Raw genomic sequence first — 72089 nt, forward strand, 5'->3', positions numbered from 1 at the left:
GAACAGACGCCACTATACCTGAGGTGTGAAAATTGTACACCTCGTGTAAAATATGTGCACCAATTTACCCACAGCTTCAAGAACATGGGTGCTAGATGCAATGTCCCATTTGTTCCTTTACACACCTGTCAAATTAGCCCTATTGTGTTCTCCTACCACGAGACAAGGGTGTATGAAAAATCACGCCAACCCTTTTTTTGCATTGTGCTGTGGGTTAGTCTATAAGATACCTCTCAGCTTTGGCAAGTTCTATGTGGATCAAACGACCCGTTGTCTGAATGACTATTTGAGGGAGCATTCAAACAATTTAAATAAACCGGATGGTGCCGCGCACATTGCAAGGCCTGTTCATGTGAGCCGTGCTTTCGCACATTATTATCCTGGGCAGGAGTAGCAACAAAACAGCACATGAGCTAAAAAATAAATTGTGGGGTTTTACGTGCGAAAACCACTTTCTGATTATAAGGCGCACCGTAGTGAGGACTTGGGAAATTTCGACCACGTGGGTTTCTTTAACGTGCACCTAAATCTAAGTGCACGGGTGTTTTCGCATTTCACCCCCATCGAAATACGGCCGCCGTGGTCGGGATTCGATCCAGCCGCCTCGTGCTGAGAAGCCCAACACCATAGCCACTGAGCAACCACGGCGGGTACAGCACATGAGCTCACGAAGCTATATTTTATCAGAAAGATTGTGCACATGTTACAACTCCTTCAACTGCCTTAATTACCAAGAGCTAAGGTTATAGCGGCAAAAATTGTCACATTATCACCCAGATATATTCCCTAATGCAATGCGTAGATTTTTTCCTGTTGTTGTACAAGAAGATCAGGGTAAGGCTCAAGACCTATGAGCAGTCTATAGCACAGATGAAGGGATTAACCAAACAAGCCCTGTTAAGTCAAGAAGATTCATACCATGGAAACTTGGCATTTGCTTGAGAGTGACCTGCAAACCCACGCCGGTCATATTAGCGTGCATCTCACATCTATAACCCAATGCAAGTCCCTGCAATGAACCTACATTGTGTTTGCAAACAAGTTGCGAGAAACATTTGCGCAAACCTGTTACATCGTATAGCGCCATCAAAAAAACAATACTAAATAGCAGCTTAGCAAACTAGCTGGAAGAAATTTAACAAAATTTCTTGGTCTTTGAGGCAGCCAAGCTTTACAAAATTGAGCCAGAGTAGAACTATGAGCGGCTGGGCCACGTTCTGCAATATTTGTCTTCATAGTTGACATTGGGGTTGCAACATGTGCCTTTTGATCTGTGGCGAGCAGGTGCTCAGGCAAGTCGTGATTCTCTAGCCGCCAAAATCCGAGATAAACAAGGAAACAGCATGAACATGCAAGACAAGAAAGAGTGGAGGTAAATGCGACATCGAGTACCATGTAAAAATTTCAACAGACAATATTTCAACAGCTCACTTACTCAGACAATATCAGCAATTCTACGAAGGATTAAACAATAGTTTTTTCGCGATCGATGCACAACCCTAAGCGGCAACTGCAGCAACAAGCGCTTAGAACGAGTTTAAACGTTTTCACCATAAGAGAAAATGTGCTGCCAAACTGAGAGCCTTTCACAACAGCAAATTCAAGAAACGAGCAGCAGCACTGAAAACCGTAACACAAGCTGCACAAGACCACACTACCAACTATAAACACGCTGCAAGGCATAAGGAAACGAGCTGCTCCAGCGTTGCGCCCAAGTGTCGAGATCGCAAACTCGAACACCATCCGGTTCTTCCAGCGCAACTAACTAGAACAACATTCTAGCATACAATACAGTGAGCAGTAAGAAACCGTAAAATTATGTTTTAGCTACGCTGAAAAGCTGAAGCAGCTCCAGAAGCGCGCGCAAAACAATAACCCGGAACACGCCATGCTTGCTTAAATAACGTTATAATAACTGTGACGTCACTTCCGTGCGTGGCAGCAGCGTTTTAGTATGGCATTTCGCTTCCATCACGTGCGTGTCACCAGTTACCGCCTTGCGCCAACCTCCTCCTCCCGGCGGCGCGCCCTCTTCCTCTACCATCTAACATCATCGGTGACGTCATGGAGGCATTGTTTTGTTTGTGAATTATTTTCCCTTGGATATCCGAAAACCGCCAGTGGTGGAAGCGGCGCTACCGCCGCGTATCGGCATGGGACCGACTGTTCCAATGGAGGTACTGGGAGTTTCCGCGCCCTGATTACTGGTGGAACTCAATCGCGGTTTGTTCAGAAGAACCATGCTCGCGGACCGTGGCGAAGTGAGCCGCCGCGGCACTAGGCATCGGCTTCACAGTGCGTCAGCATCTTTGGCGGTGGCACGCGGAAAAGAAGCGCCGTCGTTCCTGATAAGGGAAAGGCTCGACGCACGGTTGAGAGCGCTGCAAGGCGATAGCGAACGAACCCAGTCACGTGGTTTTATTTCATATATCGCGGGCTTTCTTTAAACACCGAAAAAAAAATCGCCACGCAGCATGTATGTTGCCACTAAAAAATTCAATCAGTCGTTTCTGAACCCCTCCTACAACATAAGAAAGAAACACACATGGCCCTAAAGTCAACAATACAAATTTTCCATAATACATCTTAGTCAATTCACTGATTAAGCGGACCATAAAAATATACTCCAAAGATCACCACATGACGGCACGCGTATGTCGATGTTCTTATTCAGCTGCGGCTAACACCTTCTTTTAAATCCTTGGCACAAGTTACGCGAAACACCCTGCATAACTAGGCACGAATTTAGAAAACAGAACTAAGTAATAAAAGCGAATTCTTAAAGGAACAGTATAAAGAGGAAGTTAAAAAGGGTTATTAAATTACTCTTCTAGCATGCCACATTCTATTCTTACGGCGAGAGTATACTTAGTGCGCCCGAAAAAAACGCGAGAACGAAAGACTCGTGACAACAGCCCTTGTCGTGTTTAGCGCAATGAGTTCCCACATCTGCTAAGTATGACGTCATCGATTTGGACGACGTCTGCTCGAGCCTAGTTCATATTTTCATCAATAAAGATGTAGTGCATAGCCTTCTAAACATGGAGTTTCCTACAATAATCACTAGAGGGAACTCTTTCGCGGCAATCGTTCAGCCACCATGGGAAGGATGGGTTATACATGGATTTGTCTGACCTTCGTGCTTGAGGATTCAGAGGTTCTTGAGGCTTTGTTTATTGCGCTTTATGTGCTTTCATTGCCGTAAACTTCACAGCGATCGATACTTTTCGATGTACAGAAGACGCTGCGAATACGCACTATCGCTACTAATTGCATCGGTTCAGCTTGTCGAGGTGGCCAAATCGAAACGCGTCAAGCGTCTGAAGGCACTCGCTTGACCGCAATGAATTATTAAGCGCGTTATATGACGCTTGTCGATGCATACGCCCGTGGCGTAGTGGTTTAAATATCGGGTTTGTTTGCTAGAAGTCCTGTGTTCGAATATTGCCATCGGGCAATTTTATTAATGTCAAATTTGTCGTTTATTACGTAGTATTTTGTTGAAAATAAGTTTACAAAGTCACGAAGGCGTTTGAAGCCAGAAGGACGAAGTTTAGGAAAGTTCATGTACTTCCCCTGCTGGCTAAACCTAGGTCGCTGAACTGCGCGTTTGCAGTAGACACAAGCTACAGAGTTCCCTCTAGTAATTATTGTATGAAACTCTCATTTTAAAGGAGCCGAGCGCTGAAGTGAGCAGGTTTGGCGAACTTGTGCAGCCCCCCGCCATGGCGAACCGACTGCAAGAAATTACTTTAAAATTTGGGACGTCATCCTGACCTACCGGAGATTATGTTTTATCTCGAAATAAGGGAATGGGAGTTTTGCCTCTAGTTTTTCGTTTTGCAATTTACTTTTTAAAAACAAATCTGGCGTTTTGCATGTCGAAACCACGATTTGATTACGTCGCGCGCCGTATTGGGAAGGCTCCAGATTAATTTTGACCACATGGCGTTCTTTAACGTGCACCCAATATATGGCACGCGGGCATTCTTTGCATTTCGCCCCACATCGAAATGCGGCCGCCGGGATTTCATCCCGCGACCTCGGGCTTAACAGCTTAAGCCACTACGCAGCCGCGACGGATAATGCTCCCCTCACGGTAAAATTAAAGTGCCTTTCTAAACAGTGCTTTAGTAGTCCTAACTTATTTAGGCTTTCTTAGTGTGTCTTTAGGTCTCCAAACGTGTTAATTATGCAGAGTACTGAAATATCACAAATATTTGCTGACGCGTACTGATATTTATTTGAATTGAGGTGCAGAGGCAAGAAGACTACAGAAAAGGTAGAGTGCGACAGTTTGAGGCAGCGCTGTGCGCTGGTGCAGGCTTTAGCGGGACCATGCTATCTCGCTAACCACTGCTCAAGACGCCATGTCCACGCACGTACATGACAACACAGGTGTTCTTGTAAAATACAAGGAGGGTTCTGAAATGCGGCTGACATCTCGGTCAGCGTTCTTTCTCGTGCATTCACGAAAAGTGAACTCGATTATCTTGACAAGCGGCTTCATGCTATGAGGAATTGATAGGGGCATTACAGTCAAGCTGTGTCATGTTTCTGGCCCTCCTGTGTAGGCATCCGCTAATACGTAGCTGTTTCTGTAACGACGCAACTTGCTGTCATCCCTTTCAAAATCTTTAAAGTTGAAGCCGACCGCTCTACTTTTTCTGTAGTGATTTCGTCTCAGTACCTGTTTACATTATTTTATTTACTCGCTTGAACACGGCTTTGCCCCAATTCCAAATAGCCCAATTCTCTGGCTTAAATATTTATTTATATGGCAAAATATTTTTCATATGGCTGGTTCTTTTAGGGAACATATTAGTCTAAAACTTCTTTTTTAGAATCTAGATTCGACGCCTCGGTGACAACGCGGAAAGGTCGTTGGCAGTTGCCACATTTTGTCTTCTTTCATGCTTCACGTCAGGTTTCTTGTTCCTCACTGCTCACTCTGTGCTGGCTCCCATTAGCTGTCTACACTTTCTTCTTTATCTTTCTCTTAAGGAAGAGAAAGATACCCTTCAGGAACCCCTCGCATATAGATAGAATAAACACTATTGTCAAACGGATAAGGTGTTCTACCCACTCCCCGACACGCAGGTCAGGGGCGGGTGCCGCCGCCTCAGATGAAGGCTGGCAGGTCTTGGGTCCCAGCAGCCTTTTCAGCAAGTTGGACGAGAAGGAGCCGGAGCTCAGAATTCGAGCTGCGCAGCAGGGTCTCCCAGGTGTCTCTACTACATATATTGCGCGTCCACCCGGGAGAGCACGGGCGTTCCAATATTATGTGGTCGAGAGTGCCTCTCGCTCCACAAAGATTACACCTATCACTCCTAGCCTCGAGGAACATGTGGTTCGCCATAACCGGGTGCGGATACGTTTAAGTTTGCAGTCGTCCCCACACGACTGCTTGTCTGTTGTTTAATTTCGGGTCTGGCGGGGGTGCCAGTCTACGATCCGATCTATAATGCTGCGTGACCGGACCATATTTTAGCATGCGCTCTCTGCTTCCCTCGGTCATCGAGGGGCCCCGTAGTGGCTCGGTGGTAGAGATCTCAAGCCAGCTCGTGGGCCGCCTCCTTGCCAGGGGCGGCTTCGTGCGCCGAAGTACAAATTATTTGAATTTTTCTATTTAACTTTCTCTGGCCTAGGATTATGGCCGCTAAGGGCGAAATTCTTCCCTTGTTAAAATTCTGTAAGGCAGTTTTGCTGTCACTGATCACAAATTTCTTGTCCGTTATAACGCAAGCTAAAACGATCGCAATTTCCTCGGCAACTCCTATGCTGCGCTCGCGCAGAGTGGCAGCTGCCACCAGATTGCCCCGTTCGCTTACGGGCGTTGCCACCGTAAATCCGCCGCCACCTCCCGCCGCGTCTACATACGCCAGCTCATGTTCCAAAATTTCGCCGAATGTAATTTGTAATGCTTGGGCTCGTTTCTGCCTCCTGTCATTGTTATGTTCCGGGTGGATGTTTTTTCGCAAGGGGGAATAGTCAGATGTTTTCTAACCTACCTATATACCTCCACCTTTTCGGTGGGGCCACTATCCGGATTCATTCCAACTTTGGTCAATATGGCTCTTCCTGTCTTCGTGGTGGTAAGTCTTCCAATTTGAGAGGTTCGCACCGCTTCCGCCAGTTTTGCCCTTGTGTTGTGCACCCCAAGAGCCATCAGTCTCTCTGTGGATGTGCGCATGGGCAGTCCCAGCACTCTTTTGACGCATTTTCTCATTAGAGAATCAATCTTTTCTCTTTCCACTGCTTTGAAATCGAGATATGGCATTGCGTAGCTCACCCGGCTGAAGACGTACGCCTGTATTAGTTTCATGAAATTTTTCTCCTTTAACCCTCGGCCTTTGCTGGCTACTCGCCAAATTAATACTCAGGGCCTGCATCGCGTGATTCTGCAGCGTCTTGACGGTCTCGCCATTATGACCGCGTAACCGCAAAATCAGGCCCAAGTTTCTGATTTGCTCGACTATTGGAATCTCCGTACCCGTCACTTTAATTTTGATCACCGATGGTGCGTTGAAGCTTAAGTGCGTTGGATTCTATGTAAAGAATTCTGATTTCTGCGGTGAGTACGCTAGGCCTCTCTCGGCCGTGTAATCGACTATGATGGCGGTGGTGGCCTGGAGCAGGCTTTCGATGGCCGAATCACTTCCCCGGTTGACCCAGAGGGTGACATCACCCGTATATACACTAAATTTTATTCCTTCGAACTTTGCCAAATGCTCGGGGAGTTCCCTCATAGCCACGTTGAAGAGTAGGGGAGACAGCAGTGATCCCTTGGCCACACCCTAGCTCAATTGTGAGGGATTCCAGGATTTGGAACTTCATGCAGGCAGTTCTGCTCGTCAGCAAGTCCCTGATGTACGGATATATCCTGGTACGTACATTAATCTTGTTCAACCCTTCCAGGGCCGCCTCATGTTTTACGTTGTCAAAAGCCTTCGTGAGGTCCAGCCCCAGAATTGCTTTTGCATCTTTAGAACTTGAGTCTATAATAAGATGTTCGATTTGTAGCATGACGTTCTGCGTACACAAGTGAAGTCGGAATCCGACCATCTCATGTGGCCACAGATCGCCCTGCTCCATGAAGCCCATCAGCCTCTTCTGGACAACGTGCTCCGTCAATTTTCCACGCATGAAGTTAAGGAAATTGGCCGTAAGTTGGCCATTTGCGGAGGCTTCCCGGGTTTCGGTATTAAAATAATGCTTGCCGTGTTCCACTGTTGTGGGACAGTGGCGCAGCCAGAAATTTCGCTCGGGGGGAGGGGAGGGGGTGATGTTGCAGGTCGGCCTCCTCCTTATAGAATTTAGCGAAGGAATAAATGCGTGAGTAATAACTGCATTGCCATTGCCAAAGATGCTGTAAACTAATTCTTGAACGCTGTGCACTGTCAAAACAAGTAAAATATGTATTTTTCATAAGAGAATACACTCGTATGTCCCAAAATATTGCCCGAAATAACTGATATCAATGCTTCCATATTTCCTGTCTATTTATTAAGTAAATATAATATCACACGAACTTTAGAACAATATCAATTTGAAACCAGCAAAGCAGTGCATGTCGCTGATATGAAAAATGTAAATGCTATCAAATGAACAAGTTGAGGACAAATATTCTAGTGAAACTTTGTCCTTCAAGAACTTTGTTTGCATTTTTGTACATATGACACGGCCAGGGAAAAATCTCAATGACGCTGTCATTTGTTCCAATGTATTGCGCAGGAGCAGCTATCACCAGTCGTCTATTGTGAGTAATTGTACCGCAATTATGGTCGCAACAGAGAGCACATATAAAGAGCCGGAGTTCTGCAAGATATGGGAGGGCGAGTCAAGTGAAAGTGAGCCAATGCGAATATATGGCAAACGACCAGTGCTATAGTAAAAAGTAGTCTCCATGAGCATTTAGACATTTGTCTCACTGACTAACGAGTCGCGTAATTTCCGTGTCATAAAACTCCGTGGATTGCTGCTTCAAAAATTCTGTAACTGTCTCTTTCACGTCATCGTCCGACACGAATCGGGTTCCATTGAGGTGTTTTTTCGAATGCCCCAAAATGTGGAATTCCCAAGGCGACAGGTCTGGGCTGTATGGCGGATGTTGCAGCATTTCGCTCTCGAACTTTGCCAGTTTATGTTAACCACAAAACCGACGGGGGGACGGGCATTGTCGTGGAGCAAGATGACGCCAATCCTAAATTTTCCACGTCGTTTGTTCTTGATTGCGATACGCAGCCGATCCGGCGTTTCAAAATATTGGAAACGATTGTTAGCTTCTCCATCTTTAGCCAATTTCAGAAGTAAGTGTCCCTGACGATCAAAAAAAAAGTAAACACCTTTCCGGTGGGAATGACGGCCATAAGGCGGTCATTTCTGAACACGGCAAATTTGCTTTCTTTGGGGGCGGTGAATTGGAATGTTTCCACTATAAGCTTTGCCGTCGCGTTTCAGGTTCGTAGTAGTGGCATCGTAATTCGTTCCAGGTCACGATGGCAGGCAAGAAGTCGTCACCCTCGTTGTTACACCGGACCAGGTGAGTCAAAGGTGCGCCGAACTTCTCCATCTTCTGGCGGTGGTTCTAAATGTTGGGCATCCATTGCGTGAACAGGAGCGGATAACCGAGATGTTAATGAATTATGGTGGGAACCGAACCGTGACTGATGTTCAAACGCTCTGCTGGTTCATCGATGCTTATCCTCCGTTATTGTTTAATCAGCTCATCAACCTTGGCAACTGTGTTGGGGGCGATTGTACGGTGGCTTTGGCCCAGTCGTCGATCGTCTTTGCAACTTTCAGGTCCTTCTTTGAACCGTTTGCTCCAACGCTTCAAAGTGGCCAATGAAATGCAATGTTCAACGTACACGGCAGCCATACGGCAATTAATTTCTTTTTGGAAACATCACTTGTCAAAAGTCTCATGGCACCACAGTTAAACTTCCGGAGTGTCCATTATGTTACGCAAACATGTTCAACCCATTGAGTTAGAGCATTAAAAACCTTTATCCTCACACCTGCGTGTCACTTTTGTAAATGAGAGATGCCCCTGCGCTACGCAGCATGCCTCGCACATAAAGAAACGGCCCATTATTGCGTGGCTGGGTTAGCTCATTTTCATTTGACTCGTCCTCGCACTTTAGAAATTAGAAGATACACGTGAAGATACAGCGTGATAAAGGACAGAAGAGTGTCACTGGAAACAGAGTTCACGTATACAGAAAACCTCCCAATAAGATATTTAAATATACGTACAAGTCTCCAATAAATCTATGTACCCAAGAAACAGTCACTGTATATAATGCGTCAAACAAGGCAAGTAGACATGTTGCGAAATCAGAGATGCAAAGATCACAGCACCCCCTCCCTCCACTCCTATTGATGTATCGCGTGCGACAGGAGGCGGCGTGCTTCCTCGCCGCTTTTTTGCCTTGCGCACACAAGACTGAGCCACCATCGTCAGCTCACCTCATGCAACCCCCCTCCCTTAACTTTCACTCGCACATACAGCATGCAGCGTGCGGTCACGATGTTATCGCCCTTTGACCTTATACGGAGCATGAGTGCGACGGCGATGGCAGGAATGCGCCTGGAGTGTCCGTATAATTGCTACCGCAACAATATAGTAAGAGTATCAGACAACTCAAGCGTCCCATGGCCCATTACTTTCCCTAAAAGAAGAAGTCACAAAATCGAACTTTCCCCATGCGACAATTTGCGGCATAGCAACAATGTTTTTGTTTTCTTTTGCGGGGGCGGGGGCACGGAAAATAAGAAGCGCAAAGGACAGCATGTTGGCCGCAATCGAATGCCTACTTTGGGCACCTGATGTGGCTACCCAAGAAACATAGAAGAAAACGTGAGACGCTTGGTCCACAGAGATCCATACGCATACAGCACTGTATCCTAAACCAGCGAGACAAAATTTTATGGAGAGGTTGCACTCAAGCGAATGCGTTGCAAGACATCGAGTCCCCGCAGTGCTGGCGGTGAGCGACCATTAATTCTTTTTCTCGTCTGGTAGCTAGAAAGCGTCAAAAACGCTGCCAGATCAGACACCAACAAACGTGCACCTAAGTGCGCCGCGCGGTGGTTGCGGAACACGAGAAAAACGCATGCGCTCTGGCTGGCTCTGGCTACTCGCCGGTAGCGAGAACAAAAAGAAAGTTGAAGAGGCTCAATGTGTTCTCGCGAATAAAAGTCAAAGTAGAAAAATAAATAACAACGTCGTTACCTTTTAGTTGGCAGCAGTTAGCAGCAGTTTAGTTGGCAGCAGTGCGCAGGCCGCGCGAGAATCTACTAAAAGTATTCTGCTTTTGCAGAGACAGCGAAAGGATCCATATCTCGGGCTGCAGCTGATCCAGGGAACCTAGTGTATCTCGGACTGCAACTGTGCTGTCACGAAGCTAACGCCGTAGATCGCCGCAAGGAGCGCCCTCTGTTGGGCGCGTGCCGACTGATCGGTGTGACAAGCATCGATCGACCAATCGGCGTGGGCAAGCTGTCGCCCTGGGTCTTTAAAAGCGGACGCACCCTCATCTGTCCTCTTAGTTGGCAGCAGTGCGCAGGCCGCACGAGCTTCTACTAAAAGTATTCTGCTTTTGCAGGTAAGCACTCGCTAGTAGCAACTTCTTGTTCTTTTTTACGCACTGCGCACTGCTGCCACACTGACAGTTCTCACTTTTTATTGTTCAATTTGCCATTCTTCTTTTTCTAATATGTCTAAGGATTTAGCAAAAGCCTTCGGCAATTTTAAGTGTGAAATGAGATTAGAACTTCGTTCTGTGAAAGAGAGCATGAAACTCTGCAGCGACACTTGCGATGAGACGAAGAAGATCACCTCTGAGGTTAAGGCACTGAGAAAAGAAGTCAGCGAACTTGTTAAGTGTAACGAAGGTTTGAGGAGCGAGAACAAGCGTTTGACACGACAACTTGAAGCGCTACAACAGTACACGAGGCTCAACAATTTGGAAGTAAACGGTGTCAAGGGGAATTCAGAGCCTGTTGATGTCATAAAACAAATTGGTGAAGTTGTTGGCGAGCCAGTCAGTGAATTAGACATCGATACATGTCACCGCATTCCCACTCGGAACTCGGACGAGACAAACATTATAGTTCGTTTTTTCGACGAGAAAAAAGGAACACGTTCCTTTCTAAGGCAAGGAAACAAGGACTTAATAATAGTATGCTTGGTTCCTCGGATGGAGGGGCTGTCTATGTTAATGAGCATCTATCTCAGTTTAATAAGCAGTTGTTAGGTGCTGCCATTGCACGTAAGAAATTAGTGTCATGGAAATATGTCTGGACTATAGGGGGTAAGGTGTTCGCACTTCAAAGTGAACTGACTGACGCTCTGAGGATCACCGGTCGTGGTGGTCTGGAAAAAATGACTAGGTAAGGTCCGTTTCCTAAGATGGACTGTCGCACCGCCATGAACTGCGAGCCAACTTGTGCTGGCTATAATGTTGAAGATTTCAAAACGAAGCTCGCCTCTCTGGAGAAAGGGGTCAGTGCTATTCATTTTATTGCTCGAAGTATTAAACACAAGGGTGACCATCTCAACTTGTTTTTTGCGTCCATAAATCATAAATTTGATTTTTTGGTCTTTACAGAAACATGGCTAACATCCCATGCGGATCATCCCCGCTTTGACAATTACACTTATAATGGATTATTAAGGCTTCACTGCAAAGGTGGTGGTCTTGCTGTGTATGTAAATGAATTGTACAAACATTCTGTAATAGATGAATTTTGCATAGTAGATTCTAACGTGGAATGCATTACTGTATCTACTAGAAATGTAGTGGTCGTCGCAATATACAGACCTCCCACCGGTAACAAACAGCACTTCTTCGACTTCCTTGAAAATTTACTCTACTTGTACCGGATGCGTATTTATTATTATGGGTGACATAAATATTAACTTATTGTCGAACGATTCATGTGCAACTCAATTCAATGATGCCGTTGCATCATTTGCCTGCTGGAATTGCATATCTTTACCCACAAGGGTAACTGTTGAAACAAGTAGTCTACTAGACGTATGTATTACAAATCTGGTGTCTAACAACATTCTCTCTGGTGTCCTGTCCCATGACATCAGCGATCGTTTGCCAATCTTTTGCTTCCTGCCTGTCATTCACGACACCGATGTGAAGATCCCACGGTTATACAGAGTAATTAATGCTAACACGATGAGCATGTTCAAAACATTAGTCGAAAGTTCACATTGGGATAATGTGTACGATACAACTGACGTAAACAAAGCATATAATGCCTTTATCACACAGTTTCTTTGGTGCCACGACACTGCCTTTCCACTAAAGGAAACTAAAACTTGCAAAAAGTTTAAAAAGCCTTGGGTGACTCAGGAACTATACAAAACAATTAAAACGAAAAACCACTTGTATCACAAGTTCATCAAGAGCCGTGATGCCAATACCCTCATTGAATTTAAAAAAATACAGAAATAAACTTAACCAGGATGTTAAAATAGCTAAATCTACTTACTATATCGATCGGTTTACCAAAGTACATTGTGACGGTAGAAACGTTTCGCGTGAAATTGCCTTTTTAACTAATAAATGCAATCCGGACCCGCCCCTTACCATTATGACAGTCAATGGCGAACTTACAGGCTCTGACCTCGCAACCACTTTCAATGATTTTTTCATTAATGTAGCAGATTCTGTATGTACGTCATCAGAACCAGACGCACTGTCTAATCTAATCACTTCCTTACAAAATTCTATTGCGCTTATGCCAACTACTACTCATGAAATACCTTCATTAGTACATAAGGTAAAAATCGTGTTTCACAGGGCATGATGGTATACTAGCGGTACCTTTGAAGCATGTATCTTCTTTAATATGTGACATCTTGTGTTACATCGCAAATTGTACGTTAGAAAGCAGAGTGTACCCAGATCAGCTGAAGATAGCACGTGTATGTTCGGTTTACAAAAGTGGGGGAAAGAATGACATATCGAATTATAGACCCATTTCTGTTCTACCCGTCTTATCAAAAGTTTTTTAAGGTGTCATTAATACTCGTCTAGAGAATTTTTTCCATAATTCAGGGTTATTACTTCCTCGCACTATGGATTTCTGAAAAACAAATCAACAGAGCAGGTGCTTTTAACCGTAAAAGAAAAAATTATTAAGAATATTTATATGAAACAGTACACTCTTGGTCTTTTCTTAGATTTCCGAAAGGTATTCGATTGCGTTCATCACAACACTCTGCTACGCAAGCTCAACAGTTATGGCATACGTGGTATTGCATCTGACTTGCTAAAGAACTATTTAATTAACAGATTACAGTATGTTCAAGTTAATGGCAAACCCAAAGAGAAATTGGCAATTCAGCATGGTGTTCCTCAAGGATCTATACTAGGACCGTTATTGTTTTTAGTATACATAAATGATATCGCTAGCATATCTGAATCACCTAATGTGGTCATGTACGCTGACGATACGAACATATTTTTTTCATCCGGCTACTTCTCCCAAATGGAGGCTACGGCAAAGGCATATTTAAGAAAGCTACATAACTGGTTATTGACGAATAGGCTAAGCCTCAATTTATCAAAGACTAACTACATAATTTTTCAGCCTATTAATACAGTAGAAAGTATCACTCTGAAAATTTTCTACGAACATACTGAATAAAAGCGTGTTTCAAACCAGAAATTTCTTGGTGTTTGGTTCAATGAGAATCTTTCTTGGAATTTTCATACCACCAAATTAATGTCTGATTTAAGAAAAACAGTCGCCTGTTTGTATAAGATATCTCATTTGTTGCCCTCCTGGTAAAAGATATCCATGTATTATGCACTTCTGTACTCAAGGTTATCTTACTGTATCCTTGTATGGGGAACTACGACGTCCAGCAATTACCCCAAACTAATTTCAATTCAGAAACGCGCTAAGGGTGCTATTGAGGGGTTTCATAGCAGACCTTCAGATTTACCTACGTCACCGCTATTTCAGAAATATTGCATCCTTAAACTAAAAGAAGTATACAACTTCTGTCTACTTAAGTACATCCATCATCATAGATTGTTCTTTTCTTGTCCAGATAATTCCAGCAGCCGTTATGCATTTCGGACGAAACGTAAGCTTGTTCCTATCACACGCACCAATTATGGCAAGCAAACACTAAGCTACCAGATTCCCACGGTAATAAATGACTTTCCCTTTGAAACTGAGTATTACTTTCCACAAAAACATTTTAAATCTACAAATAAAAAATACCTATTGGAACAAACGGAATGATACATTTATCTAGTCGTCATACTTTGTATTTATTTGTATTTATTTTACTACCTTTCAGATGTTTTTTCTATAACGCACATGTTGTAAGCTGTGTGATATTGTTTCTGTGTTTTAGGACTGATATTTTTGTTTGTAAAAAAAAGATATTGTATCTTTACACCGCTCATACGATCAGTTGTTTGTTCAATTTATTCTTTCCTTGTACAAATTTTGTGCATGTTAACTTACTGCTGCATGCTTTTACAATGCTTGAGAAATTCATTGTGTATTTGTTGTGAAGTGCTTGTGCACAATGCCAGCTGTTTTACGGGTGACCGGAACCTTGTCAGGCTCTTGCCTTTTGTCTTGGCGCCCTCTTTTCGTTGAAAAGAAAATAAACTTTCACTTTCACTTTCACCTTTCCTGGCTGTAGTGTCTTGACATGGACGTCATGGCGCAGGTGAAAAAAAATTTTGATATTCTTTTCTGCGACATGACGGCAAAAATGTAACACCACAATGCTTCGTCTCATCGGACATCGGTGCGTGCTTTGTCAACTTGTCTAATAGTGTGTTCGTATGACTTGTCTGGTTATATGGTCCGATGTACGACTTTAAAAAGTCAATGCACCTTTGGCGGCAAATGTTTATAACATTAAACCCCCAATGTTCGGGAATTTAAAATCTAAATAAAGCACGACTTTGCAAATGTCAATGCACCGTCGCATCACACGTTTATGAGAACATTATACCTATGAAGATTCGGAACTGAAATTAATGCGCTCCGTAGATTCTGTGGCCTCGGCGTGGTGCTGCGACGAGCCCGCTCGCCATCAAAACGCCCTTGAAATTTTGCTCGGATGGGGCCTTGTGCGTTATGTGACTCCCAGTGCATGTGACTTGCCGCGAAATCCAGCCCGATTTCGCAATGTTCGCGCTGAAATGTCTTTTCGAGAGTGAAAACGACATTCTAGACAAAATCGACCTTGATTTTCGGCGCCGCGGTTTGTTTTGGTCGGCGGTGAATGACACCAAGTAGAAATTTCGGGGGGGGGGGCTGAAGCCCCATAAGCCCCTCCACCCTGGCTATGACCCTCTTGTGGGAGCTCACCTTTATCCCAACATTCCTGCATGTACTCCGTTAGATACCTAATGGAGTCATCGTGTAAGTTCCTGAGAATTTTGTTCGTTACCCCGTCAGTGCCCGGAGCCGACTTCATTTTAAGTCTTACAATCTCTGCCCTCACTTTCGCTTCTGTGATGGAGGCATCCAATGCCTCGTTAGGCGCTCCACCATAGTCGCGAAGTGGAGTTCGCGATGTTTCGCCCACGTACTTCTCAATCTGTTCATGAAATAGTCATCGCTCCCTTCGAATGCCTGCCTCGCTTTTACCAATCTTTTACAGGATTGAGTCTTCGAGCTTTCGGGCTCCAACAAGTGGAGGAGGATGCTCCACGTATTGGAGAGGTTCATGCTCCCCTCCATTTCGTCAGACTTGTTGCCCCAATTTTGTTGGATTAATTTGAAAGTATAATCTTCGATTTTCTTATTATGCCTCGCAAGCCTCCTTCTGAGGTTGGGGTTCCATTTCTGCTTTTGAGCTTCCCACATATGCAGAAGAAAGCTGTCCGCAATCTCCGGGGCATTATCCCCTTCGAGCGTTTTTGTGGCCAGTATAACGTCCGATTTGAGCGCCGCCGCCCATTCCTGGATGTTTCTGATGGCCTCCAGTTCCTGCGCCCTCCAGATATCTCTAAACTGATCCCACTCAACGACGGCTGGTGCGCGAGTCCTGCCCGTTTTAAGGCCTTCTTTATGTATAGAAACAATTATGTAGCGGTCGCTGCCAAAATTTTCATCCGAATTATGCCATTCTAGACCTTTTACGTTTTTCCAGAATTTCAGATCTGGAGATGCATCCTTCCTACGCTATTGCCCACCCTCGTTGGACTCTCGGGATCCGAGTGCACAGTGAGCCCCAGGTCATGCGTATATTCCCACAGCTGTCTGTCTTTTGGGCTTTGGTGCGGCTACCCCCATTCCTAGTGATTAAAGTCCCTCCCCCACTATCAACAGCGGCAGGTTGCTTGAAATTTTGAGGGCCTTGAGAAGCAGAGCCGTGAGCCTCACCTTCCATTGCCTGGGTGAGCTGCATCAATTTAGAAGGAATCGACTAAGCTCATTCTCTCTTCCGGCTAGAATTTCGACAAACGCGTTCTCGATCTCTCTCGACTGTAGATCGCGTTCATCATCATTATCATTATCATCAGCCTGGCTACGCCCACTGCAGGGCAAAGGCCTCTCCCATACTTCTCCAACAACCCCGGTCATGTACTAATTGTGGCTATGTCGTCCCTGCAAACATATTAATCTCATCCGCCCACCTAACTTTCTGCCGCCCCCTGCTACGCTTCCCTTCCCTTGGAATCCAGTCCGTAACCCTTAATGACCACCGGTTATCTTCCCTCCTCATTACATGTCCGGCCCATGCCCCATTTCTTTTTCTTGATTTCACCTAAGATGTCATTAACTCGCGTTTGTTCCCTCACCCAATCTGCTCTTTTCTTATCCCTTAACTTTACACCTTCATTCTTCTTTCCATAGCTTGTTGCGTCGTCTTCAATTTGAGTGGAATCCTTTTCGTAAGCCTCCAGGTTTCTGACCCGTAGGTGAGTACTGGTAAGACACACCTATTATACACTTTTCTCTTGAGGGATAATTGCAACCTACTGTTCATGATCTGAGAATGCCTGCCAAACTTACCCCAGCCCATTCTTATTCTCCTGATTATTTCCGCCTCATGATCCGGATCCGCCGCCACTACCTGCCCTAAGTAGATGTATTCCCTTACCAATTCCAGTGCCTCGCTACCTATTGTAAATTGCTCTTCTCTTCCGAGACTGTTAAACATTACTTTAGTTTTCTGCAGACTAATTTTTAGACCCACTCTTCTGCTTTGCCTCTCAAGGTCAGTGAGCTTGCATTGCAATTGGTCCCCTGAGTTACTAAGCAACGCAATATCATCAGCGAATCGCAAGTTGCTAAGGTATTCTCCATTAACTTTTATCCCCAATTCTTCTCAAACCAGGTCTCTCAATACCTCCTGTAAACACGCTGTGAATAGCATTGGAGAGATCGTATCTACCTGCCTGACGCCTTTCTTTATAGGGAATTTGTTGCTTTCTTTATGGAGAACTACAGTGGCTGTGGAGCCGCTATAGATATCTTTTAGTATTTTTACACATGGCTCGTCTACACCCTGGTTCCGTAATGCCTCCATGACTGCTGAGGTTTCGACAAAATCAAACGCTTCCTCGTAATCAATGAAAGCTATATATAAGCGTTGGTTATATTCCGCACATTTCCCTATCACCTGATTGATAGTGTGAATATGGTCTATTGTTGAGTAGCCTTTACGGAATCCTGCCTGGTCCTTTGCTTGTCAGTAGTCTAAGGGGTTCCTGATTCTATTTGCGATTACCTTAGTAAATAGTTTGTAGGCAACTGACAGTAAGCTGATCGGTCTATAATTTTTCTAGTCTTTGGCGTCCCCTTTCTTATGGATTAGGATTATGTTAGCGTTCTTCCAAGATTCTATCCATATTATACTTCCTTATGTCAGCAGTCTTACGCTTGTTGAACAACTTCGAAAGTTCTGCCAGTTCTATTCTAGCTGTAGGGTTAGAGGCTTTCATACATTGGCATTTCTTGATCAGATCTTTCGTCTCCTGCGATAGCTTACTGGTATCCTGCCTATCGGATTTACCACCGACTTCCATTGCACACTCCTTAATGATGCCCACAAGACTGGACTGTCGTTCATTGCTTCAAAACTAAGGTCCTCTTGCTGAGTTAAAGCCGAATACCTGCTCTGTAGCTTGATCTCGAATTCCTCTATTCACCCTCTTACCGCTAACTCATTGATCGGCTTCTTATGTACCAGTTTCTTTCGTTCCCTTCTGAGGTCTAGGCTATTTCGAGTTCTTACCATCCTATGGTCACTGCAGGGCACCTTGCTGAGCACGTCCACATCTTGTATGATACCAGGGTTAGCGCAGAGTATGAAGTCTATTTCATTTCTAGTCTCGTCGTTCGGGCTCCTCCACGTCCACTTTCGGCTATCCCGCTTGCGGAAGAAGGTATTCATTATCCGCATATTATTCTGTTCTGCAAACTGTACTAATACCTCTCCCCTGCTATTCCTAGAGCCTATGCCATATTCCCCCACTGCCTTGTCTCCAGCCTGCTTCGTGCCTACCATGGCAATGAAGTCGCCCATCAGTATAGTGTATTTTGTTTCCACTCTACTCATCGCCGATTCCACGTCTTCATAGAAGCGTTCGACTTCCTGGTCGTCATGACTGGATGTAGGGGCATAGACCTGTACAACCTTCATTTTGTACCTCTTATTAAGATTCTCAACAAGACCTGACACCCTCTCGTTAATGCTATAGTATTCCTGTATGTTACCAGCCATATTCTTAATAATGAGGAATCGTACCCATAGTTCTCGTCTCTCCGCTAAGCCCCGGTAGGACAGGACGTGCCCGCTTTTTAGCACTGTATATGCTTCTTTTGGCCTCCTAACTTCACTGAGCCCTATTATATCCCATTTACTGCCCTCTAATTCCTCCAATAGCACTGCTAGACTCGGCTCACTAGATCACGTTCTAGCATTAATCGTTGCCAGGTTCATATTCCAATGGCGGCCTGTCCGGAGCCAGGGATTCTTAGCACCCTCTGCTGCGTCGCAGGTCTGACCGCCGCCGTGGTCAGTTGCTTCGTAGCTGCTGGGGACTGAGGGCCGGGGTTTGATTGTTGTGTTCATATAGGTGGTTGTGGCCAAGTACTGCACCAGGGTAGCCTATCCTGCTCTGGTGAGGGAGTGCGTTACGGATTCTGGTCACCGGGATCAGGCCACACTCCAGGCCTGCTTATGCAAGTTTATCAACACGCAGATTTTTTTAAAAAATCTGGTGGAAAATTGCCGGCACCGGGATTCGAACCAAGGACCTCTCGCACGCGAGGCGGGTGTTTTACCTCTACGCCACCGCTGCCGATCGCGTTCAATGGCCGCGATATTTCTTTTCACGAGCGTTGTGACCGATGATTTCTCCCCCTGCCATTATGAAATCCTGACAGCCTGAGAGTTTTGCGGACCCCCCCGTTTCCTGGAGGGCAATTGCCAAAGGAGTCTCATCTAATTGCGGAAGGTACTGTTGCAGACTCGACAATTTGTTCCGGAAGCCGCCACAGTTCCACTGCAAGATTTGATTTTCATTTGTGCGCCTTGACATTTCGCAAATGCGTGACGATCTGCTCCATATTCTCTTGCCACCCGTTTACTGCGGCCATCTCATTCCTTAACATTTGGCATTCCTCGGTCTGTTTCTGAACTGCCCCGAGGACAGCTTGAATTTGGATGTTGATATGGTTCATAAATTAATTCATTTTGGCCTCTAAACTTCACAAGTTTTCCACCCTTCTCTCTATAGCATGAAAACGATCGGCGTCTTGAATTTAGCGTTTCACCGGTGGCGGGAGGGAAGCCTCGGTGACCATCTTATCCTCTCCCTGCGGCTGTTGACCTGCCGCTGAGTGGCAGGGGGGGGGTCGTTTGTCTAATGGGTAGTTGCGGAGGAGGGGTTGCCTGTTTCAGCGGTTTCTTCACGTTTTGGATTTCGAACCGTTGTGATTCGACTATCTCCGTTAATTTTTCCTCCTATTTTTTTAATGTCTCAATTTCCTTGGCCCGTTTATCGTGACGGTGAAGAAGGCAGCCAAACTGTGATTAAGGAAACTAGCATTTTATTGGGCGAACTTGTGCCCTCAAAAGCAGGCTACACTCAAAGAACGAAGATAGCGGTGAACACACTCGGCGATCGTCAAAAATCTCATCAGTGGGTCAAGCGCGTCGGCTTTTATACATCAATCGTCGAATTTCCAGAGTAATCGTTGGGAGCCGCATGCCTTCCACAAAGTTCTACGTTATTCGCTTCGCGCACACATGCAATCTGCTTACGCACGGTTTGGTTACAGACAGCGAATGGAACCATCGACAACATTCCAGAAACTTCCGATACATGCAGGCGTGTCCGGCGCTGTGCGATACCGTTTGAAGTAGTAAAGGCAAGGCGCAGAAGACCAGGACTCAGGAAGAAGAACACAAACGACAGGACCGGCGCTTCCGTTGTTCTTCCTGAGTCCTGGTCTTCTGCGCCTTGCCTTTACTACTTCAAGCATGAACCAACTCGCCCAAGCAAGAGTTTTACCCGATACCGTTTATTAGGCGGTGAAATGTCATCGCCCGATAAAGATAAACAAGCAGACCTGTCAATTCCCCCCGTTAAAAAGCAATGACCCGATGCTGCAAACAAAAGAAATTAATAAAAAAACACCCGTAGCAATGAAACAACTAAATAAGGAAGTTCTTCAGCGTGCGTAAAAGGGCTTAAGCGTGCATGGCACCACTGTGAATGCGAAATGCCGTCTAGCACGACCTCATCGTCCAGTTCGCCAACACGTCGGATGATCTTGTAGGGTCGGAAATAGCGTCGGAATAGTTTCTGACTGAGTCCTCGCCGGCGTACCTGCGTCCAAACCCAAATACGGTCGTCGGGCTGGTACTCGACGTAGCGTCGACGGAGGTTGTAGTGTCGGCTGTCGGTACGCTACTGGTTCTTGATCCACAGGGGGGCGAGCTATCGGCCTCTTTCGGCGCGCTGAAGATAGGTGGCGACGTCAAGATTCTCTTCGTCGCTGACGAGCGGCAACATAGCGTCAAGAGTAGTCATCGGATTCCTCCCGTAAACCACCTTGAACGACGAGATCTCTGTAGTTTCCTGCACCGTCGTGTTGTGAGCAAAGGTTACGTACGGCAGGACCACTTCCCATGTCTTGTGCTCGACGTCGACGTACATTGCTAACGTGCCGGCGACGGTCTTGTTCAGGCGCTCCGTGAGACTATTCGTCTGCGAGTGGACGGCAATTGTCCTCCCGTGGCTTGTCTGGCTGTATTGCAGAATGGCTTGGGTTAGTTCTGCTCTAAAGGCCGTTCCCCTGTCGGTGAGAGGACTTCTTGGGTGCCATGTCGCAGCAGGATGTTCTCGACGAAGAATTACATCACTTCTGCTGCGCTGCCTTTCGGCAGAGCTTCAGTTTCAGCGAAGCGGGTGAGATAGTCCGTTGCTACGACAATCCACTTATTTCCGGGTGTTGACGTCGGAAACGGTCCAACAAATCCATCTGGCCAATGCGTTGGCGGGCTAGTTGGTGCGAATCCATGAATACTTTGTTTAGCGCAAAAAGACAGACACAAGAAAGACGACAGGACAAGGCGCCTTGTCAAGCGCCTTGTCAAGCGCCTTGACAAGCGCCTTGTCCTGTCGTCTTTCTTGTGTCTGTCTTTTTGCGCTAAACAAAGTATTCATAAATCCATCTGGATCTGTTGAAAAGGTCGGCAAGCAGGCTTGATCGGCTGTAGTTATCCCGCTGACCTTGTCGGGGGTGTCTTGCGTCGCTGACAGTGTCGAGGAGCCTTGACGTAACGACCAATGTCGGCGGTTAGGTGCTGCCAGTAATATCTTTTCTATATCCTCGATAGCATCCGGGAGAACCCGATATGCCCAGCAGTTCGATCGTCATGTAGGGCGTGCAGTACTTCTGGACGCAGCGCTAACGGAACAACAAGATAGCTGGCGCGGACTGGCGAGAAGTTCTTCATGACCAGGTTGTTTTGTAGCGTGAACGAAGACAAACCGCACCTAAATTACCTAGGGACAATGTCGGTAATCACTTCTAAATACTCGACGAGGCCTTTCCACTGCGGGTCTGCTCGTTGCTGTTCAACGAAGTCTTCCGCGCTTACTATTCTAAGGAAGGCGTCGTCATCCTCGTCGTATTTGGGCGGAAGGTTAATGGGGGCGCGTGATAGGCAACCGACATCAGAGTGTTTTCGTCCGGCCTTGTACATCACCGTGATGTCATATTATCGCAGTCTGAGGCTCCACCACGCCAGCCGTCCTGACGGGTCCTTTGAGTTAGGTAGCCAACACAACGCGTGGTTGTCGCTGACGACTTTGAACGGCCTGCCATAGAGGTAAGGGCGGAATTTTGCTGTAGCCCAAATGATGGCGAGATATTCTTTTTCAGTTGTAGGATAATTGCCTTCCGCTTTTGACAGCGACCGGCTAACATAAGATATCACCCGTTCAAGTCCGTCTTTCCTCTGGACTAGGACGGCACCGAGGCCTAGGCTACTGGCGCCAGTGTGGATTTCGATATCGGCGTCCTCGTCGAAGTGTGCAAGTACAGGCGGCGACTGCATGCGTCGTTTGAGTTCTTGAAATGCGTTGGCCGGTGGCGTTTCCCACTTGAACTCGACATCACATTTGGTTAGATGTGTTAGCGGCTCCGTGATGCGTGAAAAGTCCTTGGTAAAGCGCCTAAAGTAGGCACACATGCCAAGGAATCTGCGCACTGCCTTCTGGTCGATTGACTGCGGGAACTTTGCGATGGCAGCTCTCTTCTGCGAGTGGGGGCGTACTCAAGATTTGCTGATGACATGGCCTAGGAACAGAAGCTCATCGTAAGCGAAGCGGCAATTTTCCGGCTTCAGAGTGAGCCCTGATGACTTGATGGCTTCTAATACTGTCGCAAGCTGCCCAAGGTAATCTTCGAAATTTCCGGCGAAGACAACGACGTCATCCAAGTAAACAAGACACGTCTTCCACGTCAATCATGCTAACACCGTGTCCATGACGCGCTGAAACGTTACAGGCGCCGAATGGCATGACCTTGAACTCGCAGAGGCCGTCTGGCGTGATGAAGGTGGTCTTTTCGCGATCTCTTTCGTCGATTTCTATTTGCCAATAGCCAGACTTGAGGTACATCGACGAGAAGTATTTAGCGTTGCAGAGCCGATCCAATGCGTCGTCTATCCGTGGAAGGGGGTACACGTCCTTCTTCATGATCTTGTTCAGTCGACGATAATCGACGCGGAAGCGTACGGTTCCGTCCTTTTTCTTCACTAGGACTACAGCAGATTCCCACGGACTTTTCGACGGCTGGATGATGTCGTCGCGCAGTATTTCGTCGACTTGTTACCTAATAGCTTCACGTTCTCGCGTCGAAACTCGGTAAGGGCTCTGTCGGAGTGGTCCAGCTATTCGGTTACTATTCGATGCTCTGCGACTGGGGTTTGCCGAATCTTCGATGGCGTCGAAAAGAAGTCTTTGTATCGTCGGAGAAGACTTCTGAGGATGCTGCTTACTTATGAGGAGGCTTGGATTTATGTCGAAGTCCGGTTCGGGAACAATGGTTGTCGGGTTAGATGCGGCAGAATCCGAGAGGACAGGGGCATTGTTGCTTTCCGCAATTTCCTCGATGTACGCCATTGTCGTGCCCTTGCTGACGTGCTTGGACTCTTAGCTGAAGTTGGTTAGCATCACTTACGCTTTCCCTCCATGGAGTCAAGCGATCCCTGTTGCGGCGCAAATTTCACGGTCGAGCAGTAGATGTTGGGCACCCTCGATGACGCCTTCTACGTCAGCGGGTTTTTCGGTGCCGACGGAAATAACAATGCTGGAGCGCGGCGGGATGCTCAGTTGATCTTGGAGGACACTCAAGGCGTGGTGACTACGAGAGCTCGCCGGCGGTATCGCTTGATCCTCTGAGAGCGTTATCGACTTCGACTTCAGGTCGATGATTGCACCTTGTTGATTCAGGAACTTCATACCGAGAATGGCTTCTCGTGGACACTGTCAGAGGATAACGAAGGTGGCGGGGTAAGTCCGGTCATGAACGGTAATTCTTGCCGTGCTCATTCCAGTCGGCGTGATGAGGTGTCTTTTAGCGGTCCGAATTTGAGGGCCTTCCCATGCAGTCTTAGTCTTAACTTTCTTCAACTGGGCAGCGATGGGTCTACTCATGACGGAGTAATCGGCTCCTGTGTCTACTAAGACGGTGACCGCGTGGCCGTCGAGAAGGACCTCGCGGTTGGTGATTCTTTGTCTTGCGTTACAGTTAGGTCTTTGCGTCAGGTCACGGCTGCGTCGCGTTAACCTGTGGCTGGTACGTGGCGTCGGCAGGTTGCCTTTCATCGGCGTCTTCGTTGGCGGCGGAGGATCTTCGTCAGTTCGACGAACAGCAACCGCATCTGCATCGGTTGCTGCTTTTAGTTTTCCGGATATGGGCTCCCCGACCGGCCCCGGGATGGGCCAGTGTATGGCGGGCGCTACGGCGACAGGTAGCGGCCTGGTGACGGCAAACGGGACCGACGTGGACGGCTCCACTGAGTGGCGGCGAGGTAGTCGGCGATATCGCGAGGTCATTCGCCAAGCTGTGGTCGTCGCGCGTTAACGGCGAACCCTCGCAGTCCCATCTCCGGGTGTGGGCATCAGCGGTAGACGCGACCTGCTTCTCCGCAGTAGTAACAGAGCGGGCGGTAGTCAGGGGGGCTCCAGACATCTGTCTTCCTTGGGTAGCTTCGCTCGACAACGGGTGGGCGAGCTGGTGGTGGCGGACGGCGGAAGTCCGTCGTTACAGCGCTCTGGCGCGGGCGCGGAGTGTTACTTTTACGGCGGGCAATGGTGGCGTAGGTCATCGCTTCAGGCTGGGCCTGTGGCGATTTCGGCTGGCCTTCGGGAAGTTACAGTGAACGCTGGATTTCTTCTCTCACGACGCCTGCGATCGACGCAACCTGAGGCTGGGATCTTGGGAACATCTTCTAAAGTTCCTTTGACATGACCAATCTAATGGTCTCGGGTAGGTCGTCAGTGGCCAATAATTGAACTGCGTGCTAGTTTGCTGGGCTTGCGTGGTGGTTGAATTGCCTGTTCCGCATTTCCAGAGTTTTCTCGATTATTGTGGCCTCGTGAAGGAACTCTTCGATGGTCTTTGGTGGATTTCGTATCATTCCAGCGAAAAGTTCTTGCTTGACGCCACGCGTGAGTAGGCGAAGATTTTTCTCCTCGGACATTTCGGCGTTGGCGTGGCGGAACGTGCATCTGCTAGTTGAAGAGCGCTATGTTTTCGTTGGGTAGTTGGACTCGGACTTATAGCATAGCTTCAGGCCTTTCTTTACGCACGACGCTTGTAAACGTCCGCACAAAAGCGATGTAAGGGACGACTCCCGGTTCTCAAACTACGTCCTGGCGGCATCTTCTAAGGTGAAGTATACATGCCGCAGCTTGTCGTCGGAGTCCCAGTTATTGAAACTCGCGATTCTTTCATTTCTCTCAAGCCAGGTTTCTGGATCTTCAGACGATGATCCATGAAAGGTTGGTGGGTCTCGAGGTTGTTGCAGGGGAATAGGAGACGCTGGGGCAGTCATTGGAGCTTCTGACCTGCGCTTGATCCTTCTGGTCTTCTCAGTAAGAGGTCCGTATTCCGGTCGCAATAATTCCTGGCCACGGCTTGCTCACTGGTCCTTGGCGACGTTGGTGCTGTCTTCGGGTTTCGTGCTTGGATCGCGGCTTTGCGGGATCATTCGGTACATGAACGCACAAGCACCTGAACCAGATGTCACGTAGTAGTGACGGTGAAGAAGGCAGCAAAACTGTGATTACCGGAACTATTGTTTTATTGGGCGCACTTGTGCCCTCAAAAGCAGGCTACACTCAAAGAACAAATATAGCGGCGAACACACTCGGCGATCGTCGAAAATCTGATCAGCTGGTCAAGCGCGTCGGCTTTTATAGATCAGTCGTTGAATTTCCAGAGTAATCGCTGGAACCCGCATGGCTTCCACAAAGTTCTACATTATTCGCGTCGCGCAGCCATACAATCAGATTACGCAAGGTTCGGTCAAAGACGGCGAAGGGAACCATCGACAACATTCCAGAAACTTCCGATACATGCAGGCGCGTCCTGCGCTGTGCGATAACGTTTGTTAGGCGGTGAAACTTTGTCGTCCGATGAACATAAACAGGTAGACGTGCCAATATGGTTCATATATTTATTCATTCTGGTCTCTAAATTTTCCAAGACTTCCACCCTTTTCTCTATAGCCTGAAAAGGGTCGGCGTCTTGAAAATTGCGTTACATCGGTGGCGGGAGGGAAGCCTCTCCCTGCGGCTGTTGACCTGCCGCTGGGGGTCGGGGGGAGGGGTGTCGTTGATCTGATGGGTTGTTGTGGAGGAGGGCTTGCTTTCCGTGATTTCTTTAAGTTTTGGATTTCGATTAGTTGCGATTCCACTATCCCCCTTAATTTTTCATCCATTTTGTTTAATTTCACAATTTCCTTGTCCTGTTTATCTCTCTGATTACTTCCAGGGAGAACTTGCCCACAATATTCACACCCTTACGCTCCTTGGTCTTACCTCGTCTCCATGGGTTCGCAGGGTCCTTTGAATTCGAGCGTTCCCTCGACATGCTCCTTGCACGGGAACCGGAGCGTCCCATGGGCGGCGGCGGTGGCCTGCCTTGGTTCGTTTCTGTTTTGGTTGCAGTTCGTTTCAGTGTTCTCCCCCCTTGGGTTCGCGTTGTCGACTATGATGTCCCCCACCAGTCGTCACTGCTTATTCCTTCTTCTCCCACAGTCGCTTCTTGATTTCGTAGGGGGTGCGGACGGGTTCGCGACACTTGGGGTCTCCTTTGCCGGCCGTTGCCGCACATCTGGCATTTCAGCTCGCACCTGTGGTCACTTGACGGGTTCTCCATTCCGCAGCCATTGTGCTTGACGTTCGTCGGGTACGGGCACACGTCATCGCGATGCCCAAGTCGGCCACAGGCGACGCACACTTCCTATTTTTTTACGGTACAGCTGACATCTGTGCGGTGCCCCGTTGAGGCAAATCTATCTTGGCACTTCTTTCGCCTTGAAGAGAATAAAGATCGACTTTGAATCTTTGCCCACTCTGTGGACGCCTCATATCTCGGGGTTATCCTTGCGGTATAGGCGGTGCAGAATTTCTTCGATCCGAGCGGAACCCCGTGGATGACTCCCTTGCCGCAGTGCTCGGGTGTGGCCACGTAGGCGAAAGTCTCCACTTGTTCGAAGTCAAACATGAGGTGTTTCACGCTCGCGTACTTCAGCTTCCTCTCTGCACTCGTAGTGATGACGACAACGGAGTCCTACTTCGTACTTGTAGTTATTATATCCTCCTTCTCTTCGCCTGGGTTGATCCCCGCGGACATTTTGATGATCCCATTCAGATATGCTGTTCCGTATTTGGTAAGCTTAACAAGGCCACCACGTGGTCGGAGAACAATTTGCTCGGCGCCGTCAGGAATGCGCGCCTGCTAACGCTCGATCGACTTGGCCGCCATTTTCCTGTCTGCTTGCCTGCCCTGGACTCGAGGTTTCGCAGTTTTCTGTACGCTCTTCTCTAGCGGCACCTATCTTCCTCCTTCGCTCGCGTACCATTTTCCTGGTACCGAAAATTCTTCGGGTGTAATCGTTCCTTCCACAATAACCACGATTCACAGCTTTCGCGCTACTACGTGCGGCAAACGATCCCCCGCTGGTGACGCCGTGGGTCTGGTCGGCCGCGGTAGGCTTAGCGCCGTTAGGCTCAACTCAGCTACGTGCTGCGCCGAACACACAGAGTCCAAAAATGGTGAAAATGAAGTCCTACCTGCCGAAAAAACGGTATCCTTATGGTCCTCTCGTGTTCCATCATCAATTGAGCACAAAAACCAGGAAAGCAAGATCGCAAAACGGCCGAAAAAGACCAACATTCGCGGAGCCCATCTGAGGCGCGTTCGCTCGCTTGGGACAGACAGCCCCTTGCGCAAATTTTTCCTTTTGCCTCTCATCGCTGTAAGGGAAATACCGCGTGCTCTACGTCTGCGGTATGGCGACAAGGGTGAAGCCGGAGGCACGTTTACCACGATAATGACGACCAGGACGGCAAGACGATGATCCTTCTTTGACTAGCATCTAAAACAGGGAAGAGCTGCCCTTGCGACAGTGACTCTGATAAAAAAGCTCATTGGTATTGTTGTGATCGGCCGTTCACAGCGCGACACCCTCCGGTCACGGCTCGCGCGATTATGGGGAGCGGGCCGACGGCCTCGTCAACATGGTTCTCAAAGCGGATGATTTATGACCAGCGCGGGAGTACCTCGGTCAGGAGAAGTTTGAACAATTAGCAAGGATACGGCCATCACTTGTCAGGCGCATACATTGACACGTCCACGACGGAGACGTGGTCAGTGCAATGATGCGGCCATCATCTTTCAGCTGCCCAAATTGGCATGTCCACGCCGGGGACAGAGTTAGTGTACAATCGGAGTCAGCGTACGTTTCCCCCTTTCCCTGTTTGTGCCCAGTGATGTGCGTGCGTTTCCGACAAAACTCCCTTCGGAGCGAAAGGGCAGCCAACCTCCGGATTGGTGGGACCTGATGTCATCGGTCTCCTGACGCCGGACTGAGGGAAGTGGCTGAAGAATGATCACGCAGGGCATAAATGGGGCAACGTTCGGCGGCAGTCATCGGCTGCTACAACTTCATAATCAACTTTTTCTATATCACTTTGAATTTTCTTGTAAATATGTAAACATAAACGTGTTTGTCAAACGTCCTGAATTTTGGGCTCAGCCTCACGTTCCCTTACTCCTCCACGAGCAAAGTGAATTCCACATCTTCGAATCCCCAGTCGCAACACTGGATGGAAGCGGTGAAATAGTCTGCACAGCGCTCCGACTGCGGCATGTTGAGTGCGCGACCTTTTCTCCTTGAGAGCTGCCAGGCTTAACGTGGTTCTTCCTGGCAACAAAGGTGTTAGACGTCTTGTTGAAAGATACCTTTCTTAAACACTTAATTCCTTGAGAAACTTGTTGGCAAAAAAGAGGTGGCCATGAATGGAAGAAGGCTTGGAAAACGGACCTAAACGCGATATGCGGGGAATTCGGGATTGATTGTGGGAAGTAGCTAAACATGGCGGAGGTGATCGATGCGATACAGGCAAGCAGCAGAGATGACGAGGAGATCGGGGAGGCTTGGGAGGATATTCAGCCCCAGAGGGAACGCTAACGCGAGAAAGAAGCCGAAATGAGTTGCGACAAAGAGTGCCAGAGAAAGCAAGAGCAGGATGAACGCAAACGCGACAGGGATGAGCGAAAGCGACAGCACAGAATACGTATGGAGAAAATTGACAGGGAAATCCAGCATCTCAGGGCGCTGCAGGCATGGTCTAGGCTGCACGTATTCGAGGACGGCAATAACATAAAACGTTTTCTTGAATTTTTCGAGAATGTTTGCGCAGAGGTGCCGCTGGACCATGACTCTATGTCGATAGGGATGTTGGGGGTACTTGCCGGTAGTGTGTCCTGTTGCTTAGCTCGCCTTTCTGATGTTGACTTCAGCAAGTACGATCTGGCTAACAGGCATTGTTGAGCCATTTCAGCTTTTCCGTGGAGAGCGGGAGACAAGATCAAAGTGACCAGTGCAAAGTTTTTACTTTGGAAGAAACTGAGATTACGCCAGTAAATGAAGAGCGCGAAAAGGGCGAGGTGGCGAAATCCTCAGAGACGGAGCACGTCGAGAGCCAGACCGTCGCCGGTCTACAGAGGGGGGCCATTCCGGAGGGCGTCCCTTGCGAGGAGGATACTTGTTCCAGTAGCCATGAGAACGTTAAGGAGGTGCTGGAGAGTTTCCTCATATCCGAATACTCGGGCGACTCTGCGGATTCATCCAGGATAGACCCAGATACGGTGGCGGCCGAACCAAGAAAAGACCCGACGCGGCCAAATGGGGCGGAGATCGCTCAGGGCTCCTGCATCGGAGACGGCGCAATACAGGCGTACACCGAAACGGAGTCAGGGGTCAACCAGAAGAGCCCCCCTTGCGGGGACGAGGGTTGTACCAGCAACCCTATTAGGGTCAGTGTAGGGCTGAATACCTTGCTCGTGCCCCACCACTTGAGTGACTCGCTGGCTTTGCCGAGAATAGAGAGCGCAGAACAGACAGTGGCGATCCGGAGAGGCCTTCCTTGTGGGGACGAGACTTGTTTCAGTAGCCCTAACCGCGTAAAGGAAGCACTAAAAACCTTCCTTGCACCACCACACTTGAGCGACGTTACGGAATCGCCAAATAGAGACAATGCCATGGTGGAATAGCAGGGCGGAACCCGACGCTCGGGGTTTCCAGTGGCACATTCGATGACCACCTGGCAAAGCAGAACTTTTTCACACCGCACAGGGCAAAAAGAGCTAAGTGTTCGGCGCCTCGAAAGCTAGCGAAAGTCGACACATTGCCGCGCGTCAGACAGAGGAATAGGCGATCGCGCAGAACTAAAAAAGGGTTCGTTGCAGCGATTCAGGAAACGGATGCGTCGCGAAAGGCTGATAACGACAGGAGAGAGCGCGTCTCTGCGAGTAAGGGTGTGGCTGAAAAGTTCAACTAAGCTGAGACATGCGCGTCGGAACCGGGTTGGTCGAAGAGTCACAGGTGGAATGCGCCGCGTGAGCGTGGATGAAGGGAGAATAGCTATTCTTCCCGCGTCTGCGGCCTCCCCTTCAGGGACGAGACAGCAAGCCGCGAGCACACGGAGTGGCAGGGGACGGTAGAGGGCAACGTAGACCTTGCACCCCTTCTGCTCAGCATGACCCAAAGGCTGTCAGTCGGCTACCCAATCGAGCGCGCATGAAGGGCGAGTAATTGTAGAATTGAGCGCTTCCGTAAGGGTTGTTGTTGTTGTTGTTTTTTCTCATCTTTGTAATAGTACATGAGACATTTTTCTGTTAGTTATTAGGAACGGATTGCTTTTCATTAAAACTTCTTTGTGGGCGAGTTGGCGCATACTTGACATAAAAATTGACATATAATTGTAACACAAGCGCTGACTGTCAACTAATATTATTGACGGAAGATAAACTTTTAGATAGGTCTTTTTGGGGGGATTGTTTTAAAGGTTTTGAGGTATGTTGATGATTTGGGTCCTTTTAAACAAGCAGATGGCCTTCACCTACCTCTCTACAGTACGTGAAGTTTTAAACGCGTTTGACAAGCATGGACATGGGCTCAATTTTACCCAAGAACTACCTGACGCAGATGTTTTACAGTTTTTATACCTGAAACTATCCTTTCATAAAAAGCACGTTTTCTGGGGCTACTTCACTCGCGCAAAAAGGATTTGTTACTATATGATTCAGCGCATTCCAAAACCGTAATAAGAGCTATAGCGTCGCACTGTTTGGAATCGTCTCATCAGAAGTCGTGCCCGCTCCTAATGCAGAAAAGTTTAGAGAATCAGGCCAGCCGACTTTTAGCGGCGGGGTTTCCCTATTCGGTCTTAATTGCTATGTCTGAGACCCTCCTTCAGAAGCTAAAACTAGGCACACGAGGAAAAGATGACCGTCCTGCGCCTGATTTCGTTGACTGCCGGCACGTTCGTTCATCGATGAGCAATGTCATTTTCCCCGATTGTATCAATCCCTTCCCCCTTCACTTGTGCCTTTCCCCTTACATAAGGTATCGGTCTTCTTTTTAATTATGTGGTTTTACGTTCCAAAACCACTTTCTGATTATGAGGCACGCCGTAGTGGAGGGCTCCGGAAATTTCGACCACCTGGGGTTCTTTAACGTGCACCTAAATCAAAGCACACGGGTGTTTTCGCATTTCGCCTCCATCTAAATGCGGCCGCCATGACCGGGATTCGATCCCGCGACCTCGTGCTCAGCAGCCCAACACCATAGCCACTGAGCAACTACGGCGGGTATCCGTCTTCCCTCAATAAAATTTAGTTGACACTCAGCGTTTGTGTCTCGTCCTTGTTACTTTGTGGTTGCATGCGTTTGCGCTGTTACAATTTTTGTGTCAAGGAATACTTTTCATTTTAATGGTTTCCCGTTAGGAAAGTAATTTTACAATAAAGTTTTTTCTCGCAGATAGTGTGTAGCTTTTGTTTTTGTTTTTTTAAGGTTCTGACTACCACTCTGGGAATTAATTGAGTTTAAAGTAACGCGGCCAGCAGAGCGCAGTACGTTTCGCTTTAGAGGCGCTGGTACTGGCAGGTGGCACTGACCGAACGAGCTACTCAGCAAGCAGCATTGATCGCTTTGACATTTTCAATCGCTGTGACGAATTCCGTCGATGAAAGGGGGCGCCTTTGTTTTCTTCGATGGCTTGAGAATCACTCGCCACGTACGGGAAATGTTAGTTTGGAAGGGCGGAGTTTAAATAAAAATTTAATTACGTCCCCGATAGTGGGATCCCGCAGGGCAATACTCTAACCGCTAGGCTACAATCGCACGTCTCTCATGCCATCTAGCTTGTTGATCACCGCATGTGTCAAATCGCGTAGCACGAGTGCGCGAGAGCACATGCGCGCGCGCGCCAGCTTTCTCTGCGCAGAAGACGCAGAAATGAAGTTGACAAATTTATAGCATTTGATGAAGCGCTTCACGAAGGCGGCGCTTCACGTAGACTCCAAGATGTGCGCTGCGGGGATCCACATAATTTCTTTATTCAGTGAAGACGCATCAACTAGCCCTGAAGGATGTCTACGATTAAAGCCGATTTAATCATGACCCGGTGCCAGAGGAGGCGGCAGTAAACCAACTGACGCATTCAAGGACTTTGACCTCGAAAATATTTGCATTTACAGAATACGAGGAATCCTCTAGAATAGAGCACTTTCTGACACAAAGAGCAAACCAAGCTTTTGTTCATTCTTACGCCTACCAGGGGACTTGTGCGAAAGTAGCGACCACGGCGGGGGAGGGGGGGGGGGAGCATATGCTTGGATCGCCCGGTAGTGATGCCCCTCTGGCTGTCTATCGCCATCGATGGGCGTTTCTAGATGTCTCATTCCCTGTAGGCGGGGATGCCATTCATTTTTATCCTGGGTGCTGCTTTTGCACTTTCTTTAGTCATTGAAGCTTTGTATCATGGTAGGCGAGACAAAGGGCACAACGCGAAATGCCAAGATGGGGCTGTGCTCAAGCGTTCGGCAACCGCGCACAAGAGGCGCACCTCGTCATTCTTTACCGAAGAAAGTCCGCCGATCCGAACTGTGCAGTCATCGGGTTGTCTTGGAACGTGGTTTTTGTTTGTTGATTGGATTGTTCGTTTGTCTTGCTGTTTTGCGAAAGCAATTACGTGGGCACTCCATGCGAAGTTCTGCCGTCGCCGGGAGGTTCCGTACCGAGAGCGATGAAATGGTCGCTGCGCGTGAAAGCTATCGCGGCTTAGTGTCGCCAGGGTCTTCCGTCGCGTTCCAGGCCGGGCCGCTGCACCTTGAAAGCAATCTGTGATGGGGACATTGATGCAAGACTCAGCGCGTCATTATTTCGCTCGCTCATGATGACGCGCTTCCTTACTTTAGCGTTTTGACAGCAAGCTTCCGCTGTCATCGATTGGGATGCGTTCATGTTTGCTTGTGCGCGCGTGACACCATGCACGGTAAAACTGTTTGCACCCTTAAGCAAAGTTAGTGTACGGGCTAGTTGGTATTCCATGGTATCAATCATCACTTACAGTGCATACATAGACGAGCGACAAAAAGGACGACGAAGACAAGCGCTGTAGCGTGTCTTCGCTTGTCGTCGTCGTCCTTTTTGTCCCTCGTCTATGTATGTGCTGTAAGTGACGATTGATACCATGTACTCTTAAGATTGTTTTCTTGTCGCACTGGTAACACCCTTACCGTTAGGACCTTAAAAAATTTATGAATTTTTTTGTTTGTTTTTATTTTATATTGTAACGCCGCATCGGAGGAGCGTAGAAGAGAAGGAAGAAGCGGCGCGAGGGTTTTGGAGTGATCGCCTGTTTTGGACCCATCCCATGTCTTCTCTTCCCTTTTTCACTGTAAATAAATCCATTCTACATTCGTAACGATATTATAGAATTTCATAGGGAGAGATATGAAACTCTCTTAGAACGACACAAAGCTGAGCTAGTTGGTAAGGATTCATTATGCAAGAAAAGGTGAGGCATGCAGACAGGACACAAGAGAAGAGAAGTGGCGTTCCTGTTGTCCACTTCTCTTCTCTTGTGTCCTGTCGGCACGCATCACCTTTTCTTGCGTAATGAAACTCTATTGTCGGCTATTTCTGTACGCCTAAGGCTGTCAGAATAACTACGTAGTTTTAAACTACGTATTTTTTCATCGCTCGTCTATTTAGAGCTCCATTGTCGTCCTGTATAAATTTTTGTAAGGTCCTAATGGTAAGGGTGTTACCAGTGCGACAAGAAACACCGTTAAGGGTGTAAAAATTTTTACAGTGTGCCTGGTAATTTAATTAGTATGCCTATGTTTACAAGTTGAAACGGCTGACAAAACTGCCATCCTTACTTCGTATGGCTCTCGAATAATTTACTATCGCAATCGATGCTTCGCCTTTCGGGCGAAACTGCAACTTTTTTTGCGTGTGCTTACGTTATGTAAAAGTATTCTGACCATGTGTATTTTTGCGACGGGTATGCCACAGCAGACTTGACGGACGCAGCCTGCTCAGGTTCACAGCAATAGCACGCAGCATGAGAAACACGACATGTCGCCGCATAGGCAGTTTGGCTGGAAATAAACAAGATTAGTTTTTGCGGCAGCAGGTGCATATTACTGCAGAGGCATGCTAGAGTTTGCAAGCTCCCATTTCTTGCATCTACCATTTTGGCATAACGTACAAACCACAGCTCACCCGCAAGCAGATTCTGCAGAAGTTCACAAATTTTCTAAATCATTGTCTTATTTCGTATTTGTGCAATGGTCGGCGGTGCCAATGTAGAGGCAAAAAAAGATTCAGAGGAGTGATGAAAACAGTTTGCGAAAGGAAAAACTGCTGACTCATAGTACAGTAGAACACTCTACACAGTATAGGCTGCTTAACCTTGAAATCCAGAGAATAACTCGATAACTAGTGCCACAAGACCATGTACAATGTCCGAAGTGTCCTGCGTCTGTAGTGGAATCAACCTATCTATTTTGTACAAGTCTGGGACAGAAACTCTCCCTACTCAGGGTTTCTAAAAATCGACCAAGTTGACGAGTACGAAAGATGGCCAATTTAGACGAGCGTGTCCAGGCGAACATGTGCTTGTGTCCAGACAGGAGACAAGCACATGTTCATGTCTTTATTGTGTTAGCTGCATGAAACGGGCCTCCATGCTTTCATATAATTTTATTTCCATATTATGCCCTGTGGCCATTCATGCCAATAAACCCGAGCCTTAAGGAAAATTTATGTTGCTGGCCATGAAGTTCGGCTGACCAAGACAGAGTCTCAAAGCCTGCCTTTCGAGAGTAGCAGAGGGTGTAGTTCGCAAGGTGCACCCCGAATAAAGAACCCGGCCTGAAAAGGATGACCACAAGTTTTATAATTCACCAAGGGTGTCGCTTTCAGCATCATTGTAGTTTTATTGCTCAGCCGGCTCAGTAATCTCATCACAGCTTTACTGGCCTAGGTCCTTCTTGCAACAAGCCAGAGACGGAAGGCCAATATCTTCCTTCATTTTCTGGTGTTTCACCATCATCTCGCAATTATATTCCTCCTACTACGGACACTCATCGCGCAGTTCCAATCACTTCGCATGGAATTCCAAGTGCGTGATATTACCGAGTTAATATTGATTTATTTTGTTACACCAACTTATAGTCTTGCTACTCCCGCTAGCGCAGGAATTGCTTCACTCAACATGGCCTGTCAACTGCTGACGAGTTGTTTTTTTTTTCAAGACTGTAAGTGTAAGACCAGTGAGATGAGAACTGCGACAACCTACGAGGGTTAGCTTCGCTGGATATTGGTTCCCTAAAATTTCTCACCAAAACACTTCAGCTTTTCTCATCGCTGTTACCGCGAGTGCACTGCCTGGTAGCAAGCGTTAACTGTTGAGACCCTACGTTTTACCCTGATTAGTGAACGTCACGAATGCCGTATATGCTCGTGCAATGGCCGCAGATATTTTCCTCGAGACTTGAGGCGAAAATCGTGGGTGAGGCCATTACACGGAGAAAAAGACACAACATTTTTTTTCTAAATATTTTCGGTGGTACTTCCCCTTATTGAACTACAGTACTCACTTGTACTAGCTCTGGCTATTCTTGGCTATTCCCACAGTGCGTCACCTGCCGGCTGGAATAAATGATTACGCCCCACAGAACAGCGACGGCAGCGTTTCGGAGGCAAAAAAATATATATATTAAATTATCGGGTTGCAGGCGCCAAAACCACGATCTAAATATGGGGCACTCCGTAGTGGGGGACTTGTAAAATTTGCACCCTCTTGGACTCATTACCGTGCATCTAAATCTAAGCACACAGGTGTTTTCGCATTTCGCCCCATCGAAATGCGGCCGCCGTGGCCGGAATTCGGTCCCACGACCTCGTGCTTAGCAGCCCAACACTATAGCCGTTTCCGAGGCAGACGCCTAATATAGATGACTATATGCTGCGTTTTTTTTTTTTGCTACCTGGAGGCACCAAAAACTCCGAACGGCTGCTTTGCTGTGTCACCGATTAACAAAAAGAAAGAATCTTGGCAATCCTCGAACCACACAACAGGTAACACTGCTAACCGTCTCAAAAATCAAGGGTGTGGCTTATACACGGGTGCGGCCATTACACGAGTATGTACTGAAAATGTGTTGGAGCTGATGCGGCTACAACACTCTGGCCAGTACGGGCCAGGGATGCTTAAGGGTAACTCAGATTTTCCATATTCAAACACATGTAAAACGCAGCAATACTTTTATGAGACAACCGCTGGACCGATTTGAATGAACTTTATGAGAGAAAAATAGGTTGTAGTAGCTCCAGAAAGGAGATTTTTGATTTCAGGCTTGGAAATGTCTGCAAATATGCTCAAGAACATGTAAGTTTCAAACAAATTGAATCACGAAGCTCAGAAATTTGTAATTCTGCACCAGACACAGATATCCTAAATTTTAAAAAACTGCATCTGTTAAGGCATCCAACGCAGACAAATTTGCTATATGTTCGAACTTACAGCTTACGTAAAATCGTTACGATGTTCGCAAGGATGTTGCAAAACTCCTGTAAACCCCGCTATGGGCGGCTGCAAAGCAAACCCAAAAAGACGGCGCCGGCCATCTGGGCAGGGGACATGCGTCTTGACGAGGTTGTTTGCACACTTGAGTAATGGCTGCCATTGGTTGACACAGAGCGAGGCCTTTCAGGCAAGCAGAGTAACCACGCTGCCGGCACCCATGGCTGCCGTAGAGTTGGGGAAGCGGAGAGGACCACCAGCGCCACAGTAGTGGTCGCGCATCACAGTGAAAAGGGAGCTTCGGACCCTCGTCGCGTTGCGCTTCATCGGAATCCCCGCAGGCGTTTTCCTTGCGCGCGGGGTGGAACGCCAGGTGGCGCCGAGCAGTGCGGACGCGCTCTCAACGGCTCCTTTTACGATTGTATCCTGTTCCGGTCAAACTCAACGGACAACTCCCGAAATTGCACCAGATATACTGGAAGGCATAAGGATGTTGCCGATACCAAGTTTTTGGTGATGCGAATTCCGGTTCTTCTGAAATCGAAGATCATCGCCTGCACGTCGACTCGCCACGCTAACCCTAACAACTGGTGCGGAGAACGCGGCTAGCCCGTACGCGGTGTAACCGCTACGTGGCGAGCAGCACTCCACCCGATATGAACGAGGACCAACCAAAGACCCCTGTGCACACGGACCAGGACTCCGAACGTCAAATGGAGGCAGTCACGAGTGTTGATGACGACTTTCTCGCGCCTGACGAGGTGAATTACGAGGAGTCCACCACCGACGCTGGGAACGCCGAGGACATCAGCAAGCAAGGTCAGTGGCAAATTGCATTATCACTACGAACGCGCAAGAAAATCAGAAAAACAGCGCGGACCGCCGAGTCGAATGGCGGGGTCAACCACCCCAACCACGAAGCAGGGGTGGAGCAACGCGCCGGAGACGCTGGGCGCGTCGCGCTTGCACAAGGACAACGAGGGTGCCCTAGCTCCGGATGAGCAAGCGACGGTGCCCGTGACGCAATACTACCTGCAGGAGAGCGAGCTATGAGGCGACGCATGGCGGAAAGGGGCCACCCACGCCGAAAAGCGCCCCCTCTAGCCAAGAATGACATGAAAATCATTATTAGACCAAAGCCAGGATTGGCGATTCGGGAATTGCGGACGCATGAGGTATCCAGAGCCATAGTCCAGGCGTGTAGCGGACCTGCAAACATCATTTCTTGCTGCGGATACGGCCAGGCTCTAACATCGTCATAGCAAGCACACCCGAAGAACGAACAGCGGAACGGATCCTGAGGATCAAGGAGCTGGAGCTGCCAGGCAACCGACATTCTGTGAACACATACATCTCCACTCCCGACGACCTCCTTAAGGGAGTCATACATGGACTGGAGCCTGGAACTACAGAAGACGAACTCATCAACAACCTAAGAGTGCGGACGCAAGGGGTACGAATACTCTACGCCCATATGCTTGGCAAATCGAGGACGGCAGTGCTGATGTTCGATGGCCCCATCGTGCCACGCTACGTATATTACTACGGTGGAAAGACGCCATGTATACCCTACCAACCCACTCGACAATACTGCAAGATATGCCAAAATCAAGGACATAGGACGGATGTCTGTCCAACACCAACTGTCAAGGCTTGTGCGAAATGTGGCCTCCGCGACCCACCAGCGGACCATGAGTGTGAGCCCAAGTGTGCCCTGTGCGGGGGAGCTCATCCTACAGCGGCACAAGAGTGCACCAAAAAACTGAAGCGCGTCCCGCAAAGGGGAAGACAGCGCATTAGACAACATAACCACGTCACAGGGACCCCCAAGAAGAGGTGGCACAGTTCGGATCGAGAGAACTCTGACTCGCGGGAGAGATCCCGCTCGCGTACCAGGTCGACCTCCCGAGGCCGATCCAACTCTCAGGGCAGAAAACAAGAGGAGAAGCAAAGCACCAACCATCAGAAGAACAAGAAACAATGTTCGAAGAATGAAGGCGACAAAAACAAGGTGAGCTGGACAGCAATAGCCTCCCAACCCACACCTCAAACAACTGCACAGATAACGCGCCTAGAACGAGAGCTAGAACTCATGAGAGTTCGCTTAGGCGACCTAGAGCGTGAGAATGGGATACTAAAGCAAATGCAGTCGCAGCAACAGAACGCACAGGCTAAACCGGACCCGTCAGAGCAAGCTTCGGGGCAAGCTGTACCAGCACCCCAAAAGCGCCCTAGATTACAGTCGGTCGAAACACTCCAGACACAAATCCAAGAGACTTTCCAACAACTGTTACCATCATTAGCAGAACAGATAACCCAACAGGTGTCAGCCCAAATAACACAACAACTAACGCAACAAATGACTGAGTTTGAAGTGAAGTCCGACAAAAAACTCCTGGCTCTGCAAATTGAAATCATGAAAACGGTGCGTAAGCAAATTACCGGAGCTAACATTAGAGAGAGAGCCGAGAAGCCATACGCCAGACCAGGACTAGTAGCCATTGCACAGGAAAGCAACCATGCCTAAACATCAACCAATTATAACAGAAAATTGCGAAATCTCGCAGTGGAACTGTCGTGGATACCGACGGAAAAGGGGATTTTGACACAGCTGGTAAGCTCACAGAGTGAGCCACCAGCTGTCATAGCCCTTCAGGAAGTCGGATCCCCTCCAAACCTACAGGGATACGAGGTGTTCACACACGCAGATTCGGAGAAAGCAATGGCTACTTTGGTAGCGAAATCAATCGCCGCAATCAAACATGATCCTTTTGCTGACACGGATTATTAATAGAAATCATATATAAAGGCCTGAACAAAAAGAGTGCCTTTATACTAAACATTTACAGTCCACCAAGCCAGAGAAAGACAAAGTTTGACAGCCTCCTCCAGGAAACTGCCCGCCTGGTAAAGGGAAGACCACTCGTAATAGTAGGTGATTTCAACGCCAAAGATCCTAGTTGGGGATACCCAAAACACGACGCTAAGGGCACAAACATTCTGGAACAAACGGAACAACTCGGCATGACAATTATAACGAATCCTGCAGTGCCCACTAGACAGGGCAACAGTGTGAGCATGGACACCAGCCCTGACCTCACGATAGCGCAGAATTGTGAAGATACGCAATGGATAAACACCCTAAATGATTTAGGCAGCGACCATTACATCATCAGCACCACAGTTCGGACTGGGAAAATCAAACGACACATAGGAATAGCCAAAATTACCGACTGGGTGAAATACCGCCGATGCAAAGCCAACAAAGTACCACCATCGATGATTTAAGTAAGTGGTGTGAAAGATTAAGAACACAAAAGGATAAAGTCGCAAAAGAACTAGCCCGCACATGTAAGATACCTGAGATAGACCCTCACTTACTGCATCTCTGGGAGGCACGCAGAGGACTAACAAAAAGAATGAAGCGACAGTCACAGAACCGGAAGCTAAAAGTATGCATTGCAGAAATCACCCGCAAAGCGGAAGAGTACGCAACGCAACTAGCTACCTCCAATTGGGAACGCTTCTGTGACTCCCTTAATGACACACTGAGTACCGCAAAAACTTGGCGCATACTAAGAGCAATTATGGAACCAACCAAAACCAAGAACGAGGGCTGTAAAGCGGTGGAACGGCTAATCCATACTTACCCAGGGACGGAACAGGAACTCAAAGAAGAATTATATAACAAGTGTTTCGGAACAGACCCACCTCCCGCACCGTGTGAGACGAAATACGGGGCGGCGCCTCACCCTGAACTCGATGAACCCATCTCCATCGAAGAAGTTAGAGCTGCCATAGCGAAAATGACCCGAAACACAGCGGCAGGCAAAGACCTGATAACTAACTCCATGATTAGAAACCTAAGCGATGAAGCTTTAGAGGCATATACTACCTTTATAAATGAACATTGGCAAAGGGTACTACTCGAGGGAGTGGAAGCACGCTCAAATAGTTTTAATTCCCAAGCCTGGCAAGACATTAGCAATTAGTAACCTTAGACCAATCTCCCTAACTTCCTGTCTGGGTAAACTATTTGAAAGAATTGTGAACTCTAGATTACAAAACTACTTAGAGGACAATGAAATCATTCCAGACACTATGTTTGGATTCAGACCCAAGCTCTCAACTCAAGACATCCTCCTACAGTTAAAGGAAGAAGTCCTAACAAATATGCCAAGATAAAGCGAACACGTTGTCATGGCCATCGACATAAAGGGCGCTTTTGATAACGTAAGCCACCGAGGAATACTCGATGGCCTGGCTGAAACAAACTGCGGAGAGCGGATATAAAACTATTTTCGCAGCTTTTTAAACCAACGAACCGCTTAGATTAAATTTGGTGCAGTAGAAATCAAGACCTTCAAGGCACCCAACAAGGGTACTCGCCAGGGCGCAGTGATCTCGCCAACGCTATTTAACGTGGCGATGATAGGCCGTGCAAGGAAATTACAAGCCATCCCGGGTATCCAACACGCCCTATATGCGGATGATATTACAGTCTGGTGTGTCACCGAGTCGCTACGTGAAAAAGAAGAACGATTACAAGCAGCTGCCTGTGAAATCGAGACATACGTGCGAGCCAGAGGGCTGCAATGCGCGTCAGAGAAATCTGAGATTATACGAGTCTGGAGAGGGAAAGGGAATCGTAACGTCCCGACGGACCCTGCCCTTAAACTGGAAATCAGACTTGGCAATGATGCAATACCTGAGAAGACCACAATCCGGGTACTAGGCATGTGGCTACAATCAAATCAACACTGCCAACACGGGCTTAACCTCATCAAGACGGCAACACAAGAAGCCTCAAGAATGATAAAGCGGGTAACCACTAAAAGGACGGGGATGAAGGAACCAGACACCCTTCACCTAATCAGAAGTCTGGTGGTTAGCCGCTTCATTTACAGCTTGCCGTATTACGAGCTAACGAAAACAGAGAGGGATGCAATCAATTCGTGCTTACGGAAAGCATTCAAGATCGCCCTACAAATTCCGCAATGCGCCTCAACCGAAAAACTCATGTCTCTCGGAATTCATAATACATTCGAAGAACTCGCAGAAGCTCAACTGATAACTCAAAGAAACAGACTTGCACAAACGACCACGGGTAGGAAACTCCTTGGCCGACTCGGGTACCACGAGTTCCTAGAAAAACACAACCAAGCTAAACCCATCCCCACAATAATCAGAAACAGCATCAAAGTGGCGCCAATACCCAGAAATATGGACCCAACTCTACATGCAGGCAGAAGAGAAGCCAGAGCTGCATACATTGAGAAAACGCACGGCGACAAACAAAACTCCCCGCTTCGTGGACGCGGCAAGATACGCAGGCAGGCAGAAAAGAACGGTAGCTGCTGTCACTGACTATTTGGGCAGAGAAATCATTAGCGCCTCCACTCGCAACACCACTATCGTGGAAGCAGAAGAAATCGCAATATCCCTTGCTATCAAAGCGACGGAACCAAACCAACAACAAATAACCATCCTATCAGACTCTCAAGCGGCATGCAGAAGCTACCTCAGGAGACGAGTATGCACCGCAGCCTATAGGATTACACGAGATACAAAACCCCGAGCCAGATTTCACCTTATATGGGCAGCCAGTCATGAGGGAATCAAGGGAAACGAAGAGGCTGACAGAGTAGCTCGTGCGCATGCTACACACCACGGGTGCTCACAGGACGCCTCTGACGACCTGATGCCGATTGACCAGAACTACCACAGAGGAAACAGAATGAAACTACCACCCCCAGATAAGAACCTCAGTAAGGAAGAACAGGTTATATGGAGAAAGCTGCAAACGTATACATATAACAGCCTGCACATTCTCCATAAAATTCACCCTGAAAGATATGCGGACACATGCCCATGGTGCGGAGCCACGCCAACCTTAGACCACATCTCATGGGCATGCACGGCATATACACAAAAGAGAAACACAGAAATTACGGATAATACACAATGGGAGGCGGCGCTGTCCAGCACACAGGAAGAGGTCCAAAGGGCCATCATCCGACAAGCACGACGGCGTGCTGAAGCCAGTGGGGCCCTTGTCTAGGGGCTCCAACCATTGAGCGTTTTATTCTTCAATAAAGTTGTTCTATCTATCTATCCTTGCGCGCGGCCGGCTGGCGGGTGTAAACTCGTTCACAGCTTGAGGTTCCCCGAATGGGCGTCAGGCGCCCTAATAGTCGTGCGCGTCTTACTTCCGCGGTGCTCTGGTGGGTGACCTTGGAGTATGCGTGGTTCGGATCTGTACGCGGGCAGCGGGGATCGCGCGGCATCAAGCGGGCGCGCTAGCTTCATTAGTTTTTATGGGTTTGCACCGCACGCTGACCGGCGTATGGATTCTTAGAACCGCACAAGAGCCTACGGTTTTGTCTCGGTTCCGAGGCGCCGAGTGAACGTGTCTTCGGCTTATGGCCCGGACACGGGGCCGACCTTGGCGGGTGGACAATTATCCCGTGCTCCTCTGTGACAGTTTGGCTTGCAAAGAAGTGCTTGTTTACGGCGCCGCATGGCCTTCGGTTTCTTGGAATGTGGTCGTGTCGCGCGCGTGTTCGAGCACTGAAAACATGGGGTGCTATGCGGGATGCGCCGAGTTTCTCGTTCACCCGAGTTTTACCCCAGTTTTCTCGACGGCAGTCAGTGAACGGAGATGGCGCGGAACGCGCAAAAGCTACAGGCAAAAAAAATATGTAGACAAAAAGCTGGGTATGACAACATGAGCGCACCCTGCGCGGCACGCTGCTTCCACGTTTCAAGCATAAAAGACAGCGCGCTAGCGCCAGCGCCGCGTATTGTTATCAACGGATTATCTCAACTTAGCAATACCGTGACTGTCCCGCTGTCTGTCTGCACACTTGCCGTGAGCCGCTTGCCACGCCTTTCCCGGGCGGGTCAAGGGCGTGACACCTCTTTCGGGCACTTTCTTTCCTCCATCGAATGCGAACAGGCTATATGCGGCGCATTCTTGCACCTACACTTTCACTCATAGAGTTTGTAAATATACCCTAGAGGGAAATGTGGCGCTAGTGTCTACGGGGGCATTCATGAGCGCGCCGAAACCTACATGGGAATGATGAGAAGTACAGGCTTCGGATTGACTTCGATTTTTAGACCGACTGCGTTTGATTAAGGTGCAGTAAACAAAATTATAATAAAATATTATCGCGTAAAATTGAAATTTCTTTCTGAAGTATCCTATAATGCGTAACACCTTACATAAACATTGTATCACTTTGAGATTGAAGCATGGTTTGCCACCAGGGCACACCAGGGTATGCATTCCTCTGCAATTGTGTTCCCGATTTACCACCAGAGAATAATTATTTATTTATTTTTACAAAAGCAATAACAACCGAGCATGTGCTTGTACAAAGAATACTCATCAAATTTTTATGGAAATAAAAATATTGTGTTCTGAGAAAAGTGTTTTGTCTTTGAGAGACATGCTGCAAGTGTCGTCTGCTACGACGCCTGCTCGCTGCGAAGGCGGGAAAATTTTCTCGCAGACGGTAGGCACTTGCGAACTCTGCCACTCTTTCTAAAGGCTGCGTCGGATGTCACGATCGCTGAACGTTTTTTAAGCACATCTGCTGCAGTGCTAACAGGGAAGCTTTTGACCTCCTACGAGTATGCTTTTTGATTATATGTTGACCTACCGCTTCTACTGAAGCGCTCGCGAGCAGCTGTTATGTCGTGGCTTTGCGCTTACCCGTTTTGCGACAGTAGACTACAGCCAGGAAGCAGCAACCTTTCCTGCCACAAGTAAGTTTGTGTTCTCAAATGTCTTGAAGCGCATTTCAATAGGCACACAAAAAGAGAAGTGCGTAATGAAGCCCTAAATAAAATTTTATTCCGAAGACACTGGAAGTGCCACTATGTAGTAAAGAGAATGCGTTATGAAAGCAGTCTGCGGTATTTTCATTGTATTCTGCATAACTAGTAGTAAAATGTTACTGGCAGGTTATAAAAGTACCCAGCACATTTCTGCAGCTAAACTCAACAGATTTAAAGCTATAATGCAAATATAAACATATAGAAGAAGCCAAAGAGCTGTAGCAAAAGAATAAGTTGCATCTACATACTGACCACGCAAGGTGCGACTGAACGAAAGATGTTAGCTGCAGCGGTGTGAGAGCAGCGTGGATCAGGCAGCAAATGGGGAAAGCCAATATTCTATTTGAGATTCTGAGAAAAAAATGTGAGTGGGAAGGCCATGTAATGCGTAGGGCATATAACGAGTAGACCGTTAGAGTAATAGAAAGGGCTGCCAGAGGGAAGGAAGCCCAGTCGATCACAGCAGAGATGTAGGTGGGCTTGATGAATTGGGAAATTTGTGTGAACAAGGTGGAATCGGCTCGGGCAAGACTGAAGTAATTGAAGATCACTAGGAGAAAGCCGCATCCTGCAGTGTATATAAAAATAGGCTCATGATGGTGAATAACTGCTTGTTGCACTTGTGTTGAATACACAGGTTCCCAATTGACAATCCCATCTTCTGCAAAAATGACTTCAAGCCATGGGCCTGAGAGGATTTGCACAAACCAGACGTCACGCTCTATGCTCCACCCACTTCGTGCTATCTAACTTTTGGGGTCGTCTACAACGACGCCGACTGCGTGAAGGGGCAGTGCCGACTTGGTTTCAACCACCCAGTGACAACATGAGGCTAGAAGTATGTCTGTTTATTTCAACTTTCAATATATTTTTCACTGCATAACAGGGAAGTGAACGGTAGCACATCCTAGAACGTCAGTCTCCCTCAGGTCCTACAGAAACATGGGAAGAAATGCACAAGGAATGTTAACAGCAGTTAACAGCAGCAAAGAGCAAAAGTAACATGAAAGAGTAAAAATGATGAGTACATGTTGCACAATGCAAATGCGCAGTAAAATATGGCAGTGCCATACAGTATGCCGCAACAATGATTTGACATTGCTGTGTTTTTGTCTTGAATGCACTATGTTCATGCGCATGAACTTATCAGGGAATAAACTGCCCGATCGGATCAAGAATAGTGAGCGAGTACTGACACAATGTTTGTCTCCTGTTTTTCATTTGTAGATATGTTGCAATCCAATAACGTAGGCACAAAGCTCCAACTCCTCAGGCACACAACCAAGAATGAAAGGTTCCTTTGATTTCACCAGTTATTAACGCATGCCAAATTACATGTGCCTTCATACCACCGGTAACGTCACAGGAACAGCATGTGTAACCTTGCGGGACTTCAAGCTAGTGAAGCGAGTGACAATCACCGCACAAACATACACTGAGGTTGTATTGCCAAATTGTCCCATCCTAGGCATCTCACATGAACCATATTCAAGTTATGAAAAAAGTGAAGGAGATACTTTAGGCTGCAAGAGAAGTGATAGCACACAACAGTTTAATGCAGACTCATCCCATACATGCCAACCAGTGGGGTGAAAAGGCAGGGCCAATTTCAAACAGCAGAGGTCCTGTGATTCCTGTGATGTGTAAGTATTGGCATAAAGCCACACTGCACCTAGCATGTTTTGAAACAGTCATATGAAAGTTTGATTTAAAACATTCTTGTACGCAGTGCGATTTGAAGTTTCGTATCATGATTACTGAATCACAAAAGGCATCTCCTGGTTTTTGAAGTCAGATAACATAAGCTTAGATGAGAACTGACTTCAGCTAGGAACTGTGTATAGATGGAGGAATGAAATACACGGAGCAATAAGGAAGGGCCTCTAGCTAATACACAGAACCAGGAAAACATTTCCTTGAGGCAGAACCAGGGCTAAGTATCCATATTGAACATAACTGTTATGAAACTGTAAACAAAAACATGTAAATAGGAGAATTTCAAAAGCACATCACACATGATTATGAAAACAAGATTACATAGAATATAATAACGTGTATAACTAGAATCTAAAAAAAACTAGAATTTAAAAGTTAGCAGGGTATATACCCCAAGGTCAGGAGGAAGGCATTCTATAATAAAGTTGGACCAAAAGTAGTGCCACATTTTTCATGATTACTTCTTCAATGGCACCACAGAAACGTGTTGTTCTAGTTGAAGTAACATCTAATATTAGATTCGGCCTAATCTGGTTTTGTACAGGGAGCGATTTATTTAGCAATTTGTAAAACAACATATTGAGGGCTTATTTGTTGAACTTATGAAATAGTAGTATGATGTGAGTACAAAGCAACAAGGAAGCATTAGCTGCAGGATTGTAGAAAATCTTAATTTGTAGGGCCAATTTTATATGTGCTGCATCCAAACGTGTACATGTCACAGATAAAAAATTAGAATAATTTCAATCAAAATTTTGCTTGATTACAGTGACCTGTTACTACCCTATAAAATTAACTAATAAAAACTAATAACTTTCTTTACCAACACTTCCCTCCAAATTTCTACTAACGCTACACAAATACCCTAAATAGAAGAAGCTGGCCTAGCAGTTTCCGTATGTCCACTGAAACCGCTCACACGCTGACTATCCTCAGTAACACTATTTTCTGTAGCTATAGCACACGACACTATTGTTGTGCTATTCAAAATTTGCTTTTGTTTTGTACCCTCCATTTCCTGTGAAGGCACCAGCAGCAACACCAGAAGCTCGCTCGATGTGTGCGCTGGAGGGAAGGGCAGTGTTGTTGTGAATCAATACATTGTACGGAAGAATTTGGTTACTCAATGCATCACCATAGTTGCTGGGTTCGGATAAGGCACTCCCGATAGGGCCACTGAAAAAGTGAAAAACCTTATATAGGCGATTCCCTGGTGTAAACGTTAGATGTGGACATTGCTCTTGAGCCATAGAATTACTGTTTAAATTAGTGAGGCAGCATTTCGTGGGCCTCTTCCTGGCACCCTTCACTCCTTAGCCATTTAGACTTGAATGACCAATTTTAAGGAATGCATACAAACGTTTACATTTCTTCAAAAGGTTGACAAGTTTGTAAATTAATTTAAGATAAAATTGCACAATGTTTGGCCCCAAAAATACTTCTTGTGTATGATGATTGCATAGATGGATGTACATGAGTCACTTATCTGACAAACAAAAGCATTAGCATTCAACGGCCAAAAACATTAACTTATGTCACAGAAGTCTGTATGGTTGAGTGAACGAAGAATTGAGCAGTAGTTCTGTGAGGTCGCTCAGAATCACATCTAAGAGATAGAGAAATGTATTATAAATTGCCTCCTACAGCTTGTTTTGTCAGTAATGTAACTGGTCACATGTAACTGGTTACTTGAAGAATGTAACTGAAATATAGTGAGCATTATCAAGCAAAGGAAATGGTCGCTAAATTACCAAACCACCAGAAAATGGAATTTTATATGCATAATTGGTTAAGCACAAGACTGGCTAAAATGGGGTTAAATGCGCAGGGTGAGTGTTATCATTTCAGGAGATTGAGTAATTAAAACGAATGTGAGTGAACGCATAACAATGTAATGGAAGGGTTTTAAAAGAAATGTACAAGCTATGCCACCTGCTTATGTCGCGAGTGAGGCTATTTTGAATTGCAAATTTTAGGTGCATATCGAGCTTTACTCCTTATAAAGCGTATTGCCGGAAGCAATTATGAAGTCATTTCAATGAGAATGGAAGGAGCCCCAGGAATATGTCCGCTGTGTGAGGAAAAGATCACAAAAGCGTTGCCTCTTTTAATGAAGTTAAAAGCTTAATTTCATAACTATTTCCACGTTTTAAAATTTCATGCATACATTTTTAAGTATGCGATAATGACTGTTCGGTGCCCAATTTGCAACGCTGCACAGAAAAACTAATACTCTAAGCACCGGCAGGGTACAAAACATGTGAATAGTATCGGCTGTGCGTTATCAGCAGGGAGAAAGAGTACAAAGATGTGGCCAAGTCGCATACTACCAATCATTGTGTTGTTTTGTGTGTGTGTGAAGTAATGATGCTCTCCTGAGACAAATATAAAAATTTGTTTTTTCTCTGCACAGATAGCGATGCATACTCTATCCAATTGCCTTGATGAAGGCATTGCATAAGGAAAATATAGTTGCTGTCTCACAGAGATGTTACAAAAGCGTATGTGTAACATCTACAAGGCTACAATGAAAGGGCACTTATGAACACCCTGCCAACAGTGCAGATAAGAACTGCTATTCAAAATACAGAAGTAGTAACACATAATAGCAAACATGCAGTCACTCAACTGAGTGTGGAAGTAAGAACTGAGAGAATCACCACACAGCCTATCACAGATGCATCATAACAGAGTCCACTACCTTCTCTGGTAAGGAATGGCAGTAGTTGCTTGAGTTTAAAGGTAAACCTTTCCAGGTTTGAGCAATATGATTTCATGTTCCCTCCATATTGTTAAAATAAGCTTTTTCTTCTGTTTCTTGTTTGCACCGTCGTGTGTGTGTGTACACGTGCGTGTGCAAACATGCAAATAAATTGAAGTCGTTAGGCAGCACTCACATCTCAGTTGCTTTTCAAATAGAGATTTACGAATATAGAAACATGCTAGATAGATGGAATATGTATAGTTCAGGAAATAACCCGTGATTATTGAATCAAATATTGATTATTTTATCACTTGTAAATGAAGTGAAACATACGAAGTCCTGTGGGGTATGTTTGCTACAAAAAGGTAATTACCATTTCATACGTTTGGATATTATCACGCGACCTGGAAATTATCAGACGCGAAAAATTTGTAAATGAGAGCATAAGAAATGCGAGCATACATGATTCATTATGAAAGTGACAGTAAGTAACCAAAGAGCACATAGCAGAAGCTTATAGAACTCCATTTCTCGTTGAAGAAGCCAATTGCACTACCACACAGTACTGAACATTGTTTTAAAGGTATACAAACATGCCGACAACGCCGCAGTAATAAGTTGATCTCCCTAAATGTGTACACAAAATTCGGATGACAGCCTAGGAAAATGTGCGCCTGTACAACAAGTGGACACTACTTGTATAGGTAGTCTACTACATGCGTTCGGTCAGCAATTAGTTCAGCTATGCCACATCTGTGGTTCTCCTTTGGTGCAATCGTACGCAAGTCTTCAGATGCATCAGCCTTTCTCCCAGTCAACTGCAAAAATGTTTCGGATCCTTGTTCTAAGAATGAAAGCAATACAGCAGGCATCCGTAAATTCAACCCTTGCAGCCCCGTAAACACTCATTGAATTATTTGGCGGGTTCAACTGCGGAATTTGCACCAAAAAATATACAAAACGCACAGCTGATTCTTTGGCAGTATGTTCCCTATGATAACATGCCTCCAAAACAAACGCACAGCCACTATTTCCGCCTGAAGCAGAGCACCAACGTAGAAATTACATGAAGGCTCTCAAACAAAGTAGAAACCAAAAGCTTACTCACTTCCTTTACAGCAACAAAAATATCCACGGAACTATTGTGCGTTGTGCATTAATTTCCGGTTTTCTATTATCAGCTTTGCTACAACACATCCATGTTATACTGTGAAGCTTACAACTTCCGTGAAGGCGGTTTTGGTTTTGTGCCCACTTGCAACATGTACACATTTCTTGACGAAAGTTTCTAGAAAAAAAGGCATACGTTCGAATCCAGTAAATACCATAATGAGACATTGCGGGCTACTGTTACCGCTTGTAGATTTTCCTAGTGCAGTAGGCACTTTTTAGGAAAGATGATGTGTGTTCAACGCACTCACTGTCCCCTAAGCTCTTCTGATGCAGAAAGTGCCACTAAAGGAGGCGCTACTGAGGGGACCCCATAGGGGTCAGACGTGTGCATTCTTACTGGTGAAGCTCTAATTATCTGGCAAAGGTCAATTTTTGGATCAAAATAACAGAAGGTTGGCCCCAATAAAATGCAAGGTATCAGGCCGAGACCTTTGGTCAGAATCGTATTACCCGAGTCAAATGAACGCAAGTGTACTGTGTTCCACAACTGCCAAGAGTGAACTGCAGAAGCGAATAGTAAGAATAATTCAGTTCGCACATAGAATTTGTAATGTTTGCCCATCTGCATTTAAATAATGCTTTAGTGTTGCTAATGCGAAACCTCCAACTGCATTTTTTACTGAAGTTGTAGCTTGCATGCTGGTCAGAGGTGTAATGACAAACATCTAACTCACAACTCACGCAGGTGCTACCATCTGCCTACATTGCAGCAGAAGAGGCCCCTACAGTAGTTATTGTAGCTGATACCTGCAACAACGCTGAGACACCACGCGAGCGTGCAGGAGTTAGCAAGAAATGTAAGAAAGGTGACAAGCGAGCTGATGTGTAATCTATTCTGATGCAGTTGCAAGGCATTGCATCAGGAAGCAGGCAGGCTAGGGATGACCAAGGTACAAGTGAAGACTATGCACCATACCAAGGGCATCCAAATCCACAGGTTGTTGAAACCCTTAACAATCAGGACCACACGTACTGCACAAAAGAAAGCCCTAGGACAAAGGCAAAGCGGCTGGGAGAGTCCCTCAAGGAAGCCAGAAAGAAGATAAAAGTGCTTGAAGCAAGAACAAACCGCTACTGTGAGCGAAGCCGTACCCTGCAGAGCGTGATTGACGAAATGAGGAACAAATCTTTGATTACAGAGGAGGCACAGACAAAGCTGGAACAAGTTGGAAACCTACCAGTCGAAATATTAAGTAATTGGTGCAAAAATGCAACCGAGCAGCCTCGAAGCAGGAGGTATAGCATGAAAATGAAAAAATTTGCCACGACACTACATCATTACTCTCCTCGTGCATATGACTACATGAGTTCATTGTTTGCGATGCCTAGTGAGCAATCCTTACGGCAGTGGCTCAGAGTTGTAGTAGGCTGGCCTGGCTTCACAGCTGAAGTGCTAACATCACTCAAACAGGAGCACAAGAATGACACGACAAGAAAGCGCCTGTGCTCCATCCTTCTTGATGGAATGAGCATAAAGAAAGCATGTGAACTAGACCATTGAAGCGGGCGGCTGATAGGGTTTGTGGATCTCGGAAATGTCCAGAAACCTCAGGAGGCAGACAATATCCCCCTTGCCACAGAGACACTTGTATTCATGGTGGTAGGGTTGGCAGCGCCGTGGAAGATGCCCTTTGGATACTTCCTGAATGCTGAAATTTCAGGAGAAGTTCAAAAGAATTTGCTGCTCGAAGCCATCCACTGCATAGGTAAAAAAACAAGCTAACTATTAACCAATATAAGACAACATTTATGGTATTCCATTCTTCAAAAACTTTGCACATTGACTCTATTGTAGTCTCTAAATAATATAGTATTTCCAAGATGCACGTCTACTAAATTTCTTGGTGTAGTACTAGAAGAGAACCTAAAGTTCCAGTGCCATATTCAATCACTTATACAAAAAATCTCATTTGGTATTCACATCATAATAAAAACTCGCTCTTTTTTTCAGCAAACCATTCTCATGTCTTTATATTACCCGTATATACACAGTCATCTCTCATACTGCCTGTCATCTTGGGGTGATACATATACCACACATCTTCATCAGTTAGAAGTTTTGGAAAAGCAGGCATTACGATTAATTGCATTCCAATCGCATACATCTCCGTCTGCTCCAATATTCCGTTCCCTAAATGTTTTTACCTTTACGCATGTTACTCAATCATTAGGTGTCGCTACTTATGTTTCGCCTTATAAATACCGAGTTTAATATTCCAGGTTTTAGTCGCTCTAGCCTCATCAATTATAACAACACAAGATTTTTAGCCCCCCCCAACTCAATCTTCTCCTTCCAAAAGCAAGAACTAACTACGGGAAATTTACCGTCGAGTTTTGAGGCATTTCTGTTTGGAATTCTATACCATCTGACATGAAGACATCTACATTATTATCATTCAAGCGTAGAACGAAGGAGCATTTCATGAACACTGTATCTGATGCGTAGCATAATTTAACAAACCTAGAATTAATTAGATCTTGTTCACTTTACCATTACGCAATGTACTTTTCAATTACCGAGTTACTAAATTTTGCCTTAATTGACACTTCTCGTTGTTAGCTTTACGTGACATTCATCCTCGTTTGAATTGTTGCATGTTATTTTTAAGATTTCTTCAATTTTTTTCTTCTTTTTAACTCTGTGAATATACTTGTGATATTGTTAACGTATTTCTTTTCTCGCTCTTATCGTTTATTTCCGATGTAGAAATTGTATAATATATGACATGACTCACTGTTTGCCACGATCCTACTATCCCCTTTTCATGTTTTGTTAGGAGGTCCCCACGACAGTTGTTACTTCGGGACCTCCGAATGTGTACTTATACCCATCTTGTATTTCATTTTGTCAAAAATAAATATTGATTGATTGATTGATTGATTGATTGATTGATTGATTGATTGATTAATGCGGACTGAAGGTGACAGCAATTGTATGTGACTGCCTTATGGCCAATGTGGCAATGGTGAAGCTTCTTGGGTGCCGAGTGCATGAGCTCACATATGAAAACTTAAGAACATCGTTCCCACACCCGCAGGATAAGGAAGAAGAAATCTTCGTGATATTTGATGCGTGACACGCACTCAAACTACTCAGGAACCTTTTGGGTGACAAAAAAACTCCATGGAGTGCAACATATGGGGTAAGCGTTATAATTCATGCAACATAATAATTACGCTTATGGACTGTAATGGGACAGTGCCGCCATAATAGAGGCATTAAAGGCATGAAAGCATATAGGCACTCTCATTTTGATGCAGACATGTTAGCTATGAACTGAATACAATATGAATGCACAATTCTTACACCTCATGATCGGGACCAACAGAAATTGTTTTACGCTAAATGTGTAACCACCTTGTACAAAAAGCACCCTTTTTTGTGATCCACATACATATGAGATAGTAACTACAGTTAAAACTTGATCTAAAGAAACCTGACTTTACAATGTTCTTGATCTTACGAAGCAACTTCCATTGTCCTGCAAGTCCCTGTACAGTTCAATGTTGTCATAAACCCAAAATAACGAATCCAACTTGGCTGAACTCGATTTAACGAACTTGTTCCTGAAGTGATTGAGTGAAAAAAGGAACAATTTCTTATTAATATTCACACAGACAGGTTTTGCTTCGAGCATGCACTCCAAATGTGTACCGTTATAACAGGTACGCACCCTAGTTGCGGCCCTTGCTCTCTTTTCGCGAGGCTGCACGCATGCATGGAGCAGCGGACTGACACCGCCTTGGTACGGCGGCAGTGGTTGCTTTCATTATTCCATGGCTTATGCAACAGTTGGCTGGATTAGTGGTTAATGCAATTCGGCAGTAGCTTTTGCGGGGCGCTACGTTACAATTTCAAATTTCGAATGACCGGAAAATTCTTTTCTCGATTTTACGAACTTCCAGATTTAACGAAACAATTCGTGTCTTCACTACTTCGTTAAATCATGTTTGAACTACATCCCATTTGACAAACAACTAAATCCTTTCAGTGCAGCTGGAAATTGAACAGCCAGACAGTGTTCTCACGAGAAATCCCAATGCATGATTAGCAAAGTACCATAAACACTTGTGTAAGGGCCGCATGCTCAACTTGGCAGGCCAAAATGTGTAAAAAAATTAAAAAATTAAAAAATGGAGAATAAGTTGCGCTTTGGGAATTTTCGCGCGCTGCTTTACTGCATGCCGCTGCTAGATGGTGAGAGCGAAGGTGTGCACAAGTCGCTGGCTGCACTGGCAACAGTTTGACTAAAGGGTGTGATCCTGTGCTTGGGCTGTGCCTCATGAAATTGTGGGAAAAAAATGCGGCCCTTACACGACTGTATACGGTACGTACACACCTGAAAGGTTTCTTTAATTCATGCATCCTGAGCCAATGGCAAAGCTCAAGGGTAACGAAACTGACTTCATCATCATCATCATCATCAGCCTAGTTACGCCCACTGCAGGGCAAAGGCCTCTCCCATACTTCTCCAACTACCCCGGTCATGGACTAATTGTGGCCATGTTGTCCCTGCAAACATCTTAATTTCATCCGCCCACCTAACTTTCTGCCGCCCCCTGCTACGCTTCCCTTCCCTTGGAATCCAGTCCGTAACCCTTAATGACCATCGGTTATCTTCCCTCCTCATTACATGTCCTGCCCATGCCCATTTCTTTTTCTTGATTTCAACTAAGATGTCGTTTACCCGCGTTTGTTGCCTCACCCAATCCGCTCTTTTCCTATCCCTCAACGTTACACCCATCATTCTTCTTTCCATAGCTCGTTGCGTCGTCCTCAATTTCAGCAGAACCCTTTTCGTAAGCCTCCAGGTTTCTGCCCCATATGTGAGTACTGGTAACACACAGCTGTTATACACTTTCCTTTTGAGGGATAGTGGCAACCTGCTGTTCATGATTTGAGAATACCTGCCAAACGCACCCCAGCCCATTCTTATTCTTCTGGTTATTTCAGTCTCATGATCCGGATCCGTGGTCACTACCTGCCCTAAGTAGATGTATTCCCTTACCACTTCCAGTGCTTCGCTACCTATCGTAAACTGCTGTTCTCTTCCGAGACTGTTAAACAATACTTTAGTTTTCTGCAAATTAATTTTCAGACCCACCCTTCTGCTTTGCCTCTCCAGGTCAGTGAGCATGCATTGCAATTGGTCTCCTGAGTTACTAAGCAAGGCAATATCATCAGCGAATCGCAAGTTTCTAAGGTATTCTCCATCAACTTTTATCCCCAATTCTTCCCACTCCAGGCCTCTGAATACCTCCTGTAAACATGCTGTGAATAGCATTGGAGATATCGTATCTCCCTGTCTGACGCCTTTCTTTATAGGGATTTTGTTACTTTCATTGTGGAGGACTACGGTGGCTGTGGAGCCGCTATAGATATCTTTCAGTATTTTTACATATGGCTCATCTACACCCTGATTCCGTAATGCCTCCATGACTGCTGAGGTTTCGACTGAATCAAACGCTTTCTCGTAATCAATGAAAGCTATATACAAGGGTTGGTTATATTCTGCACATTTCTCTATCACTTGATTGACAGTGTGAATGTGGTCTATTGTTGAGTAGCCTTTACGGAATCCTGCCTGGTCCTTTGGTTGACAGAAGTCTAAGGTGTTCCTGATTCTATTTGCGATTACCTTAGTAAATACTTTGTAGGCAACGGACAGTAAGCTGATCGGTCTATAATTTTTCAAGTCTTTGGCGTCCCCTTTCTTATGGATTAGGATTATGTTAGCGTTCTTCCAAGATTCCGGTACGCTCGAGGTTATGAGGCATTGCGTATACAGGGTGACCAGTTTCTCTAGAACAATCTGACCACCATCCTTCAACAAATCTGCTGTTACCTGATCCTCCCCAGCTGCCTTCCCCCTTTGCATAGCTCGTAAGGCTTTCTTTACTTCTTCTGGCGTTACCTGTGGGATTTCGAATTCCTCTAGGCTATTCTCTCTTCCACTATCGTCGTGGGTACCACTGGTACTGTATAAATCTCTATAGAACTCCTCAGCCACTTGAACTATCTCATCCATATTGGTAACGATATTGCCGGCTTTGTCTCTTAACGCACACGTCTGATTCTTGCCTATTCCTAGTTTCTTCTTCACTGTTTTTAAGCTTCCTCCGTTCCTGAGAGCCTGTTCAATTCTATCCATATTATAGTTTCTGATGTCCGCTGTCTTACGCTTGTTGATTAACTTAGAAAGTTCTGCCAGTTCTATTCTAGCTGTAGGGTTAGAGGCTTTCATACATTGGCGTTTCTTGATCAGATCTTTCGTCTCCTGCGATAGCTTACTGGTTTCCTGTATAACGGCGTTACCACCGACTTCTATTGCGCACTCCTTAATGATGCCCATGAGATTGTCGTGCATTGCTGCAACACTAAGGTCCTCTTCCTGAGTTAAAGCCGAGTACCTGTTCTGTAGCTTGATCCGGAATTCCTCTAGTTTCCCTCTTACCGCTAACTCATTGATTGGCTTCTTGTGTACCAGTTTCTTCCGTTCCCTCCTCAAGTCTAGGCTAATTCGAGTTCTTACCATTCTATGGTCACTGCAGCGTACCTTGCCGAGCACGTCTACATCTTGTATGATGCCAGGGTTCGCGCAGAGTATGAAGTCGATTTCATTTCTAGTCTCACCATTCGGGCTCCTCCACGTCCACTTTCGGCTAACCCGCTTGCGGAAAAAGGTGTTCATTATCCGCATATTATTCTGTTCTGCAAACTCTACTAATAATTCTCCTCTGCTATTCCTAGAGCCTATGCCATATTCCCCCACTGACTTGTCTCCAGCCTGCTTCTTGCCTACCCTGGCATTGAAGTCGCCCATCAGTATAGTGTATTTTGTTTTGACTTTACCCATCGCCGATTCCTCGTCTTCATAAAAGCTTTCGACTTCCTGGTCATCATGACTGCATGTAGGGGCATAGACTTGTACCACCTTCAATTTGTAGCTCTTATTAAGCTTCACAACAAGACCTGCCACCCTCTCGTTAATGCTATAGAATTCCTGTATGTTACCAGCTATTTCCTTATTAATCAGGAATCCGACTCCTAGTTCTCGTCTCTCTGTTAAGCCCCGGTAACACAGTACATGCCCGCTTTTTAGCACTGTCTATGCTTCTTTTGTCCTCCTAACCTCACTGAGCCCTATTATATCCCATTTACTACCCTCTAATTCCTCCAATAACACTGCTAGACTCGCCTCGCTAGATAGCGTTCTAACGTTAAACGTTGCCAGGTTCAGATTCCAATGGCGGCCTGTCCGGAGCCAGGTATTCTTAGCACCCTCTGCAGCGTCACAGATCTGACCGCCGCCGTGGTCAGTTGCTTCGCGGCTGCTGGGGACTGAGGGCCGGGGTTTGATTGTTGTATTCATATAGGAGGTTGTGGCCCAGTACTGCACCAGGGTGGCCAATCCTGCTCTGGTGAGAGAGTGCGTTACCGGTTCTGGTCACCGGGATCAGGCCGCACTCCAGGCCTGTTTGTGCAATTTTCTCAACACACGTTTTTTTTTGTATTTGCCGATGGAGAATTGCGCTGCACCGGGATTTGAATCACGGTCCTTTTGCACTGGAGACGGCAACTCTACCGTCCCCGCAGGAGTTAAATTAAAAAATTGGAGAATGGGGATTTGCGTGACAAAACCACTTTCCGATTATGCACGCCTTAGTGGAGGACTCCGAAAATTTCGACCACCTGGGGTTCTTTAACGTGCACCAAATTCTAAGTACACGGGTGTTTTCCCATTTCGCCCCCATCGAAATGCGGCCGCCGTGGCCGGGGTCCGATCCCGCGACCTCGTGCTCAGCAGTCTAACACCATGACCACTGAGCAACCACGGCGGGTCCCGCAGGAGTTGTACGCCTCATTTAACCTACAGTGGTGCCCAATTTGATCAGTCAAGGTGGGCCAATCTGAGCTCGGTTATACCGCATGGATGGCACTCAGCTAGAGAACCTGGTATTTATGACCTGCACATGTGTGGCCACACATAATTGAGGATATATAATTTTTCTTTTAGGAGGGTTTCCGTACAGTGATAAAATGAAGGAAAAGACATTTAAAAAAGGAAAAAAAAGAAAGGGGAAAAGAAAGGAACATAACTTGTGATTTGAACTCGTGATCCTTCAATGTTGCCCGGAAAGGTAGCTCAGTCGGTTGGTTCGTCAAGCCAGCGGTTACTTTCAAGCGCTATAGCTCCTGCTCCGAGCCTCATACTTATGTGGAAAGGGGCTGGTGTTGTCCGCGACAGTCCATTTTTGCTGAGTGGTTGGAAGGCATAATTTCTTGGAAAAATGGCCGCCAGAGGAGCAGCGTGAACTCGAGCGGCTTTAGAGACTAGGAAAACTGCCTTAAAGTATTTAGACTTGAGGGGAAGCTTCGTTAACAAACTATAACACGGCAATCAGCACTCGAATATAATTATAACCCTAATAATAATTGTAAATATTCATCTCATCTATAGGATCTAAAGCGCGCGCTGTTTCTTGCCTCTGCGTGTAGTAGTTAAGAGAGCCAGTTTTAAGGGCGGAGAAGAGGGAAAAAAAAGAAAGCAAACTTGCAGCGCCGTGGTTTTAAGGCGCAACCGTGGTAGAGAAACGGAAAGGCGATATAAGCATGCGTGGCCATGATACGCACGCGACAAACTGCCTTACAATATTTAGACTTGAGGGGAAGCTTCGTTAACAAACTATAACACGGCAATGAGCACTCGAATACGACGAGAGAAATAATTGAGACGTGGAAAATTCCCTTGAAATAAATCTGGTTTGCGAGACAAATGCTTGTATGTATTCAATCTCTTAAAAGATGAGGGGGGAAATATGCGCTCACCGAGAGGGCATCGTCAGCGCGAGACCACCACCAGGCTCCTTACGGGGATGTGGAGAGCTTCGCGGCCGGAACGAAGCCTCCCCTCTCCGCCGGCCAGGCGTGGAAAACGCGCTTTCCGATCGCTCAAGGTTGCGTAGGAATAGTATAGTTCTAGCGTCCAGGAAAAGCTTTAACAGGTGCGAGGACGGCACGCATAGCGTGGGAAGCTAGCCGCCGGAATAGCTATCTTCGAGAGCTATTCTATATTATATTATATTATACTTCGAGAGCTATGACTGATGCTTTTCTATATATATGTATTCATCTCATCTATGCTATCGCATGCGCGATCAGTAGGTTCAGTGGGTTCTAAATAGATAGAATTAAATTTAACCACGATGTCTTCGAGGCTAACTCGCACAATGGCACGGATGTATCAGTGTATTTTTCCACGCAATAGCGTATCCGGAGAGCGCATAGGAAACGTGGTATCCGCGCGCTTATCAATATAGAAGAGTGGTGCGCGTCACTCTCACGTGATAGCGCTCTCAGCGCGACCTGTAACGGCAGCGGCGACGATAACGCATTCCGCAGTTCGTAAGAAAGCGTGAATACCACAGAAAATCAGCGAAGCGAGAACACAAGAATAAAGCATTCGCATCAAACATTCTGAGACGCATGGGCCCAGCGAAAAGCGTGATGCGCCATGCTTCAGATCCAGCTCGTGCGTCCCGAGCGATAGTTTGCGTCGCTTTACGCATTTTCATTGGAACGCGCCTAAAAAAAGCAAGGTCTATTATAAAACCCGTGCCAGGTGAAGGGATTGACAGATGTCACTCCTCCCCCCGCCCCGCCCCCTTCTCAAGAAAAAAACAAAGAAATAACCGACTATACGACATACGTACTGGGGAATGCAGTCACAAAGTTTATTTTTGCTTCTTTCTTTTCTTTTTGGCTACTTATACAAGTCAGAGGTAATAGCTTACTCACTGAAACAACGAAACGAAACTGACTTAGGGCACACCAATTCTGTGGAAATGCTGATTGGTAATATAATTTCCAAGATATCTGTCCCCTCAAAGCGCAATGAAATACATAAGCAGTTAATTTTCGATCTGCCCTGCAATGCATGAGGGTGGCTTTCGGAAAAAACGAGTGAAATGTCAAGGTCTTTCATAGAACCTTTCAATGAGAAAATAATACTTTCAGGCTACAGCTAGTTTCTCTATGTGTATAGTAGGCTGCAACATTAACCAGCTTTAATTCTACAACTGCAGTTCATACTCTAAAAGTATAAAATCAGAGTCAATTATTTTACAATGACTTTAACCATTATGGAATGCGCCTTGCCATTTCTCCGGCATGTGATATGGCCATCTCTTTAAGTAATCTACCCAGACAGGTTAAACTGCACCACCTTCAAAACAAAACTTTCGCGAAAAAAGAAAAAAAGAGGAGCAAAGGTATTGAAATGTGTACAGATAAGAGACAAGGGATTATCAGTGATTATCAAATTTCAGCTACTGATGTGTTCCTTCATTCTATCACAATACATTTGTTTTAGGCAGTCTTTCTCCGCATGATTTTGGCCCACAACTGCTAGAACTGTCAGTGTCGTGGCTGGGCAACTTCAATGTACCTCGTTTCCACGTACACCAATTGTGTTGCAGTTACCTCTCACTGTGTTTATGTTGATATCTACTGGCTTCCCAATGATTGCTATTTTTTTACAACTCCCTTTTAATTGGTTGTGGAAAATGTTTCCCATAACATAAGACAATTCATGGTTCAAGATCATGTATAGTAAAGAATAGAAGAGCGCTTTAAAACTGTCCCAAGAAAATAGCCTCAAAGGCATGGTTTATTTGTGATGAAATTGACATGTGCACTGATGCTGCCAACTCCGTATGGAAAGCACCTTTTGTCGTAAGCTCATTTAACGTGAATAAAATTGACGTGGCAGACAAATTTTAGAAGGTTTACTTCAATAATTTTGGGCATCCTCCACACTCATAAGTCGTAGAAAACATTTTTGTATTTTTGTGACATCTTTGGCATCCACCTTATAAATAAAACAGTGCTGTGGAATGTAGCGCATGCACAAATGTGCGAGGAACCAGTTGCACATGTGAGAAGCAGCCTGAGAACTGACAGTTGACATTGCAGGGCTACCTAGTTGTGCAAGTTGACCTTCATCACTGCCACAGTTACTGGATATAAAACCACGAAGACACCCAAGATAATTTCACATGACAAGTTCACTGGCTTGCTAGCAGGATATCAGACACACTTGAATGTGAAAAGCTGGCCACAAATGGATGCGCGTAGACATTTCAGTGAATTCAATTACAACCCGATGTATTTTTTCACTGCAGGCAATTGAATGGAAATACATTGTCCTTCTTCATGAGCTGCAAGAAAGAGAAGGTCTCCGAGCAACAAGCTGTCCCGGGCTCATGTGGAGTACTACAGGCAGGTAAGATATGCGTGCAATGTTAGTTGCTTATGATTTTGAAAAAAAATAGATATGGTATGGAGTTCAAGAGTGGTGTGTCCATGTAGTGCAGATTTTTTTGTTGCTTCCAGATCATGAAAGTCAAGCTGGCAGCACAGACATTCAGTGCCTCAGTGAGCAAAGCGCTGGCTTTTGCTCTAGAACTTGGTGAACCTGGGTTTGATGCATGCCATGGAACTGCTGAGTTCATCAGCATGATTGATCGGTACGAACTTCATCTTTCCGTGCATTCTAATGAACTAAGCAATGAAGCACCTACTCTGTGTGATCATGTTTAGTCTGATGGTGCAATGGTAAAAAGATTGTGAGAATCAAACTAGGAAAATAAAATCATAATGGCAGAATAAACACATATTATAGGAACGCCAACCATAAAGCAGAAAAGTTTCCATCATGACAAATGAGCGTCTAATACGTGTCTCTTTTTGCACATTCAATCTTACTTTACACTGTGAACCAAGTAGCACTGCAACGAGTGTCCTTCTTTAACATACACTGCCTCTCTTTTTTCTTTTTGCAACCAGTCAAAATGTATATTATGGAGCAAGGTTACCTTCTACCCATTCTTTTCGGTTTGCTTACCTTTCTCAACCCAGCCTATTGTGTACTGTCTAGAGCCTTGAGGGAACACACGAATTAAATACCACTGAATACCAAAGTGTGCAATCATGACTAAATCGATTACCGTAGGCAGCCATCATGATGGCAAACCACCATGTATTTCATCCAGTGCATGCACTCAAGCTTCAATTTATCAAACATTGCTAGTTCAGGAGTAAGTAATGCTTGAAAGATGAGTTTAGCTCTTCAACTTGTATAAATCTTATCCAAATGATGGTGTCCTACAGTTCACGATGCTTTGACATTCTGACGCAGCTAAGAAAAGCAACATTAGATTGCATGTGCAAAAGCAGACTGCTACTTCCCCCTATTCCAGATTTTGGATTCCACCATAAGTAGGACAGTACTGTGCCACCAAAGAAGAGGCCATTAAATTTTAACAGTGCTCACAAACCTTTCCAGCAATGAGGGGTGATCAACGTAACAATTATCCCACTCCAGTGGCTGAGTACGCACTTGCACATTACTGGAAAGGCATTAATGCGAAATGTTCTCCAGGAAATCATTGAGCCCAAATTTTTAGCAACCGTTTCATTAGATGGGAACTCTTGCCTTTCCCTTAGGCAAGCTAAGAAAGAGCCCCGGGCAGAGGTACATTCGTGCGGTAGCATCTGATGATGTCTGAGGAGTGTGGGTGGAAACATTCGCCTTTTACTTTTTGTCTTCATTTTCACTTCTGCACCGGTGGGAACTTATATGTCTACACAATCCTGTGCACACCACAAATTATACTCGAGTGTTAATTAACCTGTAAACATTTTCATTCAGTAGAATATCATTCCATGTACATGTCATGCTGATTAATTCACTGTTCCAGAGAGATAGGCATCAGTTTAAACAGCATGACGAGCCACAGGTATAGACATCATTTGTTGTCAGCGTGCTCCATATATATAGCAGACTAAAGTAGATGCCAAGTGCTTGCAACAGAAACTGGAAAAGTCATATACCCGCAATGACAAAAGACAGCTAATAAAAAAGGAACGCCTTCCTTCCCACTTGAAATGTGGTAATTTAGGTGCTTTTATGCTCGAACATTTAATTTGAAAGTGTATCATATATACATATACCATATATATATATATATATATATATATTTATTTATATTTATATATAGATATATATATATATATCGTATCTTACATATACCATCATGCATCATAATTTATACAAATCAATACTGTTTTATATGGAGATAAAGCAGAAGGAATTGCCGCGAGATTTTTTTTAGATTAGTTATGCCTAACCTCAAAGAAGCACCACTACAGTCATAAATGAAATAGATAATCAGGTATTTTTAGTACACACACTTAGAGTAAACAGAACATAAATATATGCTCCCAGCTTCTAACTTCTGCGCGTTACACGCCGAGAGAAAAAATTATGCACTTTTGCTGTCGTGAACATTACCTATAGCAATGCCCAAGCTACGGGGGGGGGGGGGGATTGTGGCTTTGCAGATGTGAAAACAGATAACCAGCCATGGTGCTAGAAGCATCCGTTTTTACTAACTGCAGTAGTCACACAAGCAACCCTTACGTACTCCGCGCAATAATTGTCAGGTTGGGGAGCATGATCAAAGCCTCGTCATACTTGACTGTTTTGTTCGATCCACTTTTACGTGCAAGCGAGGTGGTCAACCAATATGCCTAAACCTGGCTCTGGCTGTACAGTATTTCTCCAGTATGGTACTGTACTGCAAGGTAATGAATAAAGGCATTTGCGCAGGCAGTGTTTAATAGCGACAAATAAGGCCATTCGCAAAACTTCAGCCAGTCTGAGATTGAACGAGTGCTCTTCAGGGAAAACTCCACATGACAATAAGGATTGCTCCTATGGGCAGTCACTAGGGGGAAAGAAGTAAATGTACACTTGATATAAGTCAAATGCAAGCGTCAAACCTGAGAGTGTATAGATGTTTGAGACACAGTTAGAACTACGTATTAATCTGATCAAAACATCCCAACTGAGGGGACCATGTCTTCATTGCTGCTGTCTGGTAATAGTCTGGTTGTCGAGTCAGCCAAAGCACGAATTTTTATTGTTTGGTCGGTGAAGTGCTTTCAGCACTGGAGACCAGTTTTGACAGTACCTCTTGTGATATTTTATTTTTCCAGAGTTTCTAATGTGGCAAAAAGGGTAAAAAATGAGAAATACTTAAAAGCGAAACTGTCATTTCGAAACATGGAAGGCGTGACTTGCGGAAAATTTCCGTCGCAAATGCTTAGCAACGTGTCGAAGCACTGTCGACGAAATCGTTCATTATTTTTGGCCCAAGCAAGAAATTATTTAAAAGCTGACATTAGCATGTAGTGAAAAATCACCCACACGTTCTATGTCTATAAGCTTGACACAAATCAAAAAACAATTTTTTCCGTTTGGCAATGCGAATGCAGTAGATGCACCAAATGACCGTAGATGCAAACTGCCTCATGAATGGAATATGCAAGGTAGACTATGAAGCAAGTAACACTAAGGTGCATAAACTGCATTAACTACCATTTTTCTTCCACGACATTTGACACGTTCAACTCTTAGAGCCCTATCGCGATAGGTTTCAAGTCTCCACTGCGACCATTTACATTTCACTACCAGAAGGAAATCATGGAACTCGCCGGGAGAGAACTGATGGGCTTGCGACTAGGGTCAACAAAGTCAGTGGTCGAGGACGGACGAAGGATGTCGGTCATTTCTCTGGCATTCACCCTAAAGAGTGTATCCCAGCTATCAACAAAACTCTTTGACAAAGAGCTGGGCAGGTACGAAGGAAAGTGAAATCACTAAGTATACAGTTTAAGACCAAGAAGAGAAAATTAAAGTTTAATCATACATGTGAACTACAGCTGCCCATGCAATGGCTTTCATTGCCTCATTTGCCAAACTTAGTACACTGAATACGGTCAATCGGACTCGGCTGCACATGAATTTATAAAGGTTTTGCCGAATAAGTAATTGGTCAATTGTATTGCATGACTGGAATGAACTTTTTGACAAAAATATAACTCACTAATCAAACTGTGGCAACACACTGCAAGGAAATGCATTAACAGCTAGCAAGCAAGACTCATACAATGTGCGCAATGATTGCACTCCGTAGCTTCCATAGCAAGGTAAGGTTGTATGCAGATGATTGTATGCCTTAAAAATATTCACAGAATGAATCTGATGTGCCTTGCTTGCAAAAGGACTTAGCATCCACAGTAGTCATGAAAAATGGAATTTGTGGCTAAATGTTGTCAAGTGGCAGTAAATGTCTGTTCCATGTAAACAGCCTACACCTCAGTTACATTTGTTCAGTCATCATCATCATCAGCCTGGTTACGCCCACTGCAGGGCAAAGGCCTCTCCCATACTTCTCCAACAACCCCAGTCATGTACTAATTGTGGCCATGTTGTCCCTGCAAACTTCTTAATCTCATCCGCCCAACTAACTTTCTGTCGCCCCCTGCTACGCTTCCCTTCCCTTGGAATCCAGTCCGTAACCCTTAATGACCATCAGTTATCTTCCCTCCTCATTATATGTCCTGCCCATGCCCTTTCTTTTTCTTGATTTCTACTAAGATATCAATAACTAGCGTTTGTTCCCTCACCCAATCTGCTCTTTTCTTATCCCTTAACGTCACACCTATCATTATTCTTTCCATGGCTCGTTGCGTCGTCCTCAATTTGAGTAGAACCCTTTGCGTAAGCCTCCAGGTTTCTGCCCCGTAGTGCACAGCTGTCTACAAAAATAGGCAAGCTGTTATGACACACATTAGGCTGGTATCCACATACCTAGGCAAAAGAGGCCTCACTTGTGTGCCAAATGCAAACATCTGAAGTACCTCCTCCTCATTCGACACGCTTTTCCTAAAATCAAAAAGAGGATACTCAGGTATGCCATATACAGAAATGTACTTGTGCAAAGCTGGTGAAAACAAATTGTCAAAATGTGGTCATGCCGAACTTAGTTAATGAACCACAAGCTCAAAAGTAGAAAAGGAAACCACAACTTATCATCACGTTAGGTTTTTCATCAAATAACATAATGGTATATATAGCTACCTGTATGCTAATCAGAATTGCAAGTTCTGTCTGTTTTGCTGGTTGTGAAATTGGAATGCTGTAATTGTTAGACTTGTAAATGTTGGCAGTAGTGCTATTGAGTATCATGCTCTTGTGGTCCTACTAAATCACGTGTCCTTGTGCTTTCTGTATTTTTCTTTCAACCAATGCACGAGCGCAAGCCCCGGCATGTAAGCATGTTTTTCACAAATGCCTTTTGGGGTTACAGTGCATTCACCACTGGCTTAGTAAGTGTCCACTTTCTGATGATATCTTACTAATGTGTTCCACAAGCAAACCAAACAACTGAGCTTGTTTGTTCATTTTTCTTTTGCTGTGATTGCTTCTTCTGTCCATGGGGTGTAAGCTCTGGAAACATTAAAAAAATAACTAAACCTGCTTGTATACACACTGCTTCTAGTGTACAATTATGAATTCCCACTCTGCTTCAATGCTGCCACACACACTGCATTTATCTTAACACTAATCTGCAAAGTCAAAAGCATAAGGAGTCAATTTCATGCAGGGGTTAGCCAACATCAATTGCAAGGTGCAGTGACGGCACACCTACCCCAAACATTGCCCGGTTTTACAATGCCCCAATTTTGTTATGAGCAAGGAAAGTCAAGCTCATTACAATGGTGGTCGTTTTTTCTTTTCAACTACAACATCTGAAATGCACCATTTTCTTTTTCAGTTATAAGATGCAAAATTTCCTTCGTCAGTCCCGTGGCACTGTGTTAGTAACCTAGGCAGCAAAGTAACTGGGCCCAATCGCAAGCTGACATAAACGAAAGCAGCAAGTGAAATAATTCTGCATGCATTGCGCCAGAAACTTCTGCTCTAACACCCACACGCTATCACCTCACACGCAGCAAAGCGAACGTAGCTGACACGGATTTCGATGGGCTCGTGCAAAAGCAAGCGCAAACCACAGACCATGACGACAACAAAAAGCAAAAAAAGAACATTTCAGTCAACGGTGGTCAAACTCGCTGGCACGATCAGTTATACCACAAGAAAGCGTCACTAGATGCAGAACGGCAACGCACTTTAATTAAAGCGAGACTCTCCACATTTTCTACGCGGTCAAAAGGTTCTAAGCACAGAACATGTGGGTAGAATCGTGCTTGTACAGTAGAACATTCTGTTTGCTCTTCTGAAGGTTGACAAAACATGTAACGCTTAACAAAGCAAGGCCAAAGCAGTCGAAACACGTTCTCTCACTGTTTACGATGTCGATCCATCTGGTCAGAGCTTCGTTACAACGCCGCGACACAGAAACAGCGACCTATCCGCTGAAACACATTGTCTCCCCGTTTACGATGTCGATCTCTCTAGTCAGGGCTTCGTTACAACGCCGCGACACAAACAGCGACCTAGCCGCTGGCCGACAACAGAAACGACCACAGAACAAAGGCAGAGAGCATCGCGCCGCACTGCCCCACTGCGGATTAGAGCAATTAAGCTTGGAGCGAAACCAAAACTGCCGAAAAAGTACTTGTAGTTCGCCAGTCAACGGAATGCCAATCCGAAGCTTGTACTTCCCATCATTTCCAGCGTGCGTCTATTTGTCGAACATAAATCCCTCACGTGACCTGATCCTAGGAGCCTAGGTACAGAATCCTTTAGCAATTTTTGAGAAGGCGCGATGATGGCGCCGAGCGACGCCATGGCGTGTTCGTCATTGGCGTGATCGTTCTCTGGACCGCGCTTTGATCAACATTGTTCATGTGATTGTACGTGCGTTGCTTGTGTGTTGGTTGTAGGTTCTGGGTTACTTGGCAGAAAGCCGTGAGTAGTGGCGGTGCGGCAGTGCGGCTTTGGCCTCGGTGAGCTCCGGCAGTACAGAGTCTGCGTTGTGTGACCCGCGCTTTCTTGAGAACCCGGCGGTGGATCGAAGTGGCCTAGCGCCTCGGCAGCGAAGTTCTGTGAACCGCGATGTGGCGTCGCCGTGACCGACTTTGCTTAACGGACATCGAGGGATGTGTTGCTCGCTGCAAGTCATGTAAATGCAACTGCGTCGACCGCCCACTGTTCAGCGCTGAATGTGTGTTTGGTGTGCTGTGTTTGAAACAGTGGTACAGCCGTGCAGCGGGGGTGGCGGAGGAGCAGAGTGGCTTAGGGGCTCCGTTTGCGCTTTCACAGACATGTGCTCCCGTCTTGGTCTCATTAGCGGCCATCACGGGATTGTGGTGTGCTAGCTCCTTGCCTAGTATTAAGTTTACGATGCTAACACACAGCATGTTCACGTTTTTCCGCGCTATATGTCATTTGCATGACGGCCAAGTTGAAAACGAGACATATGTCTGTGTTCTTTGCGTTTGTGTGTTGTAAAGTACTTTATATTGTGGAAGTTCTGGGAGTCTTATTAGCAAGGATTGCGAACGTAAACATAAACACGTGTGTCTGAAATTTTGAATTACCCATAATACCCTTTACGACTGAAAAGTGGGCTACACGGCCGGTGTGAATCAGCTACCGTATGTTGCGACGCTCTTCCGTGTGGTAGACTGATGCATGGTGCGCATTTATTTCTGTGCTGTGTAAAAGCTATTTGTTTATTCACTCAATACAAATGTACGGCTTCTTCGCCGCAGTATATTTTAGTTACGCGGTGAAGCATACTGAAAGTGGGAGGGGGCCGCTGTCAGCCAGCATAGTATGTCCACTTACGCGACCTGACAGGCGGCGGGTGCGCGAGTGTATAATTAAAGAACTCTTATTATGTCCAGTGACAGTGGCCCCTTTTCACTTTTAGTATGCTTCACCGCAGTACATTGCTTAGGCTTCAACGCGAAATATTAGTGTGTTGCGAGAAAGATAATCGTAAAAAGCCTAATTATGCAACATTTCTTTTGTAGCTTGCTACACCGCAATACAGGGTTGTAAATAAGCATCGTGCAGTAAAGCATACTAAGAGTGGGAAGGGCACGTAAGTTTATACTGAGCTCATTATTTTCAATTGTGACATAATTTGCAAGTGCACCTGTGCTCGTGGTAAGCTTCATTGACAATTCTTTGTATATTACAAATGCATATTGCAGGGAAGCTTACTAAAGCACATTCGCCACTTTGTAACATTATTCACCTTCAATGCAGGAGCACCAATGCGGATTCTTCCCCCGCTTTTGGCTGGACTGCACATGCCCTTTGAGAATTTATACATTTCATTGATTCTTTCTTTGATTAAGCGCAAGACCTAGCAATGGGTAGCCCAAATATAGATATCAGAAAAGCAAAAACGAATTCAGTGGTAAGAAGCTAAAGGGTTGTTTTGGCGTAGACCAGTGGCCAAGTTCAGATATGAAAGGGGAAGAAGAAAAGACGAGTCTTTCCGCTTCGACACTGGGAGGCACAACTCCCGCAAATAAATACGACTCTTACTTATTTGACTTTTGTTAAGGAGATTACCGACTTGCATAGGCAAGTGTTCACTTCAACAAACACTGCATGAAGTAAGCTTCCTGCGCATATTTCACCACCAACTGCATCATTGTTCTACATTATGAGTGAAACTGCAATTTTCTTTATGCCACAACTTGCCCAATTTTGTGTTTTGCAGTAGGATGTTAGCAGTGCTATTAAGGCACTTAAATACTCATGAATAGTAGTAGAGAGAAAAAAAATAAGAGTAAGAAAGCAGTGGCTTTTTGTGCGTAGACTATGCATACACCTGGTGCTCTTATGGTCATTTTTCCCTATCCGCTAAACCATTCTAAACAAGAAATCTTTATACTCAATTAGTTTATACACAGACCACAACTAAGCCACAGGTATCGTTGGTAAGCAAAGTATATTTATTCGGTGACATTTTCTGCAGCCCTGCTTTTGGGCTTTCCTTCCTTCCTCTTGAGCTGTGCAGGGACATCAAGAAGTGATGAGACAGTTTGACAATTTTAATAGATTAAAGACTTAGCGAAACCTTTTTCGGGTTGTTTTTTCTTGGTTTCAGACTGCACATTGCATTTTAAGGCGTGTTTTCTGTGTCGGTTGCTTTTTCTTTATGGGTAGGGCATGTCAACATTTTTTACACCATGTCAAGTGTGTGGTGCTATAGACTGCTCCTAGATGGAGTCTTGCCCTTTCATTCTGTACAACGTAGGATGTAAGTTTTTTTGTGTCCAAGGCTGTTTTACATTTAAGTGTGATTGTAGCATTTTGCTGTTTTGCCTTTGTCACCCAAGGTTGAAAGATTGCTACCTACTGCTGGTGGCAAGACACATGTGACATTAGCAATATATGGCCTCCATAAATATAATAAATAGAAGTTCATTGAATAGTGCCTTTGCATGGTGGTGCAGCCATAAACTGTGGCTTTAAGGTACCAGCGGTGCAGGTAGCACTGCTTGTGTAGAATATAGTGCAACTCTAGTACTTTCAAACATCATTGTTCTTATCTGCATTTGTATAGCTTCAGTTCTTGTGAACAACACACCTGGTGGAAGAGTAGCTTGCACCTGCAGTTGGGGCCAATGAATAGCCAAATTTCTGCCTGTTTTCATGTTATTAGCATGTTAGTAAAGGCAGTCCTTTTTATAGTGACCTGTTTGCCCAGTGTAGAAGCTGCTGCAGGGGACACAGCAAATGGCGCATAGTTTCTCACAGGCCATGTCTTTGGGGCAAGTTGAGTTGACCCACTTGCCGAGGGAGAACCAAGCTTGTTGGATATGAAGTAAACCGCCTGTACAATCAGGGCCCTTCTTTCATATTGTGTGACATATGTGGTTATAGCGACCCTAGTTTTATGCGCTTGTCCGGCAGCAGTATTTTGTATTTGAAACACTCGGCATAGCTTTCAGCAAACTGGACGGGAATAACACTGAAAAACCAGCAGATGTTAATCATTGCACTTATCATGCGAAGCTTCATACAGTATGATCACGGCGTAAATAAATGAGGGTGTTCCTCAAGGCCTTGTAGCATATGTCACGCTTTTGGAGCAACATGATGTATAGCACTTTTTTGATCGCATTATAGGTTTAGTAGGTGTGGCCATGGTTGAAGTGCAGTGCAAGGTCAAGAAAACAGATACCTTTGAGCAGCACCCTGGTAAAGGAGACTCTGGGAAAACTAGTGGGAAGCCTTTTGAACATCTGGTTGACCCACTTCCTGGCTGAATCAGGCAAAGTATGATAAAGAGAAGGAAGTCATCAACACATCAGAAGGTTCTTACATATAAAGACAGTGCTAAGGCCATAACATGCCAACAAGTCTTAGTGCGCAGGCTATGCACGACCAACTACATATGCCTTCTGCTCGGACATTGCTTTTTGTAACTAACCATGATGGAGTGGACAAAAAAAGAACAGCAGCTCCATTAATTTGGTTTCACTGGTATCAACAGTGTTTTGTAAGTGTACATTGCCATACATCCCAGTGCCTTCTTGGTTGACATCAGCAAGGACCAGCTTCAGGCAAGGGGTAATAGACGTCAGCAGAACTGATAGTTGGGCGAGTTGGTACGAATTCACAGTAAAATATTTTTGTGCGCACAATTGACAAGGACAC

General features: G+C 45.8%; 1 long non-coding RNA gene across 1 annotated transcript; it reads left to right on the forward strand.

Moving 5' to 3' along the window:
* The first annotated feature begins 44870 nt into the window (after positions 1 to 44870).
* LOC142566612 (uncharacterized) lies at positions 44871 to 51875 on the forward strand. Its single transcript, XR_012825084.1, has 3 exons — positions 44871 to 44924; positions 45634 to 45834; positions 51275 to 51875. It is a non-coding gene; the product is annotated as an uncharacterized LOC142566612 (long non-coding RNA).
* Positions 51876 to 72089: the final 20214 nt, after the last annotated feature.

This window comes from Dermacentor variabilis, unplaced genomic scaffold (genome assembly GCF_050947875.1).
Source record: "Dermacentor variabilis isolate Ectoservices unplaced genomic scaffold, ASM5094787v1 scaffold_13, whole genome shotgun sequence".
NCBI lineage: Eukaryota > Metazoa > Arthropoda > Arachnida > Ixodida > Ixodidae > Dermacentor > Dermacentor variabilis.